The 60948-nt window shown below is 41.4% G+C and overlaps 1 protein-coding gene across 3 annotated transcripts; it reads left to right on the top strand.

Moving 5' to 3' along the window:
- The first annotated feature begins 14313 nt into the window (after positions 1-14313).
- sinhcafl (SIN3-HDAC complex associated factor, like) lies at positions 14314-28889 on the top strand. Of its 3 annotated transcripts, none has more exons than XM_041198185.1 (6): positions 14314-14434; positions 15751-15908; positions 17352-17451; positions 18362-18485; positions 25391-25541; positions 27122-28889. In XM_041198185.1, exons 2-6 carry the CDS (start codon positions 15781-15783, stop codon positions 27273-27275), a joined length of 657 nt encoding a protein of 218 aa, XP_041054119.1. In that variant the 5' UTR covers positions 14314-14434; positions 15751-15780; the 3' UTR covers positions 27276-28889. The 3 variants fall into 3 exon arrangements, with proteins under 3 accessions (XP_041054119.1, XP_041054117.1, XP_041054118.1); XM_041198183.1 differs by having other exon boundaries at positions 14388-14452; XM_041198184.1 differs by lacking the exon at positions 14314-14434 and adding an exon at positions 14821-14901.
- The last annotated feature ends 32059 nt before the right edge of the window (positions 28890-60948 follow it).

Here is a 60948-nt window from a genome sequence, read left to right as displayed (position 1 = left end):
TACCAGGAACCAGTGTAGGCCTGAGAGAATAGGGATAGTGGATGAATAGAACTTGGTGCAGGGCTGATATACCTATGAACTGCTTCCTGAGAGTCTTCAGTTTGGGATGTAGAAAGTTGCTGGGCTTTCAAGGAAAGACCTGGAGATGATTGCAATCGATGACCTTAAGTACCTTAAACCAGAGAACCTGTGGCACCATGACTGCTGTCAGGGAAGTTTGGTACAACTTGCTTTGCAGCACCATTACTGGAACTGGACAAGGATATACTGGGGGACCAAACATGTTGGAACCTGGCCATCCCAACCATCAGCTATACATATCCACTTGTTCCAAAAAATCTATGTGATATCCTTAATCACAATAAAAAGTAGCTTTATTTCTCAAAGTGGTATCTAATGCAGTATAATATCTCAATCTGAGACACACCAACATGCTTTTTTTGCATGGCGTCACTGCCACTAGAATGGGGTGGTGCTTAACACATCCATTGATCAGCAAGCGGAAGAGCAGACTGCAGAGAACTGTGACCTTTTGGACTTCTCACGCTTGCCCTAAGGGGGGCAGAAAGAAGACTGGAAGAGCATAGTGATGGGAAATCCAGTAGCAAGGGGAGTAGAATAATGTTTCTGCAGCTGCAGACATGAATCCATGATAATGTGTTGCCTCCCTGGTGCCAGGGTCAAGAATGTCACTGAACAGCTGCGAAGCATCCTGAGGGGGAAGGGTGAACAGCCAGCTGTTGTGGTCCTCATCGGTACCAATAACATAGGCAGAAGAAGGGATGTGGTCCTGCAGTCAGAATTTAGGGAGCCAGGCAGGAAATTAGCAAACAGTAGTAGTAATCCCTGGATTACTCCCAAAAGTAGTAATTCCTGGATTACTCCCAGCACCACATGCAAGTGAGTACAGAAATAGGAGGATAAAACAGATGAATGCATGGCTGGAAAGATGTTGCAGGAGGGAGGGCTTTAGATTCATGGGGACTGACTCTAGACAGTTGCACTTGAACAGAGTCAGGACTGGTTTCCTTGTGGGGTAATTTGCAATTGCCACTGGGAGGGTTTAAACTAACTGAGCAGGGGTGTGGGAATCAGGAGGTAATATTAGAAAGGAATACCATGTTTCACAGAACAGTGGGAAAGACAGATAGCATTAGAGGAAGAAATAAGAAGTAATTAGCTGGATTAAGAGCAAGGAAATAAGTAATATAGTCTAAATTAGAGTTACTGTGTTTGTATGTGATGCGCAGAGTGGGAGAAATAAGATTGGTGAGTAACAGATGCAGATTGCCCTATGGAAATATGGATTCAGATCTTCCAGTCTCCAGATTGTCAGAGACCAGACATAGCCCCCAGGATGTACTTCAGGACCCTGCTGATGGGCAATTCCCCTGCTCCCCGGGACCCTCCAAAAAAGTTACCAACTTAGAGTTAGAGTCGGAGGCTTTGGACAGTTCTGATTTACTTCCCTGGATAATTACCCAGGAAACGTTGGACAGTAAAATCCTAGCCTAACTCCTAGGTATCTCTACAACTGATCCCCACCCCTGTTTTGCTCTCCAATTACCCCCTGACCCCCCACAAACTCCCCCTCGAACCAACATGACTAGCCCCCACCAACTGATTCCCCACTGATCTCCCTGACTTCCTCCAATCCCTCCCTACCCATTTAAGATCTAACAAGCCTGCACTCTTGTATTGTGTCTGCCCCTCCCGACCCATTTAAGATCTAACCAGCCTGCAATCTTGTATTGTGACTGCAAGAAACCTCATCTTGAATTCGTAGTATCAAATGTGCTTCGTCTGGGGTCTTTTAAAATCTATGAGTTTTACTATTGCCTTAATGGGAGTGTAACTGAGAGTCAGATTAATTCAGGGATTTTTGTAGTTATTATAGTAGTAATTTTGTAGACATATGTATGTGCTTACAATTTTTCTTGTATTAATAAATGTTTAATTTAGTTTTATAAATGTTTAATTTAGTTTTATAAAAAACCTCTTGAGACTCAGTCCTGTTCCTACTGAATTTAAAGCCTGCATCTCAAAACATACAAATTGCAAAAATAGATTATGATAGTTGTTTCAAGTTTCCCTCTGGAATTTGAGTAGCTCAGCCTAAGAAGTCAGCAGCGCACCCGCCGACTGATCTATCACACAATTGCGCGTTGCCATTGGCATGTTCGGCTGATGTCAATGTGCGTCATTTCACGCTCGAGCGGGTCGGGCATGCACCCACCCGCTGAGTAAAATATTCTGCCTGTAGATTTTAAAAGGCCCCAGGCAAAGCACATTTGCCCTTACGAATTCAAAATGAGGTTCCTTACTGACACAGTTGCAGGCACACAGGCTGCCTATATCTTAAATGCCTCTGCTTTACAAACAAAAACACCTTTCTGTTTATACCTAGCTTTTCCTTCGATTATAAATTTCCTATTGTATTACTAGGTTTTTAATTTTATCTCTTCTAACAATAACATTTTCATTCCACTAATTTTATTAGTAATATAAACACATTGCTTGGTGTCTCCCACCTAGGTGCAAGATTTTACTCCCACTCTTAAATGCTTTATTCAACAAATACAAATTGCCCCCTTGGCACCTATGTTTCTAAACTTCCCCATGTTTATCTAATTACCATTTCAAACATACTTCTTTCTTTACATCAAAGCACCCAGACTAGCTCCTGACTTGACAATCCCTCCCCGCCTAACCCAAATTGACTAACCCCAAACCCACTTAACTACTCACCCACCTATCGACCTCACCCACCCTACCCACCTGCCACCATGACACCCTACCCACCTGCTACCTTATCACCTCACGCACCTGCCACCCTACCACCTCACGCACCTGCCATCCCACCCACCTGCCACCCTGTTATGACTGGGATGGGAGGAGTGCGCAGTTTCTTTAGCCCCACTACTCCACAGGTCGTACCATAGGTATATATGTTTATCTCACTCACCAAAATGGTCAATTGTTTACTTTTGCTATCATAATAAAAAAGATCTTAGCAAGGCTTCTTTCAGTAAACTCAGAATGATTGACTTATTATGAAACTAAACTTATTTTTGAAAGCAAGTTGCAAAAGCTGATTAATATACAATTTGCAATCTGGAAGTGTGACAATATTCCCCTTTAAATTCCAACACAAACACACACACACACAAAGGACAAAACAAATAGGGTTTCTGCAGAGGTTGGTGTTTAAGGCAAAAAACGCTTTCGGCCAAAGTAAAAACTCTATGAAAAAGGATAAAGTTCAAAGGGTTTTGATGCTGTCAATCTGGTATTCCCATGTGTAAAGATAGATCACTGGTCACAGTAGTTGTCTCAAGGTTCTTTCCAAAGGAGCATCGATGTGGAGAAGAGCTAAGCAGAATTTATGTCCTTGGGATCTCTCTCTCATCTCAGCTTCTCATGTTTCCAAATACAGATGAGTTATATTGAGATGACGATCTCCAGCTGGATACTGATAACTGCATTGAAATTCAGGCGAGGCAGCGAGATGCACAACCTTCCCTTTTTGGCTTACTCCCAAACCTGAGTCCAAATCACAAGTTCAAAACAGAAACTCCTCTCAGTCAGGTGGTTTTCAGTAAAATCACCAGGGACTCTGCCTCTGAAACAATAGTTTTTTTTCCCCCTCTCCAGCAATTAAAGCTCAAGTAAACAAATAGTTCTTGTCTCCTCAGGTGCCTTGCTGGTCATTTAGCTGAAGTCATGTGATTTCTTGAACAAGGCAGTTTGCTCACAGTCTAAAGTGAACTTGTAATCTTTTAAAAAGAACCCAAGTCAGTTTCCAAGAAAGTGTCCAAATAACTCAATCTCCTTCTAAGTTTAAAAAAATATAGTTCTTGGAGATATGTATTTATAACACACCTGACCCACCTGCCACCCTACTACCTCATCCACTTGTGATTTCACCCAACTGCAACCCTACCCATCTGCCACCCCCCCAGCTCACCGACCTGCAACCTCACCCACCTATCACCTCTTCCGCATCCCACCCCACCCACTTAACTTACCAATCCTACCTACTTATCTCACCCATCCTATCCACTTACCCACTTTCTCACCCACCTCTACACACCCTAACCATTCACTCATTCTTCCACCCACCCATTCGCCCATTCATTAACATTCATCCATCACCCCTTTACTAACATTCACAAAGGACACTTAAACTTACCTTACACCAGCTAGTACTGAAAAAGGGCATACTGCTTCTGTGCTGATGCTCTTCGCTGCTCTCTGTTAGGATTCCTGTGCTGAGGGAGTTATTCTCCAGCATGGATTGTAAAGCAGAGCCTTTTCAATATATCGAGGTAAGGGGGTTGTTTTCTGTCTGATCAGCATCAGTTATTGAGGTTCTGGCACTGATCAGAAGTTTTGGGTCATGATGTTATGGCTATGACAGAGACCTGGCTCAAAGAAAGGCAGTACTGGGATTAAGTATTCCTGGATATAAGGTGTTCAGGAAAGATAGGAAAAGAAAGAAAGGGCAAGGGATAGCAGCAATGAATAAGGAAAATATTACAGTGCTGGAGAGAGAGAATGTCCCATAGGGGTCAAGGACATAACCTCTTTGGCTAGAGCTAAGGAACAAAAAGAGGTACAATTACAGTGTTTGAAATAGTCTATAGGTCACCACCTGGTGCCAAAGATATAGAGGAACAAATTTGCAAGGCAATTAGACAGGAGCAAGAGTTATAGAATATTGCCAAAAAAAGAGATGGGTATAAGATTTTTGCCTTGCGCTCATTAGGACACTCGCAGGAATACCAATATAAGGGGAAAACAACAATTTACACTGTATATGAAGACAGTGCTAAATGGTTGGCAAATGGTGTTGTCATGGATATTGCACCACTGATGGTTACTGACAGTTAAATGCCAAGCATTGTTTGAAATTTAAGGGGCATTTTCCTGAGGAATGAGTCAACAAATGGCTGTCATTTATTTTGTTTAGTTGAAACAAGCACAAAGTAAGTACATGTTCTTTCTGTCTGCAAAGAACAGGGCCTTGTGCATTAATGGCTTCCGGTACATGCAAATGTGCCACACTGCAAGCCTAACTGACAAGCTTCAATTGGTTGTCAGCGTAATTCTTAGCACATTGAGGATTATTTAGCAAATGTTGTCCAGTCACAGAATCACATCTAATGTTGGATAGTGTGTTTTGAGTTTTGCGAGCATGGGCTGCTTGCGTATGGTCTGTACCCTGCCCATAGTGATCAGTGGCTGGGACATGCTCTTTGATATGATCCGCCAGTCTTTGGGACGTACGGCCCACATACATAGCATCATACTGGCACTGCAATTCATTTTTAGCTCATTTACCATACATTACTCATTTGTGTGATAGGCAGAACGTCTTTTTGGCTTGACGGCAGCATCCTGTTAGTGGTGAATACCACTCATGTTGCTACTGCATAGTAGCAGCGTGAAACAACTAACTTGACCAAATTTTTGAGATGCCTTGTCCTTCCAGGGCAATCTGAGGTAGATTGGGCAATTTCCAGGGCCATAAGTGACAATCTTAGGCCCGCTTATGATTTTGTGTGATGTGCAGTGCGAAATGACCTGATCAGGGTGGCAATTATCCTGCAGGATGCCTTTGATGCACCCTATTTCAGCATCAAATTTGCATGGTGAGGAAATAGCTCAGGCCCTATTACAAGGTTGCTGATAAGATCAATCTTATGTGTGGAACTGTAAGAATCCCAATGTGTATCTTGACCAGTGAAGGTAGGCTTATGGTAGACGGTGGTAGAGAACCCCTGGCAGATTTCTCAACTAGTACATCAAGGAAGGAGAATTAATTTGACTGCTTCGTTTCATAGGTGAATTTAGGCACAGGATGGAGCCCATTAAGACATGTAAGAAAATTGTTACATGCAGTTGCAGATTTAAATATAGTAAATGTATCATCCACATATTGGAAATATGCAAACGGTCGGAAGTTAGGTGTCATTCCATCAAAGACACCTTTCTTATGAAACCCAACAAAGATGTTTGTGAACGCCTGGCCTAGAGGGGATCCCATGGCAACACCATCTATTTGAGCATACATGTTGCTATTAAAACTGAACTCAACTGCACAAGTTGCCAAGTTCATAAGTTCAATGAATAGTGATTCAAGCAATGGTGGCAGGTCTAGATCACCATGATATAGTGCTGCAGCGTAAATATCTGTGGCTTCCTTAAGTGGAACATTGGTGAGTAGACTAGCAATGTCAAATGAGCATATGGACACAGCATTACTATCGATATGGCCTTCACTGTGTATGTGGAAAACCTGGTCAAAACAATTCGCCCAACCATTTGGCCAATTCATGTCATAATGGGCTCCAATCTGCACTCATATTCACCTATGAAATGGAGCAGTCAAATGAACTCTCCTTCCTTGATGTGCTAGTTGAGAAATCTGCCAGGGGAACTCTACCACCATCTCCATCAAGCCTACATTAATTGGTCAAATACACGTGTTAGGATTCCTACAGCACACATTATGGGATTGGTCATATCAGCAACCTTATAAATAGGGGCTGAGCCATTTGCTTACCATGCAAGCTTGATGCTGAAATAGAGTGCTCCAAAGGCATCCTGTGGGATAATGGCTATCCTGATCGGATCATTTCACGCTGTATATCACACAAACTCATGAACGGGCCTAAGACCATGATTTTCAGCCCTGAAAAGTGCCCAGTCTACCTCAAATTACCCTGGAAGGGCAAGGTATCTCTAAAATTTGAACAAATGATGAAGCTAGCTGATACTATGCAGTAGCAACACGAGTGGTATTCAACACTAACAGGATGCTGCCATCAAGCCAAAAAGACATTTAGCCTTTCACACAAATGAGAAATGTGGTATATGAATTTCAGTACCAGTGGGATGCTGGGTATGTAGGCCATATGTCCCAAAGACTGGCGTGAGCATGTCCCAGCCACTGTTCACAATGGGCAGGATATAGATCATACCCAAGCAGCCCGTGCTGGCAAAACTCAAAATACAGTGTCTAACATTAGATGTGATTCCGCAATTGGGTAACATTTGCTAAATAATCCTCAGTGTGCTAGGAATTATGTGACAACCAATTTAAGATTGTCAGTCGGGCTGGCAATGTGGTGCATTTGCGTATACTAGAAGCTACATATATTAATACACAGGGCCCTGTTCTTTGCAGACAGAAAGAACATGTACATACATTGTGCCTGTTTCAGCTAAACAAAATAAGTGACAGCCATTCACTGACTCATTCCTCAGGGAAATGCCATGACCAATCAGGGTCAAGCTATCTGGTTTAAATTTCAAACAATGCTTGGCAATTAACTTTCAGTCACCATCAATGGTTCTCCATGGCAAAGGCAACTTGCCAACCAATCAGCATTCTCGTCACATGCAGTATAAATTGTTGTTTTCCGCTTAAATTGGTATTCTTGCGAGTGTCCTGATGAGTGCGAAAAAAAAGCTTAGGCATGTCTCTTTTTTCAGCAATATTCAAGTTCTGTACTACCAAATGACTAGTTATTGAGTAGTTATATTGGGGGACTTTAATTGTCTGAATATAGACTGGGTTAGCAGTGGTGTAAAGGCAGAGAGGAACAGGAATAATTAACTGGGGAAAGCCAACTTCAGTAGCATGAGAATAGATCTGAGCCGGATGTTCCTTTCCTTTATTCTTTCGTGGGATGTGAACATCACCAACAAGGCTGGCATCTGCTGCCCATCCTTAATTGCCCTTAAACTGAGTAGCTGTCTAAGCCATTTTAGATGGTATTTAAGAGTCAACCACATTGCTATGGATCTGGAATGACATATATGCCAGACCAGGTAAGAACAGCAGATTTCCTTCCCTAAAGGACGTTAGTGAATGAGATGGGTTTTTACAATAATCAATGATCATTGTCATGATCGCCATTACTGAGATTAGCTTTATATTTCAGATTTATGGTTTGAATTTAGATTGCACCAGCTGCCTTGGCAGGAATTGAGCACATGCACCCAGAGTACTAGCCTCAGCCTCTGACTTACTAGTCCTGTGACATTATCCCTACGCCACCATCTCCATAGGAATCAAAGGTTGGCAGGCAAAATTATAACTGGACAATGTTCTGCCTATGAAGAGATAGTTTGGGCACAGTCAAGGGAAATGGTAGGGCAAACAAATCCATAGCTCTGTGGATGAAGAAAAAGATAAAGATTAAGTGAAGAAGCAAAAATGGGTTCTTATGACAGATGTCAGGTAGAAAATACAACCAATAACCAGGCTGAGTAGAGAAGGCTCAGAGGGGAAGTGAAAAAGCAAATAAGAGAAGTAAAGGAAGACAATGGGCAGGATTTTACCATCAGCAAGCAGGGGCAAGGCCCGCTCACCTTGATATCAGGCCCAACTGTAGTCTGCACAGAAGTCACCATTGGCTCCTCAGTAATGCAGTGGTTTGATGCCATGCGTGATTGTCACACACAAATTGAAAGAAGACCCCTCCACATTGTCTGTCATGTTTTGTAGCCATCTCACAAGAAGTTCACTACAGCTGAACATTCTTGGTACAGAACTTTTGAAAGCTAGGACTTGGAAGACATCATCTCTGCCATATGCAGCAGGACTAGGATACAAAATCACCTTCCAGTGAGTGTGTCCCGAGCTGTCCTATCCTTCTAAACTTGCTCTTGCACACTGCTGCTCAGTGCATCCATGAAGAGTTGACCTCTCTATGTCACAATTTGTATTTATATGGCTCTATTAATGTATTAAAATGTTAAAATTTCCCAAGGTGCTTCACAGAGGCATTATAAAACAAAATTTGACACTGAGCCACAAGACAATATTAGGGCAGATGATCAAAAGCTTGCTCGAAGAGGTACACTTTAAGGAGTATCAGTGGTGGGGGAGATGGTGGTATAGTGGTAACGTAATTTGACTAGCAACTCAGAAGCCCTGGCTAATGCTCTGGAGGTATGGGTTCAAATCCCACCAAGGCAGTTGGTGGAATTTAAAAATTCAATGAAAAAATAATCTGGAATTGAAAGCTACTCTCAGTAATGGTGACCATTAAACTATCATCATTTGTTGTAAAAACCCACCTGGTTCACTAATACCCTTTAGGGAAGGAAATCTGCCATCTTTACCTGTTTGGCTTACATTGGAACCCAGACCCACAGCAATGTGGTTGACTCTTGACTGCCTTCTTTGTAAGGTAATTAGGGATGCGGGATAAATTCTGGTCTTGCCAATGATGCCCACATCCAATGAAAGAATAAATAAATTTTAAATCGTCATTTGGTAGTAGAGTATTGCTGAAAAAAGAGAGTTTTTGTCGAAGCTTTTCATCTTGCACTCATTAGGACAATTCGCAAGAAAATACCAATGTCAGGATATATATGAGGAGAGACTGTTGCTTAGTTGACAATGGGACCCTGATTGGTTGAGGCTTTGCCATGGAAAATGCACCAGTTGATGGTGACTGACAGTTAACTGCTAAGCATTGTTTGAAATTTAAACCAAGCAGCTTGGTGTCATCGACATACATGTGCAGTTGACCACACATTTCAATTTTATATTGCCAGTGACCAGCTTGTAGATGATGGGGCCAAGGATAGACCCATGTGGGAATCTAAAGATAATGTTGCAAAGGTAGAAAGTGAAGTCATTGCTTGAGATGTTTTGGCTACTAATAGATGGGCTAGAGTAGAACTAAACAAGGGATGTCAAGACTGAACTGAGCAATGTACGAGAAATGTTGAAGGAAGAACGCTGTGGTGACAATGTTAAAGTTTGCAGAGAGGTTGAGGAAGGATATAACACTATGGTCATTTTCATGAAGGATGGCACTTATGCCTTTGCATTTCTCTAATCTGGTTTCTGTCCCCGCTTCATCATCGATTGGACATTAATCTAAATGGGCAAAAGTTTGAGAGGCAACACAATGTTTTTTTACTTAGAAAATCATAACATGTCCAGACAGAGTAGATAGGGAGACACTGTTCCCACTAGTGAAAGATTTGAGAACGAGTGGGCACAATTTTAAAATAATTAGGAAAAGGGGCAAAAGTGATGTGAGGAAAAACTTTTTTATGTAGCAAGTGGTTGGGGTTTGGAATGCACTGCCTGAGTGTGTGGTGGATGAAGTTTCAATTGAAGCATTCAAAAGGGAATTACACTTATCTGAAAAGGAAGAATGTGCAGGGTTTGGGGGGAGAAAGCAGGGAATTGGTACTAGGTGAGCTGCTCATTTGGAGAGCCAATGCAGACACGATGGGCCAAATGGCCTCCCTCTGCGCCATAACAATTCTGTGATTCTGACCCTGATTGGTCAAGACATCGCCCTGGGGAATGAACCAGCGAATGGCTGTCACTTATTTTGTTTAGCTGAAACAGGCACAGCGTATGTGCATGTTCTTTCTGTCTGCAAAGAACAGGGCCTGTGTATTAATATAGCTTCTAGTTCACACAAACGTGCCACACTGTGAGCCTGACTGACAACCTTAAATTGGTTTTCAGTGTAACACTTAGCACACTGAGGATTTTTTAGTAGATGTTGTCCAATTGTGGAATTACATCTAATGTTGGACAGTGTTTTGAGTTTTGCAAGCACGGGCTGGTTGAGCATGTTGCCCAATGCGAACAGCGGAAGGGACATGCTGTTTGATACGATCTGCCAGTCTTTGGGACGTACGGCCTACATATCTAGCATCACACTTTTAAAAAATCTTAAAGGAGCAAAGAGAATTGGAGAAGCGGAGAGGCTTAGGGAGAATATTTTAGAGCTTAGAGCCGAGGCAACTGAAGGCAGAGCCTTCAATGTGTGGCAATTAAAATCAGAGATGCTCAAGAGACCAGAATTAGAGGAGTGCAGATATCTCAGACAGCTGAAGGGTTGCAAGAGATTACAGAGACAGAGAGGAGCAAGGCCATGGAAAGATTTGAAAACAGGGATGAGGACTTTAAAATCGAGAAGATATTCTTCTTGAAGGGTTGGAAATTAACTACAGAACCCAACAATAACAACTTCCATTTATAGGTCTTCAATGTAGCGTGCCCCAAGGTGCTTAAACTATAGAAGTTTACAGCACAAAAGGCCACTCAACTATATCAGGTTTTTGTTACAGCAATCCAAAATTAATCTCGCAGCTCTGTGATCAGCCAGGATCTTGTTGAATGGAGGAGCAGATTCAAGAGGCCGAATGGCTTGCTTCAGCTCCTACTTCTTATGTTCTTATGCTCCACTCTTTTCCTAATGCTCAGGAGCTTCCTTTGCTTCAAATATAAATCCAACTTTTCCTTTAAAGATTCAATGAGCTTCCACCAGACTCTGTGGCAAAGCATTCCAGAATTCAAGAACCATTAGTGTAACGAAATTTCTCCTAACCTCTCTTCATGACAGTGCTAAATTGATAACCATTCATCATAAAATTCTCAATGGGAGGAAATTGTCTTTCCATATTCACTCTACCAAGCTTCTTCAGAATTAAAAAAAAACTTTATTAATTGCCCTCGTAGCCTTCTATGTTCTGGCGGAAGTTGTCTAGTTACCTCAAGTCATTACTAGTTTTCCATGTTTGGCATCATTCTGGTGAGTTTATACTGTATGCTGTCTATGCCTTTAATGATCTTTTTGTAATAGTGTGCCTTGAATTGTGAGCTAACGAACACTTCCCTTTCTTAAGTCACTGAACAGACAGGGCACTAAGAAAGAATGGGATAAAAGCAAAAAACTGCAGACGCTGGAAATCCAAAACAAAAACAAAAATACCTGGAAAAACTCAGCAGGTCTGACAGCATCTGCGGAGAGGAACACAGTTAACGTTTCGAGTCCGTATGACTCTTCAACAGAACTAAGGAAAAATAGAAAAGAAGTGAAATATAAGCTGGTTTAAGGAAGGGTGGGACAGGTAGAGCTGGATAGAGGGCCAGTGATAAGTGGAGATTACCAAAAGACGTCATAGACAAAAGGACAAAGATGTGTTGACGGTGGTGATATTAGCTAAGAAATTTGCTAATGGTGCAAGGTACAGATAGCCCTAGTGGGGGTGGGGTGGGGTGGGAAAGGATTGAAATAGGCTAAAAGGTAGAGATAAAACAATGGATGGAAAAACTTTTAAAAATAAAGGAAATAGGTGGGAAAAGAAAAATATAAATATAAATTATAGGAAAAAGGGGGAATTGGAAAGGGGGTGGGGATGGTCCAGTGAAGCTCAACGCAAACTGGAGGAACTGCACCTCATCTTCCGACTAGGCACTTTACAGCCTCCTGGACTGAATATTGAGTTCAACAACGTTAGATCATGAACTCTCTCCTCCATCCCCACCCTCTTTCCGATTCCCCCCTTTTTCCTATAATTTATATATATTTTTCTTTTTGCACCTATTTCCATTATTTTTAAAAGTATTTCCATCCATTGTTTTATTTCTATCTTTTAGCCTATTTCGATCCTTTCCCCCCAACCCCACTAGGGCTATCTGTACCTTGCTCGTCCTGCTTTCTACCCTTAATATCACCATTAGCACATTTCTTAGCTAATATCACCACCATCAACACCTCTTTGTCCTTTTGTCTATGACATCCTTTTGGCAATCTCCACCTATCACTGACCCGCTATCCAGCTCTACCTGTCCCCCCCAACCCCCCTTAAACCAGTTTATATTTCACCTTTTTTCTATTTTTCCTTAGTTCTGTTGAAGAGGCATACAGACTCGAGACGTTAACTGTGTTCCTCTCCACAGATGCTGTCAGACCTGCTGAGTTTTTCGGAGAAAGAATGGGAGATCACTTCGATGTAGTGATCTCATAACGTCACTGAAAGTCTTTAAGAAAGTATATTGTTCTTCATCAATCTTCCCGAAGGGTGCCTCTCGGTAACTTGAACACCCCAGTGGTGTGCAGAGAATGCTCCATAGGAGAAGGCAAATGCTTCGCCTTTACTATAGTTTTACAATGAAAAGCGAAAATATTTTATTTCCTCATTAGGGGTCTGTTGGCTAATGGATTGTCGTTTTGTGCAGAATGTCTTGTTTACTTAATCGTTCAAAACATGTCGGAATTTACCCTGACTTGAATCTGCATTTAAATCTTCCGCATTCTAATTGCACGTCCGCTAAAGAAGGAAAATATGTTGGCTTTTTTTAAATTAAAAATGTCTACTAAACAAAACTTCGAAGTAGTTCGGACCGTTAAGTTTTAAAATGCACGTTTTTGTTAGCAGTTTAAAACTGATGGTTTCAGTGGTGTATTTTCGCCCAGCATCTGTTTCCAACAGCACGTTTTCTTTGTTTTGAAATGCCTGGATCATAACACACAACAGACTGGAGAAACCCTTCCAACGATGACAAATCACCACCATGTAACAACGCACCTACATTGCTTAGCAAATACAGAACAAGATCAAAGTTTGCAAATAATTTCACTTAAAAACAGATCTAAAATACTGTCTGTACTGCTTCATGTTTGCCACCAGCTTTCAGATTTACAGCAACCTGATCTTTTCCACAAGTCTACCTTTAAACGTGCACGTAGCTTGCGTGCTCTTACGTTGGGTCATGGGCATGGAAAACAATCGTGAACAAATAGATCATGGGGAGACATTTACACTTCACAAGCAGATCCGCTACATCACACCTCATTTTAGCAACATGGTAACAATAATCAATTTTAGGAGCTGCCAAATAAAGAGATTATTACCATTCCCGCCATTTCAGGCAATGACACTTACAGATGATTTTTTTCCCTGGCAGGGCTGGGAGTTGGAGTTTAGACATTTGGCGCGGTTTGTATTTATATCACAGGAATCTCACCTAAAGCAGACTGCAAATCCCAACATGCTACACTGCGGAGATCGGGGCGGGGTCCATGCCCATATATGGTGTTAGGCGCCTTATGATAATAAGTACTTTCATATGTAAATGTTATGATAAATTCCAGCTATATGCTGAATGAGTAGTAAGCATGCTCAGCCCAGCAGAAGGATAACAACGAGGTTACTGAAGTTTTGTTTGTTTGGTGAGTACACTTGCTTTGTATTCAAATCTTTAGAAGTTTTCTTTTGAGGAAACGTAATATTGCACTTAAAATTAGAAACTGCATTTTGGTGCTCTGGCGTTGTGCAATGCCTAAGTTTACACTTTTGTAAATTTCAAATACAGGTAAGTTTATATCTATCTCACGTAGGGGGCAAAAGTAAAGGTGTTTACATTGAGACACAATAGGATCACGTGTGGCTGGTTTGGCTTGATTTTCCTCTCTTCCGGGGCCACATTCGCTGAAGAAGCCTGAAATATTGTCCATTAATGTAATATCATGAGTCTGAGTTCTCTTTCTCACTACATTCCTCTCTGTAATTCTGCTGTGATACTGTCTCAGAGAGCACCTCCCATTTTTGTGGGTCACTGCACTGCAGCGTCTTGGATACAAAGCAATGACAGCGAGAGGTAAATCATAAATTGCATGTATGTATTTTTTTAACTAAGTATTTGGGGGAGTGAATGTGAGAAGTGGATTTACAGAGTAGTCGCAGGCGGTATTTTTTTTTCAAATAAAAAAAAAATTGTTGTGCCGAGTGGTCTCCGCAGTGATGGCGTTGACGACCCACTGAATAAGAGGGGGAGGGGAGCCGAGCGAAGGGAAATGCTGCTATTTCACAGAAAGTCTACAATGTGTCTACAGTGAACGCCACAACTTTCAGTTTCCAGGCTGTTGCGTTGCAGACACTCGGATATCCGCACGCGTTACATTGTGGCGGACATCCACACTGTCCCATCGGCAGAACTAACTTCAGATCTGTCGGCTTCTGTCCGCTCTTTGCTAAGTCGGTTTGCGTTTGCTCAAGTCTAAAGTTTATTGTTTCAAATCCGCCGGTTGCAACGTGCTGGTGCTATTTTATGACCCGAGACCGCAGGTACAGAAAAGATTAAGTGTGTCCCTTTTCCTCCCGGGTATTAATATAATCCGACTGTATAGCCGGCTTTCAAGAAATATCGTTTTTCGGTGATTTTCTGGGAGGGGAAGGGCACGCCACACTCAATGGAGAGCGAGCGCAAACGTGTGTGGCCCTTGTTCCGACTGCATTGAGGCGAGTAACACGATGGCACAAGATCAAGCCTTATCCCAGCCAATGTGCTCGGTACCATTGTTAGATAACGGTGATTGTTATTGTCGGTAAGGGCGCTCAGAATAAAAGGCGATTTTTAGTTCCGGCCTCGCACATTCATCTGGATCAAACAAGATGTCTTTGTGATAGAGTTGTCGGCTGTTTTGTTGTGTCTGGCTGTTGCTATCAGGACACATTGTGCAAAAAATAGGTCAGTTTTCACGGAGCATGTGATGTCGCAGGGTTTGTTTATTGGAACGAACTAAATGTGCCTTTTCTCATTGTGATGATGTTCCCATTTGTAAAATAGAAGTGTCGGGAATTCTTTTGGTCGCTCACAAGCTGGAGTGGCGGGGGGGGGGGGGGGCGGGGCGGGGGGGGGGTCATTGGCTAAAAGCTACTGCCTTTGACTGTTGTTGAATCATATAGTGAACTGTTAGAAAATCTGATTTCGCACACTGACCTGGAATTTAAAATCAGTGCTATACATAAATAATTGCACTAAACGTATCTCTTAGTTGTCTAAAAACCTCTAATTAACATGATTATAATAAAACTTGGGAACACTGAATGTGTATACTGATTGTGGGGGCTATCTTAATGCAGCTACTTTTTATGAAAAGCCGAATCAATAGGTTGACATTTTTTTTTGAATAGAGCGGAGATTTTGACAGGCGGCGAAACACGATGTTCGGTTTTCATAAATCTAAAATCTATCGGAGCTTGGAAGGCTGTTGTATTTGCAAGACCAAATCTTCCAGCTCTCGCTTCACTGACAGCAGACGATATGAGGAATGCTTTAAACTTTGTTTTGGGTAAGAGACGATCGATGTTTCTCTTTTTCCTCCCTCTCCCCCTTCAACAGCGCCCCCCTTCCCAACTCCTCCCCCTCGATCACCCACATTGCATGTAGTCGCCAGTTGCGGAAGTGCTTTTGCTAGTGAGACCTCGAGTCCCACTTCCTTATTGTTGTAGAAATAAAACATCGTAGCCTTTTATAAAAAAAAAGTCTGCATTCTTCTGCCCAATTTCCTCATATTTATGATATGTTAGGATTTCAACACTTAACTGCCCAGGGAGTGAGCCATTCATAATCGGAAACGTGTGAATGGGGGAATTAAGTTATTATTAAGATGGGCAGGACTGAAATCTAACCGAAAAAAATCGCAGCGTAAAAAAAATCTCCAATAATCAAGACACTTCAAATAGATGTGAATAGTCGCCAATAAAAATTCAGTGAAGAAGCGGATAGGGGATTTAACGTTTTTATGACCTGATCCAAATTAACCTTAAAAAAAAAGTCATCAAATGAGCAATGCGAAACCAAGATACAATACCATTCTCAGACGAGTAAATTTTTCATAGGAATTGAGCGGAAACCTGTTTTGTGCCGGGGCCATTGTAATGCTATTGCTGATAGCCAAGTTGTGGGAATGGTTAATAGATAACTGGGAACAGAAATCCACTCCGCATGGGCATTGAGGATGCTTCAGTATAGAGAGACTCAACTGGGTAGGAGGTAGTTTATTAGGAACGTTTACAGTAAGGACGTCCAACCGAACTGAGCAACTTTCAAGCATGACAATGAAATTGGAAGTTCTGTGTGCCACCTAATTGAAACAAGTTCAGAATAGTACAAGAACTATCTAGTGGTTCAACACACCTTTGTAAAACAAGTGAAAATGAAAATTGTCAGAATTCTGGGAGAATCTGCAGTATAATATGTTGAATGACAACATGTCAACCAAATGCTGGTATTGGATGTTTTATCAGGGTTCAGCCAGGTTTTTTATTTCATGTACACCACTCTTGACTCTCAAATATGCTTGGGATTTGATTGTTTTCCTTTGTGCAGGAGGCTATATTGTGGGATAATGTTTAACTGGGTGAAGTCATTAGTGAACATTGAGAGTTGGGATGTGTTCAGAAATATATTTTGACCTGAACTTTCAAAGGGCTGTTAAAGAGTTAGAATAACTGATCAATTTGGGACATTTCAGACAATAAAACCTTAAGTGTAGAATGTGTGTTAGATGCTGCAGAATTGTTCATTGTAATGATGGAACAGGTGTTGGAAGTTCATTATTTTTAAATTGATTGCATTTAATTTCATTCAATTAATCTGTTTAACTTTTAAAAATTAGTACCAAAAACAACTACACCAGATTAAAGTGGTCCCCTTACTTAATATATAATGTGGTTCTTAAATGTCAGCAGCAAGTGTGCAAATTGAAATCTATTTATTTTCTTTCATACAGTTTGATAGAGTCACGTGCAGGTGATATCTGTAATGCATGTGTTCTTTTGGTGAAGAGATGGAAGAAACTTCCCGCGGGATCGAAAAAGAACTGGAGTCATGTAAGTGTGAGCCAATTAAACATGGTAATTGAAGTGCTCCTATCAAACACCTAAAAGAATCTCTGTATTAACAAGTGTCCAAGCACTTGACTTGGAGTATGATATATTCTCCTTGTGCAGGAGTTTGGTATATTCTCCTTGTGCAATTTGCTGTCTTACATAAATGAAGAGGAGTTCATTTCTGTACATCAGGGGTATTCAGTAAGCGTAACTTCTACACCTTTCCCAGTTGTTTTTATGTGGGGCATTAATTGACCATTGAGAGTTGGAAAATGCTTTTTAGGACAATGAGAAGATTTTCTTTTTTGGTCCTACATTTTTTTTTTTAAATCAAATTTAGTTCATTAGTAGAATTTTAATTGTGACGAATACTTCATGCCTATAAATTGCCATGTGCTTTACCCTATATGTGTACTTTAGTGGTTATGACAGTAAGTATCTTGGTCAGGGCATTTGGATTTGAAATGGCCCCTCATTTATGATGGGATTCAATACATTTTGGTGTTTGACTCATCAGGAACTAGATAACTTCAATGAAATAGATTTTCATTTTAATATGGTTGAAGAGAACTGCCTGGGCCGAAAAAGCACCAAGGCACTATAAATTGCAGGAGAGCAGTCTTGCAATAGTACTGCGATGCTGTGTGAGTGCACTAATGTTCATGCTTGTGTCCTGTGACCCTGTGATTTGTGCATGCTGTCCTATCTAATAGTAGGAAAGCTTAATGCATCTACATGTTTTTAGTAAAGTGAATTGTGTAATTAAGCATTTCTGTGATTACCACTAGCATTTAATTGGAAAAATTTACTTCTTTTATTTAACCTATTTGAAGCAGGACCTAATCAATTTATTTAATATTTACAATTGAGACACTTAGAAGGAAACAAGGATTTTTTGTTCCCATCTCAGGTGGTTGACGCACGAGCTGGTCCAGGTCTTAAAACGCTTGTGAAACCTAAGAAAATTAGATCTGGCAGTGATGGCAAAAAGAAAAGCAAATTGAGGAGACTCCAGCAAAAGCTAAAAAGACAGAGTAAGGCTTTTTGCAGCTAATTGGATGCTTGAGTGCTTTGAGTGTCATTTCCCCTTTCTTTCCCCCACTCCAGCCTAATTTGAGTGTTTTGGAAGATAATGTGTGACTTTGAGTTACCAATTAACAATGCTGTATTTGAAATAAGACTGTATGTATGTCCATACCTCTGTCTCTTAAAGGATTTATTCACATGCAGAATTTAGAAAAAAAATAGAAAAAAACATAGAAACTAGGAGTAGGCCATTCGGCCCTTGGAGCCTGCTCCGCCATTCAGTAGGATCATGGCTGATCCTCTATCTCAATGACATATTCCTGCTTTCTCTCCATACCCCTTGATGCCCCTAATATCCAAACAATTATCAATTTCTTCCTTGAATATACTCAGTGACCCAGCCTCCACAGCATTCTGTGGTAGAGAATTTCACAGGTTGACCACCCTCTGACTGAAGAAATTTTTCCTCATCTCAATCCTAAATTCTCTGTGTAAATCTGCTTTAGATGGCTGCTGGAGCATTGTGTTTAAAAAAAACAGTGACACTTACGGAAATAGGAGCAAAGGTAGACCATTCAATCCTTCCAACCTGCTCTGCCAGTCAACAAGATCAAGGCTGATCTTCTATCTCAAAACCATTATCCCTCACCATCCCCATAATCCCATTATATCTTTAATATCTAGAAACCTATAGATTTCTTCTTGAATATACTCAATGATTGAGTCTCCCCAACACTCTAGGGTAGAGAATTCCAAAGACTCATCGCTCTCTTGAATGAAGAAATTCCTCCTCATCTCAGTCATAAATGGCTTGCCTCTTATTCTGAGACTGTGTCCCCTGGTTCTAGACTCCCCCAACCAGAGGTAACACCCTTCCTATCTACTCTGCAAGGCCCTGCAAGAATTTTGTATCCATCAATGAGATCGCCTCTCATTCTTCGAAACTCGAGAGAATACAGGTCCAGTCTCCTCAGTCTCTCCTCATAGGGAAATCCTGCCATCCCAGGCATTAGTTTGATGAACCTTTGTTGCCCTCCCTCAATGGCAGCTATATCCTTCCTTAAATAAAGAGAACAAAACAGTACACAGTACTCTAGGTGCAATCTCACCAAGGGTTTCTATGATTTCAGCAAAACATCTTTACTCCTGTACTTAAATCCTCTTCCAATTAGGGCCAACATATGATTTGCCTTTCTAATTGCTTGCTGCACCTGCATGTTAGCTTTCAGTGACCTATGAACAAGGACACCCAAGTCCTTTTGGACATCAGCACTTCCGAATCTCTCACTATTTAAGAAATAATCTACTTCTGTTTCTCTTTCCAAAATGGATAATTACACATTTTCCCACATTACCTTCCACCTGCCATGTTCTTACCCATTCACTTAGCTTATCTAAACCCCCTTGAAATTGCGTTGCATCCAGTTCACAACTCACATTCCTACCTAATTTTGTGTCATCAGCAAACTTAGAAATAATGAATCATCTGGTCAGTGTGCGAGGGCGGGCCCCACTTGCCGACGCGTAAAATGACGCGTGGTGACAGCGGGCGTGTGTCCCGACGTCACTGCACGTCACTTCGATCTTCAGTTCAGTGGGTGTGCACCGGAGTCAGCTGCGTGCCCGCCGAACTGGCAGAAGGCCTGTTAAGGGCATTTAAATACCAATTGCACTCATTAACAGGGCTGCCATCCAACCTTAAGGTTGGTGGGTAGGCAAAGAGCCCATGCGGCTTTCGCATTTTTCATGAAACCTCATCTGTGGGCGGGATGAGGTTCCATGAAGGTTTTATAACTTTAACAAAATTTTTAAATAAAATTCATAGACATGTCCCAGCTCATGTGACATTCTCACATGAGGGGACGTGTCCAAATAATTTTTAAAAATCTCTTTTTCAGTTTTTCACAATGAAATTAAACTCCCCGAGGCAGCTCTGTGCCTCACGGAGATTTCTGCCCTCTTTCGTACGCATGCATGAAAGAGCACAGGCCCTGACTCTCCCTTCTCCCCCCTGCCTGCACAGGGAGCGCTGAGCGCTTCCAGGCCCGCCCACATAAAATGGCAGTGTGCAGCCGATCGTGGGCAACAACCAACTGCGTGCATGCCCGCCCGTGCCGACTCCCACCCAGCCCGCGCGATGGGGAGAAAAATCTCCTCAATATATTTGGTCCCCACATCCAATACCCCACTAGTCACTGGCTGCCAACCTGAGAATGACCTGTTTACTCCTACTCTGTTAATGGACTCTGTCCATTAACCAATTCTTAATCCATGCTAGTAACAATGTCAATATATCCCAATCCCATGTGCTCTAGTTTTGCTGACTAACCTCCTGTGTAGGACCTTTGTTTTCTCTCTCCCTCCTTTCTTAAATAGTGGGGTAACATTTGTTACCTTCCAATCTGCAGGAACCTTTCAAGAATCTGTAGAGCTTTGGAAGATGACCACTAATGCATCAAGGTCCAGGGAATTTATCAAATTTCAATCACATTAAATTCTCCAGTACTACTATTTTACTGATTCTAATTTCTTTCAGTTCCTCATTCTCACTAGTCCCTTGGCTCTCTGGTATTCCTGGGAGGTTTTTTTTTGTATCTTCCTCCATGAAGACAGACACAAAGTAATTGTTTAGTTTCTCTGCCAATTCCTTATTCCCCATTGTAAATTCTCCTGCCTCTGCCTGTAGTGGATCCACATTTGTCTTTGCTAATCTTGTCCTTTTTACATACCTAGAAGCTTTTACAGTCTTAATATGTTTCTCACTAGTTTACTTTCATGTTCAATTTTCTCTTTCTTTATCAGTTTCTTGGTCCTCCTTTTCTGTATCCTCAATTTCTCCCAATCCACAGGCTTCCTACTTTCTTTGGCAACTTTGTAAGCCTTTTCCTTTGATCTAAAACTACCTTTAACTTCTCTTATTAGCCAAGGTTGAATCACCTTTCCTTCTGGGTTTTTGTGCCTCAAAGGAATGTAAATTTGCTATAAACCATGTATTAATTCTTTAAATGCTAGCCAGTGCCTGACTCCTGTTGTACTTTTTACTGTGGTTTCACAATCTCCCACAACCAGTTTGTCTCTTATGCCTTCGTTGTTTCCTTTGTTTAGATTTAACACCCTAGGTTCGGATTGTACTACATCACTTTCAAACTTAATGCAAAATTCTTTCATATTATGGTCACTCTTCCCTAGAGGTCCCTTTACAATGAGATTATTAATTTACCCTTTCTCATTGACAGTACTAGATCTAAAATAGCTCGTCCTCTAGTTGGTTCCTCAACATACTAGAAAACCATTTTGTATGCATTGCGGCCACAATAGATCAGCCTTAGTGCTGCGTTAGTGCTAATTAGGTTTATCCAGCCTATATGTAGATTGACGTCCGTCATGAGTACTGTATACCATTGTTACGTCCACCTCTAATACCCTGATTTATACTGTGCTTACATTACCACTACTGTTTGGTGGCCTTTATAAACAACAACTGGCAATGTTTGCTGCCCCTTACAGTTCTTTTCTTTAAACTGATTCTACATGTTAATCTTCCAATCTAAGATCCTCTCACTAATGTATTAATCTCATCCTTTATTAACAGCTCTATCTGCCTTATTTTCCCTTTTGCCTATCCTTCCTAAATGTTGAACACCCTTGAACATTCAGTTCCCAGCCCTGGTCACCCTGCAGCCTTGTCTCCATAATGGCAAGTAGCTCATTCCTATTTACTCCAATTCTGTCAGCTTATTATTTTCGCAATCTCTCGCCTTATCTGCTGGCATACTATTACGTTTGTACGCTCTGTCCCTTCCTGCCACCCTCAGGCTATCATTTCCCTTATTGCTACCTTGCTCTCTTGCATTGCCTTCTCTAAATATTTTATCACATCTTCCTTGACTTGATCCCTCTCCCTCACTATATAATTTAAAGCCCACTCCAGGGGCAGGATGTTTTGCAGAGTGGGCGCGCACGTGCCCGACCCACTCGAGCGTAAAGTGATGCGCAACGATGTTGGGTGAGCGTCCCGATGTCATCACACACTTGCGTGATATTTTGGTCAGCGGGCAGCGTGCCCGCCAACCGTTTAAAGGCCTATTAATGCCATTAAAAATGTAATTGAAATACATTTTTCGCTGTCCGTTGAACCTTATGGTTGGCGGGCAGGCGAAAAGGCCAAGCAGCCTTTGCATTTTTTAGGAAACCTCATCCACGGATGGGATGATGTTTCCAACAGCTATTAAAAAATAACAATAAAAACTTTAATTTTTCATTAATAACATGTCCCTGCTCATGTGTCAGTCACATAAGTGGACATGTATTTTTAACACCCTTAAAAATCTTTATTTTTATTTATATATCTTCAGCTCTCCGAGGCAGCTCTGTGCCTCAGGGGGCTTTTCCAGTGTGCGTATGCATGAATCTGCACTCTCGCCCTTCTCCCCCCTCACCCTGGCACGTGTGTTTCATGCTAGGTGGACATTAATTGGCCTGCCAGCGTAAAATTGCGGTCTGGCCCTGATCGCAGGCTGTGGTCAGCTTCCTGCCCGCCCCCGCCAAGCCCACCCGACGAGGGAAAATTGGGAATGGTAGAGGCAGAGTCATTGAATATTTTTAAGGCAGAGGTAGATAGATTCTTGACTAACTACGGAATCAGAGGTTATCAGGTGTAGACAGGATAGTGGCATTGTGGTCACAATAGATCAGCCAAAATGGTGGAGCAGACTTGAGGGGCTGCATGGCCTACCCCTGTTCCTAATTCATATGTTCACATGTTCTAAACCACCCTAGTTATACGACTCACCAGAACACCACTTCCAGCATGGTTCAGGTGAAGACCATTCCAACAGTACAGCTCCCACTTACCCCAGCACTGGTCGCAGTGCCCCATGAATCAAAACCCATTTCTCCCACACCAATCTTTGAACCACACATTTAACTCTCTAATCTTATTTACCTTACTCTAATTTGCTTGCGGGTCAGGTAATAATCCAAAGATTATTACCTTTGAGCTTCTGCTTTTTAATTTAGCCCTTAGTTGCTTATACTTTATAAGTAGAACCTCTTTCCTAGCCCTTCCTATGTCATTGGTACTTAATATGGATCACGACAACTGGGTCATCAAACCCCTTCCCCCCTGCCCCGCTACCCACTGCAAGTTCCTTTCCAGCCCAGAGCAGATGTCATGAACCCTGGCACCGGGTTAGCAACACAGCTTTCGGGACTCTCATTCTCGGCTGCAAAGAACTGTCTATCCCTCTGAATAAACTGTCCACTACTACCACTACATTCCTATTAACTCGCCTTGCTTGAATGGCTTCCTGTACCACGGTGCCATGGTCAGTTTGCTCATCCACCCTGCGGCCCCTACTTTCATCCATACAGGCTGCTTGAACCTTGAACCTGTCTGACAATTGCAAGGGCTAACGCTCCTTCACTTCTACCTTCTCAATCCCCATACCTGCCTCACTCACAGTCACACCCTCCTGTCCCTAATCATGAACCAAATCAGACGACCCTATCCTAAGGGGTATGACCAGCTCCTGGACCAAAAGTGTCCAAGTCACTCTCCCTCCCTGATGTGTTGCAGTGTTTGCAGCTCGGCCCCCAGCTCAATGACTCTTGCGCTGAAGTTCCACCAGCCACAGACGCTACAGATATGTTTGCCTTGGATCGCACTGGTGTCCAAGAGCTCCCACATTCTGCAACTGCCAGACATCACTTGTCCTACCATCTTTATAGCGTTTAATTAATTATTTTACTGATTAAATTTTACATTATGGGCAGAATTTTGCCCTTGGATGGCGTGCGGATAGCCGACACCCGCCACCGAAATAGGGCCCGCCGCCATTTTGAATGGGCGGGCCAATTAAAGCATCATCCCGTGTTATTTTCTCCTCAGCAAGCAAGCCCCACCCCCCAAATTGCCAAGGGGAAAATCCTGGCCTGTGTCTCCAGTCCTGCCAGTGTTTATTTTCTTATTATTTCAATAACTGTTCTACTTACCCTGATTGAAATTCCCTAGTTAAGATAAATAGGAAATACTCACCAGCCAACCTAATAAGCTTCACTACTATTAGTAAGCCTTACTACTACTAACAAAGCCTCACAATTACTAAAATTACCTGAGGTTTGAAAGATAAGTAAGAAAAATACTCACCAACCAATCAACTACCTGTTTCCCTGTGACATCACAGTTTGAATTTTCTCACCACAGTCGTCCTGTTCTGGGGCCACGGATTGGACTGGACTGGATAGCTCTGGGTCCTCCATTTCCTCCTTTCTTTTAGGTGCTACTGTCTGTCTCCGGGTTCCCCCCTCTCCTGCAATTCTTCTGTGTCAAGACTGTCATATAGCGTGATGTGCAGTGAATTGTAAACCTCCTATAGCATCTACTTTATAATTGGCCATTTTAAAAAATAATTTTTTTGGAGGGTTGTTACAGTTTAAAATTTAATGGGGATATACACTGAGTCCTCAGTTTGCTTGAAGATTGTCTGTGATCACCTGTGGAAATTATGTCTGTTTTGATCTCTGGCTATTTCTGTAACCTGGACATTGAGAGACTTGAGGAATAACTGAGATTCCACTACACTTTCTTTTCCATCCCTTAACCAACTTTATATTAAAAATGAGATTTTAATTTTTTTTTGTACCTTCCTTCCTTCAAGGAAATCTTGTTTCCGAATGTAGATTGTGATAATGCATAAAATATGTTTGCACCCAGATATGTTGACAAAGTAAACAATGACTGAAATGTGCATCTTCGACTGCACAGTTTTCACTTAAGCCCTCCTGGATATCTTGCAATATTTAATTTATCCTTTGGTGGTTTTTTTTTTGTTTTTTGCTGGTACTTTTTATGTGACCTACATTTGTAAACTCTGGTAGCATCAAATGTATTTCTTTGTCCTTTGTTGTACAGATTCAGATGCACACAGCACAACATCTAGTATTTCTCCTTCCCAGTCACCCAGCTACAGCAACCAATCGGATGAAGGTTCAGATATGGAAACACAGAAAAGTCTTTCCTTACAACCAGTCTTCTCATTCCTTGATCTGACTTATTGGAAGAGGTGAGCTTTTTGATTTGGTCATCTTGGCATGCAATTTATTTAAAAATATATGACTTGTCATACCTTTCCAATAACGATGACAAATTTGTTTTTGAAGAAACCTCTTTGTTTAATTAAAAGTTTTCATCTGCTACACATCTATAGTGTACTGCATGGAATGATTAGTCAAAATAATAACTTGTGCTTCAGGTCTTTTAGATTAAAATTTTCGGTGCCCTCTATGGTGTTAGGAATATTCTGTGTGAAAATTTGCCTTGAGTAATATGATGACAATTGTCCTCTTTTTGCAATCAGCTAAAGAGAGCTGTCTGCCAGGTGGAGTAGGGGGGAGCAGCAGAGGGAAAATGCCAAATCAAAATATAGTTTTTCTCCCCTGCAATGTTGTTAATGCTAACATTTTATTTAGCCCTTCAGACCTCCAGAAATATACTTAAATATATATTGATAATCAACAATTTTTTCTGGTAACATACTAATCAATATTTGGATACAAGGATATTGGCCTCTAGCAGAATTTACAGCTTACCCAGGATTTTCAAAATGACCTGCAGGAACAGAAATTGGTTATTAAAACCCTTGATCCTGTAATACCATTCTGTTGAGTCTTGGCTGATCTGCACCTCAACCTCAGATCCCTTGATACACTCTTAAACTAACAAAAATGCTTGAGTTAAAAAGAAAATGAATTCAAATCTAGCTTTGGAATTCAAACAATTGCTGCATGGGCTTGGGTTAATCTTTTTTGAGTGCTTAAATGGTACGTTGTCAGAATTCAGTGTTTTATAATTGTATTTTATCTAAGAGATGCCACACAAAATAACCTGATTTAGTTTGGGGTAGTTGAAGTATGCTTGCAGCACTGCAGTGGTTTCAAGCCATTGACGCAATGAAAAGCGAAGTCTATCTTCTCGCTAGCCGAAGCTTGTGTGTCTGTGTATAAAAACAGGCATTTATTTTCTGTTTCTCTTTTGCACCCACCCCCATGAACACATTTCCATTATAGTGTAAGTAAATCAAGCAGTGTATACAAGTCCTTCTGAAACTAGTACGTATGTACATGGTAAATGACCTACAGAAAAACTTAGCAGTGAGCAAGTGATGTTTCAAGAGAGCGCATTTCAGTTTTGCAATCGATGTCAGTAAGTACAATGTGCCATGGTCTGATCAGCAAACTGTCAAGCACATGGTTCCAAGGATATTAACACAATTATAAAGTGATACACCTGCGATGCTTTAACTGAATTTCTAAATGAAACTGTTGTGGCATAGAAACATAAAATCATGTTGAGTTACTTATTACTTGGTAGCTTGGCAAAAATATATATAAATTAAGTGGCATGATTAACAACCAAGCAAAAACAATGCTATTACTTTTTACTTTTAAAACCATCCATCTCTGAGAAGTAAAAATGGATTTATTTCAACATGCAGTTACTTGAGATTGGTGACTGCTGAACATTACAGTGCAAGTCTGCAGCTGGTTAGTCAAATGGACAAGTTAGGCAAGTTGGAATTCAAACATAAAAGTTTATCCTGTTCAAGCTGTAAATGTTTCATTTTTATTTTCTTCCATAATACAGGCAAAAGGTTTGCTGTGGCATTATCTACAAGGGCCGTTTTGGTGAGGTGCTGATTGATCCTCGTCTTTTTAAGCCTTGTTGTAGCGCAAAAAAGGATTCTGAATCTGCAACACGGGCAGAAACACCACTTCAGGCTATTAAAAGAGATTGGTAAAGTGCACACTAACAGCTGGAATTTAAAGTTTGTCTCAGGTCCTTTCACCTGTATTTACATTCTTTTGTCTCCAGTGGCAGACATCTATTTTTAAAAAAGTATTTGATATCATTTTGTCAAAAAGCCAAATCACTGAAAGGATAAATATTTCTTGGTCTACAACTACTTGAAACAGTGAACTCAGTTTTATACATTTTCACTGTTTGTGCATTTTTTAAAAAGTAGGCTTGATGATTCAGTTATTCATTTGAGACCTCCGGGCATTGAATACTTTGTTGGAATGAATTCTATTGCTGTAATTTTTTTTATATAATGGATGAGTTTAATGTTTAATGGGTTTTTTAAAATTGTAGATATACCTTGCAAGACAAAATCTTCTATCTTGTAATTAGATGTCCTATTACCAAATGGAGTATACTGTAGTTCATCATTAGTTTCTAATATTCATTTTTCCACCCCTCCCCTACGAGTTTGGCCGAATCTACATAATATCCCAAGTTCTCTACAACCAGGGTTGTGGAATTGTTCTGGGATGTGCAATAGCAACTGTTTTTGTTTAGTTCAATATAAGTAGCATCTGTCATGCGATGGAGTCTTCTTTATTGTCTGTTAATTCACTGGGAATTTGGGATACATTCATCCAGTGCATTTTTGATTCCATAATCAAATTAAATTGCTTTTTAGAATTAAGTCATTGTGAAATAAGTGACTTTTTTTACTCTCGTGCTGTCAGATTGTCCTTTGCTTGAACAATTAAATTGCATTTAGCACAATTATGGGGAGGAGGGAGACTTTTATAACATAAAACTCCATACTGTTGGGCCATTTTCTGTCTTGAGTGGAGTTGCTAGTGAACTTAAAAGGGGGGAATTTCATTCAATATAGGTCATTGTTTTTTCTTGGAGCAAGAGAAGAACTGAAGTAAATTTTCATGTGGACATGATTATTTTTGCTACCTGCCAACTTCACTGAATTTGGTTCAGAGGAAGTAATTTGTTTTAGTTAACCAAAATAGTGTTTAGTTTCCTAGCTAACTTTAGAAGTTATTTTCCCTTGACAATTTTTTTTTTGTCTCCCTACAATTTATTATTCCCCCTGTCCATTAACAGATTATGTATTCTTCTGCTTTGAAATGTTTTCTTATACTTCTCAATTTGAATATTTCAAGTTTTAGGTTACTTTCAACTGTGAATTTGCATAATGTTCACCATTTACATATGTTGGAAAACAAATTTTGAACTTAAGTTGGGGACTCTGCTTTGTTTTCCATAACTATCCCCTGTCATTTAGCTCTTGTTGCCTAACTATAAGGTTATGTTCCTCTCTCATGTAGCTGTGTCTGTCTCTCAACCCCATGTTTGTAAATGGTAAATCGTCAAGCTTCTGCTGAACAAAGTTGGCATCAGTAAAGGGTGGAATGGGGCTTTGTTTGGCACTGGGTGGGTTTCAAGACTCTGGCAGCAGTATTTGGGTGAGACAGAAGTACCATGTCAATGTGGGACTGCTGGCAACACTGAAGTGTTAAGATCAACATGCTTGGATTCTTAGCATAGGAACTGGACCAGGCTACTTAGCTACGTGAGCCTGTTCTACCATTCAATGAAATGGCTAATTTATGACCTAATTCCATTTGCCTGCCTTTGTCCCATATTTCTTAATATCCTTGGTTAATACATTTATTAATCTCAGATTTTAAATTAAAAATTGATATCAATTTCTGTTTGCAGAAGAGAGTTCAAAACATCTACCATCTCTTGAGTGTAGAAGTGTTTCCTAATTTCACTCCTGAAAGGCCTGGCTCTAACTTTTAGACTAGGCCCCCAGTCCTATACTCTCCAAGCAGTGAAAATAATTTTTCTCTTTCCTTCTTCTGTCTTCTCTCTCCCCTATCTGTTCCCCTTAAATACTTCAATCAAATCATCCCCTTCAACTCTTTAAATTTCAGGGAATGCAACCCTAGTTGTGTGTAATCTTTCCTTATAATTTTCCCTTGAAGTCCAGTTATCAATCTGGTAAATGTACACTGTACTCACTCCAAGGCCAATATCTTCTTCCTAATTTCTGGTGCCCGGAAATTCTCACAGCATTGCAGGTGTTGTCATACCAGGCTTTGTGTAGCTGTGGTATCACTTCTACTCCTTTGTATCCTCATCTTCAAGATATAAAGACCAGCATTCAATTTGCCTTTTGAATGTATTATCTTCTGTATTTGTCCATTACATCTTAATAATCTTTGTATTTGGACCACCAGGTCACTTTGGATGGTCATTGTTTTTAGCTTTTCACCACTTAGAAGATATACTCTTCTGTCCTTTTAAGTCCAAAGTGGATGACATCACATTTATTTACATAGAAATCCAATTGCCACGGCTTTGCCCATTTGCTTAATCTATTAATATCATTGTAATCTTTTGCTTCTATATACACTCCTTACAATGCTGCCTCTCTTTATCACTGGCAAACTTGGATATGTGACTTTTTATCCCATCATGTAAGTCATTAAAAATACAGTGTACTGTTGATGCATCACACAGATACTTGTGAGACACCACTAGTCACGTCCTTCCAATTAGAGCACTAGCCATTATCCCCACCGTCTCCTTCCGCTCAGCCAATTTCCTCGTTATCTCAATAATTTACCTACAATTCCATGAGTTTTAACTGTTTCTTTGTCATACATTTTATTTAATGCCTTCTGGAATAACCCCCAAACGCAATCCGTGTCCGTTGTTTAGTCACCTTTTCAAGAAATCCAATTAGGTCCTCAGGCATGACCTACTCTTTACAAATCCATGCTGGCTGTCTCTTATCAAATACAATTGTCCAAAATATTCAAATAAATAAAATCAGGCATGCCCACACCCTAATTTAAAAAACCGTTACAGCCCTAATTGTGATCAGAGAATGATTGATTAAGTGCATGTTTGAATACATTGAGTGTTTAACTTCCTCTAAAAATGTGCACCATTTTACTGCAATCATTGACCTGTTTAGTAACCCCTTTACATTCATTACACTATAGACCGTGAATGTTACTGAGAGCCTAATTTACTATTGACGTTTAACTGGCTGGACTTAAAATTCTAAAGCCTACATGCCTATCTTATGTCTTGCTAAATTGAAACCTGTTGCACACATTGTAGAACAAAACAGACTACTGATTCGATTCAATGCAGCATGTTTACTGAGAAGATTTTCAGTTTGTTTACATGTTCAGTAAACTCTTGTAAGAACATAGTCATGTAAAATAAAATTGAGATACTAGAGGCTGTGGTCTCTGGGCAACAGTGTTCTTGAAACCGATATAATTAATAGGAGATACAGCAAAATTTCAGATGAATCATAATGAATATTCCAAACAAAACAATCTTGTATTCTATAAATGCTTGTTATTGTGTAAGCAACTTGAACTTCAACCTTTTTTGGATTGCAAAATTTTTAAAATTAATCTTTTGAATATAGCTTTCACTGGTTTAATCAGATATTTTAATTATCAGTTAAATATAACTCGTTATTTGTTGACTGCCAAAAAAAGACAATGCCAGTGTGAATATGACTGAAGCACCTCAAATTATTTGAGCATTTAGTTGCTCAAATAACCAGCATTTGTGACCTTTTTGATCTTCTTCATTAGATTACCTCCCTCAAAAGAAACATGGACAAATAGCTGTATTAAAATTCCAGCCATCTATTTGAAGATAGAAAATATATAGTTTGCCTCCATTTAAGACAAGTCACTTATTTCCTATTCCCCACCCCAATTTGATGAATGCATTTCTATTAAGTGATTTAATTGGCTTGCTACTTATTGATCTAGTAAGTGGTGGTATTTTGACATATGGTATATCTTTCTTTCATGGTTGATGGAAATACATAAGAGCAATCACAAGACACTAAACTGTCAGGAAGATGTCTTCAGTGCATCTATTTAATTGTTTAGTCAGTAAATCATTGTGAGTATGACCTCATCATAAAGTTGATCCTTTTAGTATGCCTACCGCATCATTTTTTGTGAAGAAGGGATGAGGACATGAATGGTCTTGCTCAGAGGGAGATGGACAGCAAGGTCTATTCTTGGGTCTTATTGATGCTGTTCTTCATCCGGCCCCTAGATCGTATGTTGCGAAGGTCGGGTTAACACTTCCTGTTCTTATTCCCTTCCCTCATCATCTCATAAGGACTTCTGAAATGATTGAAGCAGGGAACTCTTGCATTCCACTCTGCCATGTGCTGAAACATTCTGCTGCTGTGTGTGATTCTAATTTGGACAACTTAAGGCAGTAAGTTTTGTTGGTTTTTGCCAAAATATCATTCTGTGGCCAGATCTCTGAGTTCCCCATCTAGAATGATTAACTGATTTCAGTAAAGGTCATTGATGGCCAAACTTAAATATCCAAGAGTAGTGCATGGTCACTTCTTTCCTGAATACATGCTGCTTTCCCTTTTGCCCTCCCCTCAGCTATTACCCAAGTGGGATGTCGAAGTTAACCATTGTTGGACACGTTGCTTTTGGATGGGGATTTCTCGTTTTCCTCTCCAAATCCTTTCTAAGCACCTCTATTGCAAGCAAAACACTTGGATTTATATATAAACAGTGAAGGCTGGAAATATTCAGCAGCTCAGGCAGCATCTGTTCCAGTGCCTTTCACATGTTCTTTCGAATTCCAAAGCATTGTATAGCCAATTAAAGTGTAATGACTGTTTGTTTGTTTTATAAGCACACAGAAGTAATTTTTGACAAGTTTTGCAAATAGAGATAATTTAATCCATTTTGGATGTGTTGATTTAAGGGATACATTTTTGGCTAGGATGCCAGGAGAACTCCCCAGCTGCTCTGTAAATAGTGGCATGCGTATTTTAGGTCCATCTGAGGGGACCTCAGTTTAACATTTCATCTGAAAGACATCACCACCTCAAATTCCTCAAACAGCATTCCCTCAGGCCTGAAATTGCCCACTTAAATTGTATGCTCAAATCTTAGTGGGGCTTGAACCTATAACTTGACTCGACTAAGAGTGCTACCACTGAATTAGACTGATATTTGGGGGTGGTGATAGAGCCACTTCCTTTCTTTGTCCAGTAAGAGGTAATTAAATTGTTTTTTTTCTTTCCTTCTCCTTCTCCTGCACCCATCAACACAGCTTAGATCACTCCATTGAATGGAGTGAAGGATAATGCCTATATTCTGCCACATTAAGTGGTGCTTGTATGTAGATCTTTCAGCATGTAGCACAAGTATGGTTTGGTGTAGTGAATGCAAACTGTTGCAGCTCAGTAACTCCCTGCAAATGTTTGGCTGAAAGTTTTTTCGAATCCACTTGAAGTTCTGTTGAAATATTTGAATACTTAGTGATGTATGGATGCAGAAAATTATCTTAAATGTATTATTTGAAAAATATGTTTATTGATGTACCATATTTTTTCATATGCCTGTTAAATGAAAAAGATTGGTTTTAATGGATCCTTGTGTATTTTAAGCATTTAACCTGTAAATAGGATTTAATTTTTTTATATAAAGTGGTTAAGTATGCTCTTCACATTGGAAAGGAACTACCCCTTGCAGCAGAATGAATTGATCAAATTTTTACTCCTAAATCTGTCTACTAAATCACGTCACCTCTTTTTAAAAAAGAAATAATAACTCCTAGACATTCATTATAGGTAATAACTTTAATTGGTCTGTAGACTGGACAATAGTGCCCCAATATTGTATTTGGCATATAGTAAATCTAGTTCTGAAAATGTACCAAATACCAATTTTGGTTATTTTACATGTTAGTTCTTGCCAGTATCTTAGCATGAAATCCAGAGAGAATTATGGGAGCAGTAAATTTAACTGCAAAGTGGGTGTCTTGTTTTTATTTCTCTCTGAAAGAGGCTAAACCCATGAGGAATATCTTTGTAACCTCCAAATGTGAAGCTATAAAGAAACAAGCATTTCTTTAGTTCTAAAACATAGAGTTGTACAAGCCAGAATGTCCTTAGTTTGATCCTTGGTCACTGCTGAGTGAGTTAATTTCCCGGGCACATTTTTGGGTGCTACCTTGAGCTTGGTGCCTCTTGAGCTCAGGCGGCGGAAGAAATTAGTTGGCTTTCTGATCTTATTTGCTCATTATTGACAGCTGAAGGAAGGCACACTTTTGTGCATAATGGAAAATAGGATTGAATTCAACTGTGATGCACTCATCAACCTAATAGTTTGCCAATAGTCATTGGCCATATACCAAAGAAAAGCAATTTGGGTAAAATACTTCCATATAGGCTTGTGCCTTCTGGAGAAGAATGGAGAAAATTTGTTGAAAGGGAATATCGAGAGCTGGAATTTCAAGGGAGAATAGCTGCAATGTGAAACTTAAAGCATTAAACATTCTGTACTGTTCTCTAAATAGGCTTAAGGGGCAGCCACATTTGCTTGTATATGTACGTACCAAGTGGGATTTACTAAGTGCATCAATTGAGCACAATGATACTTTGGCATTCTTGACATAAGCTTACTGCAAAACATAATTTTAATAAATTGGGTGCAAGGCTGTACTTAACTTTACATGTTTCAAAATTTAAAGTGCTAGGACTAATTGAAATGGCATTTGTTGGAACACTGAGGTAGATTGCATTCCAAAATCTAAAGCATGGTTATATTATAGATTTAGATATTGATCAGTGCCATTTTGCACTTAATGACACTGAGAAACTTTTTATTTATAGGAACAGGTTCATTTTGGTGATCCATATACTTTTAAATGAAAAATTTATGGAAATACAGAATACGATTGATGCAGTCTTCATTTTTTCAGCTTCTGATTTGCGGGTTTACAAAGACTTCCTGTACAGTGGTTCTAGATAGTCTGGAGATAATTCTACAAATGCTAAATTCAGATATGAAAACTCCCAGGTTCATGGGTTACATAATCCCTGCATTACTATAAACTGTAGTTCCGGACTAGGGCTGGGATTTTCTATCCTTGCCCGCCTCTGAAAGTCAATGGACTTTTGGCTGGCCCGCTGAACACCCCCTCCTCCACCCCACAGTGGGTCCCACCATGGCAGTGCTGGAAAATCTCAGCCTAGTTTTTTACTTCTGCTTTTGCAGCTATAGGCTCAACTCTTTTCATATTGTGATGCCTTTCCCAGATGCTGTGTATTCTGCAAGAAAATAATTTTAAATTTCAATTACATCTTTGGACAAAATATAAATATTTTAATGGTTCTGTCATATCGGCCATTACCTGGTTTTCTGGTAAAATTTTGCCAAATGGAAATTTTTGTAGCTGTGCCTTAATAAAAACCAATGAAGAAGCTTGTAGGATTTTTTAAATAGGTTTTATTTCCTTGCAGATATTTGGCAGAAACTGTTTTATCCATTGTTATTTATTTATTTATTTGAACATTCCATGAATAAACTGTTACTAATCAGAGTCCAATACTTGTTCCAAAGTCTTCAAGCTTGTGCACTTTTACCAAATGAGACTTTTTTTTGTGACCAACAGCTTTCAGATGACTGCAGTTTTATAGTAACTTGTGATACTTTTTGTATTTAAATAAAGATGTAATGCAAGAGGAAAAAGAATGTAATTGTCTTTGTTTCTGTTTTATCTGGGTGATTAAATCATCTCTTCAGTTTGGGATGTTGAATGGACTGTGTCCCACTGTATAAAAACTGACCACTGTTAAACATCATTCCTTTCTCCTGCTGGTGCTAAACAGGATGGCAAATTTCAAGTTTTTCTTTAACATCTTTGGACCTTTTACACAATCTGATTTTATAGCGGATCTATATCTGAATTTTTAGGTAGGAGTAATGATTTGAATAATCAAATTCACATCTAATATGGCCTTAGGAATACATTATTTTGAATATTTCATAGCTAAATTTATGTTCATCCTTAAATGAACTTCATTGTATTTATTACCCTACATAATATACTTAATTAGATGCATCCATTAATTATTTCTTAAATAATTAACAAATATTCTTCCTCATCCATTTATCTTCCATCTGCACCTTTAATTTGACCCATCATCCAGCTAATGGGACATCCTTCCATAGGACTCCCCATTATTTCCAGAATGTTTAGTGTGTTCTACTGTGAACACAGATATAAAGTATTTGTTTAGTGCCTCTGCATTTTTAAATTCCCCATTATGATTTCACCAGTTTCTGCCTCTAATGGGCTCACATTTACTTTCACTAATCTTTTCCTAGTCGCATACCTGTAGAAACATTTATAATATGTTTTCATGTCCCATGCTAGTCTTATATTCGCTTTTCTCTTTCCTTATCATTTTCTTGGTCTCTTTTGCTGATTTTAAACCCTGCCCTCTCCAATCCTCAGGTTTAGCACTGTAGTTAGCAACATTATAAGCCTCTTCCTTTGATCTATTACTTTCTTTAACCCCCCCTTGTCAGGCACAATTGGATCATTTTTTTTCTGTGGGAATTTGTGCCTTAAAACAATATATATTTGTTGCAAATATATAATTCTTTAAATGCTAGCCATTCTTGTTCAGTATTATATCTTTTAATGCAGTTTCTCAATCTACCTTAGCCAATTTGTTCCTCATACCCACATAATTTGCTTTCTTTCGATTTAAAACTTTAATTTCGGACTTAACTAAATCACTTTCAGACCCCACACTAAATTCCATCATATTAAGGTCACTCTTCTCTAAAGGTCCCTTTATTACAAGGTTATTAATTAATGCTTGCTCATTTCACAATACTAGCCTGTACTCACCTACCAAATAGGTTGTCCAGTTGGTTCCTCAACATTCTGTTCAAGAAAATTATCTTGTATGAATTCCATGAACTTGTTCTTCACACTTTTACTATAAATTTGGTTTGCCCAGTCCAGATTAAAGAAGATTAAAGTCCCCTACGATTACTGTATTACCTTGATTACATGTGCTTCTTATTTTCTGATGTACACTCTGCCCTACTCTGCAAAATTCAGTGAAAAGGGAACAAATGGACATTGGTGTGTGGGAGAAATTTGCCACAAACCACATTACGTGGCATTGCCTCGTCTGGAAGTCACTACACAGTTGGAAACGGACTGCTTAAACTCTGCTGCAGAGAAGCAACAAAAGCAGAAGGACAGAGAGCAGAACCCTGGCTTGAGAACTCCCCTCCTGCCTCAGGGCAACTCTTGTCCTGCTTGCCTTGTTCTGCTCAAAGACCTGTGGCTCCAGGATCGGCCTGCTAAGTCACCCGACACTCAAATCATGAAGCCTAGCAAGATATCATCCTCTTTTGAAGGGACTGATGATGACGATTCTGCTGTACACTGTGGCTACTGTAGAGAGCCTATGGACAATTCCCACCCATCTTTTCTGCTCCTTGCTGTTTCTTAGCTCCACTCAAACTGATTCTATGTTAATTTTCTGAACCAAGATCCTTTCTCTCTACTGTTCTTATCCCATTCTTTATTATCAGGCATCTCCCTCCTCCTTTTCCACTTTGTCTTTCCCTCCTAAATGATAATACTGGAATACTTAGGTTCCAACCTTTGACACTTTGCAACCATGTCACATAATGGCTATTAGATTAAACCTATCAATTCAATCTGTGCTATTAATTCATTTAATTTGTTGTGAATGCTTCACACATTCTGATATCATATCTTTAGCTTTGGCTTTTTTCTGATTTTTCCCTGATGTCACCTTAGTCAGTAATGCTCTACTACTTCAGTTATTCACACTTTCCCTTCCTCAGCCACTTTTTTTTTACCCAAAACACTGCTCTACTATACAGTTTTAACATTTCGCTGCTGCTTTTGAATTTACCCTTTTTTGAATTCTCCCCATTGCCATTCCCACATCTTATCACACCCATTTAATAGGTTGAAGTCCTGTCTGCTCCCCTAGATGTTCAATTTGCCAAGATACTGGTTCCAACCGAGTTAATATTGAGTCCATCTGAATGGAACAGTTCCTTCTTTCCCCAGTACTGATGCCAGTAGGTAAAACGCCTACTTCCGACACCACTTTTTCAGTCACCCATTTAATCTTCTGGTCTTTTTAGCCCTCTAACAGTGGTGGATGGCTATGTAATAATTCAGAGATTATTACTTTTTAATTTGGATCCTAACACCTCAAACTGCCACAGTAGAACATCATTTCTATTTCTACCTGTGTCATTGGTTCCTGGTGAACCATGGCAACTGGATTTTCTCCCTCCCACTCAAAATTCATTTTCGGCTGCAAGGAGGTGCCTCTGCCTCCAGAATCAGGCAGGCAACACAGTCTTTAGCACACTTGATCATAGTTGCAGGGAACAGTATCTATCACCCTGACTATACTGTCCCCATCATTACCACATCCCTTTTCATACCATCTACTTGGACATCCTCCTGCATCATGGTGCTATGTTAGTTCACACACTGTTAGTCCCTGTTCTCATCCATACATGTAGCAAGTACTGGTGGTCAAAGTTAATGGCTGAGGCTCCTTCATCAATCATTAAAGCCTTGGTCCAAACATGGACAAAAGAGCTGAACTTAAAACATAAAGTGAAAGTGACTGCCCTTGAAATCAAGGCAGTGTTTGACTGAGTATGGCATCAAGATGCTCTAGCAAAATTGAATTCAATGGGAATCAGGGGGAAGACTCTCACTGGTTGGAACCATACATAGCACAAAGAAAGATAGTTGCAGCTGCTGGAAGCCAATTATTTCAACTTTAGGACATTGCTGCAGGTGTTCCTCTGGGGAGTCCTAGATCTAACATCTTCAGCTGCTTCATTAATGACCTTACCTCCATGATGAGGTTCGAAATGGGGATGTTCATTGATGATTGCACAGCGTTCATTACCATTTATGACTCCTCAGATACTGAAGTAGTCCATGTTCATATTTAGCAAGACCTGGACAACATACAACCTTGGGCCGATACGTGTCAATTAACATTCTCACAACACAAGTACCAGGCAATGGTCATGTCCATCCAGAGACAATCTAGCCATCTCCCCTTGACATTCAATGGCAAAACTATCACTAAACTCCCCACCATCAACATCCTGGGGTTACCATTGACCAAAAACATAATTAGTTCAGCCATTTAACTACCATAGCTACAAAAGCAGGTCAGAGTCTGGGATTTCTGCGATGACTAATTCACCTTCCGACTCTTCAAAGCCTGTTAACCATCTACAAGGCACAAGTCATGAGTGTGATGGAAAACTCTACACTTGCCTGGAGGAGTGCAGTTTCAACAATACTCAAGAAGTTCAATAGCATCCAAGACAAAGCAATCCACTTGAATGGCACCCTGTCCACCTCCTTCAACATTCACTATCTCCACCAGTGAAACACAGTGGGAGCACTGTGTACCATCTACAAGATGCACTGCAGCAATTTGCCAAGCCTCCTTCGACAGCACCTTCTAGACTTACAACCTCTACCACATGGAAGGACAAGGCCAGCAGATGCATGGGAACAGCATCACCAGCAAGTTCTACTCAAAGCCAAACACCATTTTGACTTGGAACTATATCGCCGTTCTTTCGCTGTTGCTGCATCAAATTCCTGAAGTTTCCTTTCTGACAGCACTTCATCAGATGGACTGCAGCATTCCAAGAAGACATCTAACCACTACCTCCTCAAGAGCAATTGGAGATGTTTGAACCAAGGTGTAATGAGGTCAGGAGCTGAGTTCTCCTGGTGGAACCCAAACTGAGCGTCAGTGAGCAGGTTATTGCTAAGTAAGTACTACTTGATAGAGATACTGAAGCATCAGGAAGACAAGTTGTCTTTTTTTGTAATAATGTTTGTTCTGTCCTTTTTTGTTGCTTATTTGCAAGACATTTAGATGATGAAATGGATGAGAATTCAGACCTAAATACTTTGTCTTGAATTTACTTATTTTTTTAAATGCCAGTTGAGTGCAAAAGGACAAGTCAGTGTGGATTTAGCCCCTGGGGGTATAAGTACTGATATTCACTTATTCTGTTGTGTCTTGATGACTTAATTTTAACTCTTCAACATGGGTGAATTGTTTAAATACTTTTTATTGATGTCTTACATTGGAATGGTTTGAGGTACTAAAGGGTTAATTCAGAGATTAAAAACAAAAAACTGCGGATGCTGGAAATCCAAAACAAAAACAGAATTACCTGGAAAAACTCAGCAGGTCTGGCAGCAGAGAAGAAAAGAGTTGACGTTTCGAGTCCTCATGACCCTTCAACAGAACTGAGTGAATATTAGGAGAGGGGTGAAATATAAGCTGGTTTAAGGTGGGGGGAGGGGGGTGGTGCGGGGAGAGAAGTCGGGGGGGGTGGTGTGGTTGTAGGGACAAGCAGGCAGTGATAGGAGCAGATAATCAAAAGATGTCACAGACAAAAGAACACAGAGTTGTTGAAGGTGGTGATATTATCTAAACGAATGTGCTAATTAAGAATGGATGACAGGGCACTCAAGGTACAGCTCTAGTGGCGGTGGGGTGGAAAGACTAGCAGGGCATAAAAGATTTAAAAATAATGGAAATAGGTGGGAAAAGAAAAATCTATATAAATGATTGGAAAAAACAAAAGGAAGGGGGAAGAAACGGAAAAGGGGTGGGGATGGAGGAGGGATTTCAAGATCTAAAGTTGTTGAATTCATTATTCAGTCTGGAAGGCTGTAAAGTGCCTAGTCGGAAGATGAGGTGCTGTTCCTCCAGTTTGCGTTGGGCTTCACTGGAACAATGCAGCAAGCCAAGGACAGACATGTGGGCAAGAGAGCAGGGTGGAGTGTTAAAATGGCAAGTGACAGGGAGGTTAGGGTCATTCTTGTGGACAGCCCGCAGGTGTTCTGCAAAGCGGTCACCCAGTTTACGTTTGGTCTCTCCAATGTAGAGGAGACCACATTGGGAGCAACGAATGCAGTGGACTAAGTTGGGGGAAATGCAAGTGAAATGCTGCTTCACTTGAAAGGAGTGTTTGGGCCCTTGGACGGTGAGGAGAAAGGAAGTGAAGGGGCAGGTGTTGCATCTTTTGTGTGGGCATGGGGAGGTGCCATAGGTGGGGGTTGAGGAGTAGGGGGTGTTGGAGGAGTGGACCAGGGTGTCCCGGAGGGAACGATCCCTATGGAATGCCACCGTTGGGGTGAAGGGAAGATGTGTTTGGTGGTGGCATCATGCTGGAGTTGGCGGAAATGGCGGAGGATGATCCTTTGAATGCGGAGGCTGGTGGGGTGATAAGTGAGGACGAGGGGGACCCTATCATGTTTCTGGGAGGGAGGTGAAGGCGTGAGGGCAGATGCGCGGGAGATGGGCCGGACATGGTTGAGGGCCCTGTCAACGACCGTGGGTGGAAAACCTCGGTTAAGTAAGAAAGAGGACATTGTCAGAGGAACTGTTTTTGAAGGTAGCATCATCAGAACAGATACGACGGAGGCGAAGGAACCGAGAGAATGGGATGAAGTCCTTACAGGAAGTGGGGTGTGAGGAGCTGTAGTTGAGGTAGCTGTGGGAGTCGGTAGGCTTGTAATGGATATTGGTGGACAGTCTATCACCAGAAATTGAGACAGGTCAAGGAAGGGAAGCGAAGTGTCAGAGATGGACCATGTGAAAATGATGGATGGCTGGAGATTGGAAGCAAAATTAATAAATTTTTCCAAGTCCCGATGAGAGCATGAAGCAGCACCGAAGTAATCATCGATGTACCGGAGAAAGAGTTGTGGAAGGGGGCCGGAGTAGGACTGGAACAAGGAATGTTCCACATACCCCATAAAGAGACAGGCATAGCTGGGGCCCATGCGGGTACCCATAGCCACACCTTTTATTTGGAGGAAGTGGGAAGAGTTAAAGGAGAAATTGTTCAGTGTGAGAACAAATTCAGCCAGACGGAGGAGAGTAGTGGTGGATGGGGTTTGTTCGGGCTTCTGTTCGAGGAAGAAGCTAAGGGCCCTCAGACCATCCTGGTGGGGGATGAATGTGTAGAGGGATTGGACGTCCATGGTGAAAAGGAAGCGGTTGGGGCCAGGGAACTGGAAATTGTTGATGTGATGTAAGGTGTCAGAGGAATCACGGATGTAGGTGGGAAGGTTTAGGATTATCTGCTCCTATCAATGCCTGCTTGTCCCTACAACCACATCATTACCACCACCCCCACCCCACCCCCCCCCCCACCCCAGTTCTTTTTGCATAACCCTGTAAACTTTTTCCTTTCAAAAATTCATCCCAAAATCTTTTTTGAATGTTATTGAATCTGCTTCTACCACCTTTCAGGCAGTGCATTCTAATTCATAACAATGTGCTGTGTTTGTACAAATTTAAAAAATTCTTCTCACATCCCTGATTCTTTAGCCAATTACCATTTGTTTGTGTTCACTGGCCGCTGACCATTTGCTGTAGAAACAAAATTAAATGAAAAAGATTTAGAATGGAGGACAAGAGAAACTTCTTTTGAGTTGTAAGGATGTAGAATTTACTGATTTATTCCGCCTGGACTGCTCCCTCTGGCTTCTCTAGATCATTGAGAACTGCCAGCATGATATCGGCCATCTCAATTTCTTTTTCTCCTCGGTCACTCCAGCCTATCTACCTTTGAAATTGTAGCACTCCTTTCTCTCAGGTCCATTTCTAACATCATCATCAAACCTGCTGACAAGGGTGCCGCTGATGAATGCTTTACTGAGTTGTGTCCAGCAGAGATTGATTGCCAACACTCTGACACTTCTGCCTAATTTCCGTTGGACCACAACACTACTACTGAATGTCAAGCCATTGGCTCCAGGACTGACACTGACCACATCTCCTCTGGACCTCTTCCCACCATTGCCTCTAACCTCATAGTCCCCTAATCCAGAACAGCCCGCCTCTACTTCCTTCCCAAAATCAATAAGTGGGACTATTTATTCTAACTTGGGATGTGGGTGTCACTGGCAAGGCCAGCATTTGTTGCCCATTTGTTGGGGGCTTGAGCTGAGTGCCTTGCTAAGCCCTGTCAGAGGGCAGGTAAGAGTCAACCACATTGCTGTGGGTCTGGAATCACATGTAGGCCAGGGGTAAGGATGGCAGATTTTCTCCTCCCCTAAAGGACAGTAGTGAACCAGATGGGTTTTTACGCCAATCAATGATAGTTTCATGGTCACCATTCCTGAGAGTAGCTTTCAATTCCAGATTTATTGATTGAATTTAAATTCCACCAAATGCCACGGTGGGATTTGAACCTGTGTCCTCAGAGCATTGGCCTGGGCCTCTGGATTCCTAGTCCAGTGACATTACCACAATGCCACAATGCACCATCTCCTGATGATTGATCCATTGTTTCTGCCTGTTTTTGCCCTGCTGAACTGATTTCTTCCTATTTCAACTCTGTCCCCTCATTCAGTCTCTTCCTATCTTTCTCCGTGACACATCAGATGTTCTCCATCACTCCAACAGTTTCCAGTTTCCTGGCCCCAACCCTGTCCTCTTCGTCATATGCATCCAATTCCTCCACACCTCCCCCACCACCCCCCCCCCCACCCCCCCAACCAGGATGATCTGAGAGCTCTCTGTTTCTTCCTTGAATGGAGGTTCAACAAGTCCCACCTTCAGCATCCTGCTTCATCTGAATGAACATGTTCTGATACAGAACACCTTCTCCTTCAACTCCACTCAATTCCTGCAAATAAAAGATGTTTCTCTGGGTAGTGGCATGGGTCCAAGTTATGCCTTTTTGTGGGATATCTGGAACATTCATTATTCCAATCCTCTGATCTGCTTTTATAGCCACAGTGTTTAAATGGCTGCTCCAGTTAAGTTTCTGGTCAATGGTAACCCCTAGGATGTTGTTACTGGGGGATTCAGCAATGGTAATGTCATTGAATGTCATGGGGAGACGGTTAGATTATCTCATTGTGGAGATGGTCATCGCCTGATGGTCATCCCCAGCCTGGATATTGTCCAGATCTTGCTGCCTTTGGAAATGGACTGCTTCAGTATCTGAGGAGTCGTGAGTGGTGCTGAACATTGTGCAATCATCAGCGAACATCACCACTTCTGACCTTATGATGGACAGGAGGTCAATGATGAAGCAGCTGGGGATGCCTAGGACACTACTCTGAGGAACTCCTACAGTGATGTCCTGGGATTGAAATGATTGACTTCCAACAACTATAACCATCTTCCTTTGTGCTAGGTATGATTCCAGCCAGCGGAGACTTTTCCCCTGATTCCCATTGACTTCAGTTTTGCTAGGGCTCATTAATGCTAAACTTGGTCAAATTCTTCATTGATATCAAGAGCTGTCACTCTCACCTCTCCTCTTGAGTTCAGCTCTTTTGTCTATGTTTGGACCAAGACTTTAATGAGTCAGGATCTGAGTGGCCCTGGCAGAACCCAAACTGAGTGTCAGTGAGCAGGTTATTGCTGAATAAGTAGCACTTGATAGCACTGTGATAACACCTTCCATCACTTCACTGATGATCGAGAGTAGACTGATGGGCGATAATTGGCCTGGTTAGATTTGTCCAGCTTTTTCGGTATAGGACATACCTGGGCAATTTTCCACATTGCTGGGTCAATGCCAGTGTTGTAGCTGTACTAGAACAGCTTGGCTAGGGGCACAGCTAGTCCTGCCGCACAAGTCTTCAGTATTATTGCCGGAATATTGTTAGGGCCCTGTTATGGACAGGAGAGATGCAAATTAAACTTCTTTATTCTCTCACCATCTGTCTGTAACCAGAGGTGTTTTTGAATTATTTCAAAAATAGGCTGTGGCATATTTCACCAATCTCTCAGTTTGTGTATTCCAATTTTATAAGTATCACGTAGCAAACTCTCTCTTTAGGATTACCTCAGAAAGTTAGTTTATTTCACATTCAAACCTGGGGTGGGGGGAATTGTTCGCAGCCTCTCTCACACACACCACACATATACACACACACACACACACACATGTGGTAAGGTGAGGGAGAATGATAGAAAATAGGGAGTTTTTACATCTATGGATAGCAACAATAAAAGAATCACAGAAATGAATATCAGTTCATTTGATTTCCAGAGTCCGAGAAGTCAAAGTTCAGAGGGTGTTTCGACAGCAACACGAAAACCCTTGAAGTGAATGATGATGCAGCACGATTGGTTATCTGTGCTTAGACCGTTTGGATGCGATGATCAGAGACTTAAAATCAAACAGGTTGATGGCCGGCTGTTTGGCTGGGATATCTGCTGGAGTGCTTTCTAGTTGGTGTTAAATCAGCAGCCTGAACTGCGTGGCTTGAAATGTAATATTAAAACAGTCCAAAAGGCTTGAAGCATGGAGTCATGTGATGTGGCCCATTAATGAGTTCATTGCAACCTCACAATGAGTTCCGGTGCTGCTGGCCAAAGTCCATTGTTTCCTCTAGGAGCGAAATGGTGGCTGTTAACACCCCTTCAGGTATAATGAGCTTTGATGTCTCTGTCTTTGTTATTATCCCAGCTGGGGAAGTCAGTTCATCTGTTAGTGGTCTACTTTCATGATTATAATGTGGCCTTAAAATGGGGTGTGAGATTCCACAAGGATGAGAGTAGAACTCTTGTTCTTGTAATATCTGTTGGAAGCTTCTAGAACAGATGACCAATCTTGTGAGTCATGTGACCTGTAGTAGGCATTTTGTGGTTCAGCAAAAGTCCATTTTAAAAAATAACAGAAAGGATAAAGTTTTGATATACACAGTTTTGATTTCTTTTCATGTCTTATTGACATGGCACCCTGTAGCATTTGCAGTATCCAGTCCCTTCAGCTATTTCCTGAAAGCAGATGAAGTGAATTGAATTGGCTGAAGACTAGCATCTGTGATGCTGGAGACCCCAGGAGGAGGCCGAGTTGGATCATTAATTTGTCACTTCTGGCTGAAGATTGTTGCAAAAGCTTCAGTCTTCACTTTTGTGCTAATGTACTGGGCTCCCCCATCATTGAGGAAGGGAATATTTGTGGAACCTCTTCCTCCAGTGAGTTGTTTAATTGTCCACCACAGTTCATGAGTGGATGTGGCACAACTGCAGAGCTTAGATCTGACCTGTTGGTTGTGGGATCATTTAGTTCTATCGCATGCAGCTTCCACTGTTTGACAAGCAAGTATGTGTTGGAACTTCACTACGTTTACATCTTATTTTTGCCTGCTGCTGCTCCTGGTATGCCCTCCTGCGCTCTTCATTGAACCAAGGTTGAACCCCTGGCTTGGTGGTAATGGTAGATTGGGAGATATGCTGGGCCATGAGGTTACAGATTGTGGTTGAGTACAATTCTGCTGCTGCTGGCCTACAGTGCTTCATGGATGCCCAGCTTTGAGTTGCTAGATCTGTTCAAAATCTATCCCATTTAGCACAGTGATAGTGCCACACAACATGATGGAGGGTATCCTCAATATGAAGGTCCCCACAAGAACTGTGCAGTGGTCAGATGCATCTGTGATAGATTAGCACAGATGAGGTCAATTAGGTATTTCCCTCTTGGTTCTCTCTTCACTTGCTGCAGACCCAGTCTAGCAGTTATGTCCTTTAGGACTCAGCCTGCTTGGTTAGTAGTGGTGCTACCGAGCCACTCTTGGTAATGGACATTGAAGTCACCCACCCAGAGTACATTCTTGCTCTTGCCACCCTCAGTGTTTCCTCCAAGTGGTGTTCAACATGGAGGAGTATTGATTCATCAGCTGAGGTGTGCAGGGTGTGGGGGAGGCAGGTGGTAAGTGGTAATCAGCAGGAGGTTTTGTTGCCCTTGTTTGACCTGATGCCATGAGACTTCATGGGGTCCAGGGTTGATGTTGAGGACTCCCAGGGCAACTCCCTCCTGATTGTATACAACTGTGCTGCCACCTCTTGTGGGCCTGTCCAGCCAGTGGGACAGGACATATCCAGAGATGGTGATGCTGGTGTCTGGGACATTGTCCATGAGTATGATTATGTCAGGGTATTGCTTGACTAGTCTCTGGGACAGCTTTCCCGATTTTGGCACAAGCCCTCAAGTGTTAATAAGGAGAACTTTGCAGAGCTGACAGGGCTGGGTGTTCTGTTGTCATTTCTGGTCCCTAGGTCGATGCCGTGTGGTCTGTTCAGTTTCATTCCCTGTTGTAAAGTTGTTTAGTGTCTCACTAAGAGCTCTGGAGGTTTGTATGGTTGAACATCAATTGCTTATTAACAACTCATAACTATATACATCTTCAAAGTACAGCCCTGCATTGGCGTTGTCTGCATGCTGGCTTCTTCTAGACTGTACTACACACAGTGTACAATCATGTGACTCTCTACATAATACCCTGGGTGACTCTGTTTCCCCAATCCCACATTAACCCTTAGTTGTTAATTTTGCATTCAACCAACTGTTCTGATTTATCAGCAATTCCTTTTCCTGTTCCAGCCACTTTTTATGATACTTAATAGATATTGCTGATACTTGAAGTTCATTAGGTTCTAATTAGCATTAGCAAACTCATCTTTCGTCCATGAACATTGGTTTTGTATACTGTATAATTTTTCCTTAGCAGAGTCTAATTCTTGTGCGCTGTCCTTCAATCTCACATTCTTTAATTTTATTTCTGCTAGTTGTTTCTGAGAGACACTACTTTGCGAGAATGTTCACTTTCTCGTGCCATTCTAGGTTCTTGATTTTGATTTCAGCCATTTCATTTTTCAACAACTCAATGGTTCTCAGTAAGTTTGAGGTATCCAGTGCTTTTTTCTTCTAGTTCCTTGAGCTTCAGCATCAGATTTACATTTTCTCATTTTGTTTCTGTCTTTTCTTTCTCCACATTCATTTTTGTTTCATGGTTAATAGGTCTGTCTCCAGCGAAGTTTTAACTTGTTTCAATTCTGTAATCGTGCTACTCATGGCTTCAATATATGTTCGCAACTTGGAAAGTTTTAAGGCTTTTTCTTTCAAAGTCTCTTTTCCATTCAACTGGTTCTTCAGTTCTTCAGTCTCTTTCTTGTATCTCTTGATTTCCTCCTGGAATATTGAAAATTGCTGAGTCTTCTCTGCCAACTGGTTCTTCAGTTTATTCAGAGTGACATGAAATTCATTTTGCTTCTCATCATAATTTTCCAGAGGGACAAACTTTGACTTGAGGGATCCTGGTAACATGTGAATGTCCTTCAACAGGTTCTTCTTTTCTTTGTGCAACTCAGTTGCTTTAGCTGGAGTCCTCTTGTAATTCAACAGAGTCTCCTCAGCTTTGTTTTGCTGTTCTTCCATTCTGCTGTTCAAGACCATCTTCATTTCTTCGTGATGCTGAAGGGTTATGTACTCCTTTTGCTTTGATCTTGAAGAATGATCAGCTATTCTTTCAACTGTTTAGTTTCTTGCTCCTCTCTTGCCATCTCACTCCATGCTTCAATGCATTGCTTTGTCACTACTGATAGTTCTGACATTTCTTCTGAAGTAGTATTCAACAATTTTAACTCCTCATGATTTTCTGGGGCATGTATTGATTCTTCAAGGAGTCTTTCAAGGCAGCAACTTCTTTGAGTATCTTTTCTCCCTGCTGTTGTGCCTGGCTATACCTCTGGTTGGGTTTTTCCAACTCCTGCTTCGATTTGCCAACAATGAAATTCAGAGTTGTTATTTTCTCCTTGTGCTTTTCTGGAGACTTGTACTGCATCTGCATACGATTCAGATTTTCCCTTATTACATTTTTCTCAACATTCAACCTTTCTGTTTCTTTCAAAGCCCCTTAGAACCTTTGTGACACCTCAGAAATTTGTTTGTTCGGATCTTGAACAGTTTGGTTCATTGAAGGTTTTAGTTTATCAGCATTTTCAAAGATTTTCTGCTTGCACCTTGTGCCTCAAGTCTTACAATTTGGCTTTGATATGAACAGTTTCCTCTCTTATTTCATCGTCCTTTTGCAGGGTTTGTTTGCTTTGGGTTACATCAGATAGCTTTTCTTCATTCACAGCCACCTGCTTGCTCTGCACTGCCACCTAAAGTTGCAGTTTGGGTATTGTGTTGGGATTTCCAAAAGGATATATTTTCAAGACTTCTGGTTGGTCCTCTGCCTCTCTGCCACTTTCGCATGGTTTGCGTGGGTATTGTCTTTTTCCCTTTTGTAGCTTCACAGGGAGTTTCTGCCCCTCTTTTTTTAGGCCTGCACCTCTACCTTTTAGAAATTAAAATACTTGTCAAAGGTTTTTAATATCTCATCAAAGCTAGCTGAGGCTCCTCAATTCCTTGTTTCAGGATACTTCATCAGCAAATATACCAATAAAAATGTATTAACTTGGACATTTTCTGATTTCTTGCTTAATCCTGATGTACTCCTGTAATCTAAAAAATTCCTCTCCATCATGCCCAGTTTTGGGTCTGGTTCGTCCCTTGCCTTAGTCAAAAATACTATCCATGGCCATTTTTCATAACCGATGAGTACTTCTTTAAATGTATGTTTCTTCTTCAAGATGGCTTCACAGCAGACATTTTTTTCTTCTCTTTGTTCTTCCCGCACTGGTGAGGTTTCAGCAGGTTCATGTTGTGCTGATGGGGCTGGATTTTTAAACTTACCCTCTCTGCAGGAAATCTTTAAAACAAGAAGTTTGGGCCAGCGATGCTTTTTTTAAGTCTGGGAATCAAGTGGAAGGCAATTTTCAGCCCTGTCTGCCATTTTAAAAACTTTTCTTTTCATTGAGTCGAGGTGGGCCACCACATCTTATGGTGTCGGCTGTGGACCCATTGCTACAGCTTTCTTCCAGCCACAGCTGGAATGTTAGTTCTGATCATGATTGTTGCCTATTTTAAAAAGCTAATTTCTGCCTTTTTATTGTATTTTTCTAATCCTTTTTGTGATCTGGTCAGGTGCCTTGCCTCTGCGTTCACTCAGGTCTGGCAATTGAGTTTTTTAGGTGATGTCCAGCTGTATCTTCAATTTAGGTACACTTCTCGCAGATCAGATGCAGTTTTGTTACTTCTTCATGCTTTGAGATTCTGGGTTCCTTCTCCAGCTTCTCTGGGAATTCTGGGCCCATCCTTCACTGCCACCTTATTGCCAGGCTGTTTGGTGTCCCACTAAGAGGTCTGGAGGCTGATATGGTTGAACATGAACTCCTTAATAACAACTCATAACTATATACATCTCCAAGGTACAGCCCTGCATTAGTGCTGTCTTCATGCTGGCTTCTGCTAGAGTCTACTACACACAGTCTACCATTATGTGACTCTTGACATCATACTGTAGGCAGCATTGTTTCCCTGGTACCACATTAACCCTTGCTCTGCCTGAACACCCTTATACAATTCCTTTTAGACTTCATGGCACTTTGATACAACTCAGTAGTTTGCAAGGCCATTGTAGAGGGCTTTTTATAGTTAACCACATTGCCGTGGGTCTGGAGTCACATGTAGTCCAGACCAGGTAAGGGCAGCAGATCTCCTTCCCTAAAGGACGCTATTGAACCAAATGGGTTTTTACGACAACCGACAATGGTTTCATGGTCACCATTACTGAGATTAGCTTTTAATTCCAGATTTACTATTAAGTGAATTTAAATCCCAACAGCTGCCATGGTGGGACTTGAACCTGTGTCCTCTTAGCATTAATTGGATTGCTAGTCCAGGGACAGAGTGGATGCAGGGAGAATGTTTCCTCTTTTAGGGAAGGGCATAACTAGAGGCCATCAATATAAGGTAGTCAGCAGGAATTCCAGTAGGGAATTCAGAAAAAACTTTGTTACCCAAAGGGTGGTGAGAATGTGAAACTTGCTACCACAGGAAGTAATTGAGGCAAATGGTATGGATACATGTAAGGGGAAGCAAGACAAGCATATGAGGAAGAAGGAAATAAAGGGTTATGTTGATCAATTCAGATGGGGAAATGGGAGGAGGTTTCAGTGGAGCATAAGTGCCAGCATTGACTAGTTGGGTTGAATGGCCTGGTTGTGTGCTGTATCTCCTATGTAAGGTCTGTGTTCCTCTGCACTCTTCATTTTTTTATAGACTGTGTTTTTCCTCCCAAAATGCATCACTTCACCTCTGCATTCTGTTAACCTGTCCATATTCTTCAAAAATTGTTTGGTAGTCCTCACCTCCTACCTTTGTGTCATCAGCAAATTGAGAATTTGCTCACTGTGGGCATGACCAAAACGTTCTATATACATCCTGAACAAAACCCAGCACTGGCTCCTTAGTATATCCTCCTCTTGTCTAGTGTGCCCAACAGGACCAACTTTCTTCATATTTTGCCATTAGATCAGTCACCACTCCACTCTACAAGGAAGTACCTGATTAAATTTTTAAAAATTAATTCATGGGATGTGGGCTTCGCTGGCTGAGCCAGCCGTTATTGCCCATCCCTAGTTGCCCTTGAGAAGGTGGTGGTGAGCTGCCTTCTTGAACCTCTGCAGTTCTTGTGGTGTAGGCACACCCACAATGTTGTTAGGAAGGGAGTTCCAGGATTTTGATCCAGCGACAGTGAAGGAACGGCAATATATTTCCAAGTAAGGATGGTGAGTGGCTTGGCGGGGAACTTCTATGTGATGATGTCCCCTTCTATCTGCTGCCCTTGTCCTTCTAGATGGTAGTGGTCGTGGGTTTGGAAGGTGCTGTTGAAGGAGCCTTGGTGAATTCCTGAAGTGCATCTTGTAGATGGTACACACTACTGCTACCGTGCGTTGGTGGTGGATGGAGTGAATGTTTGTGGATGTGGTGCCAATCAAGCAGGCTGCTTTGTCCTGGATGGAGTCAAGCTTCTTGAATGTTGTGGGAGCTGCACTCATCCAGGCAAGTGGAGAGTATTCCATCACACTCCCAACTTGACCCTTGTAGATGGTGGACAGGCTTTGGGAGTCAGGAGGTGGGTTACTTCTTGCACAATTCCTAGCTTCTGACCTGCTGTTGTAGCCACAGTATTTATATGGCTAGTTCAGTACTATTTTTGGTCAATGGTAATCCCCGGGATTGTGGGGGATTCAGTGATGGTAATGGCATTGAACATCAAGGGGCTATAATTGGATTCTCTCTTGTTGGAGTTCATTGCCTGACACTTGTGTGGTGTGAATGTTACTTGCCACTTGTCAGCCCAAGCCTGGATATTGTCCAGGTCTTGCTGCATTTGGACATAGACTGCTTCAGTATCTAAGGAGTTACAAATGGTGCTGAATATTGTGCAATCATCAGTGAATATCCCAACTTCTGACCTTATGATGGAAGGAAGGTCATAGATGAAGCATCTGAAGATGGTTGGGCCGAGGATACTACTCTGAGGAATGAGCTCCTGCAGTGATGTTCTGGAGCTGAGATGACTGACCTCCAATAACCATAACCATATTCCTTTGTGTTAGGTATGACTCCAACCAGCAGAGAGTTTTCCCCCGATTCCCATTGACTCCAGTTTTGCTTGGGCTCCTTGATGCCACACGCTATTAAATGCTGCCTTGGTATCAAGGGCAGTCACTCTCCTATCATCTCGGGAGTTCAGCTCTTTCGTCCATGTTTGAACTAAGGCTGTAATGAGTTCAGGAGCTGAATGACCGTGGTGGAACCCAAACTGGGTATCAGTGAGCAGGTTATTGCTAAGCAAGTGCCACTTGATAGCACTATTGATGACCTTTTCCATTACTTTACTGATGATCGAGAGTAGATGGATGGGGAGGTAATTGGCCAGGTTGGATTTGTCCTGCTTTTTGTGTACAGGACATACCTGGGCAATTTTCCACATAGACGTTGTTGTAGCTGTACTGGAACAGCTTGGCTAGGGGCACGGCAAATTCTGGAACACAAGTCTTCAGTACTATTGCCGGAATATTGTCAGGGCCCATAGCCTTAGCAGTATCCAGTGCCTTCAGCCATTTCTTGATATCATGTGGAGTGAATGGAATTGACTGAAGACTTGCATCTGTGATGCTGGGGACCTCAAGAGGAATCTGAGATGGATCATCCACTCGGCACTTCTGGCTGAAGATTGTAGCAAATGCTTTAGCCTTATCTTTTGCATTGATGTGCTGGGCTCCCCCATCATTGAGGATGGGGATATTTGTGAAGCCTCCTCCTCCAGTGAGTTGTTTAATTGTCCACCACCATTCACAACTGGATGTGGCAGGACTACAGACCTTAGACATGATCCATTGGTTGTGGGATCGCTTAGTCCTGTCTATCACTTGCTGCTTATGCTGTTTCATAACAGGTTGACACCTCATTTTTAGGTATGACTAGTGCTGCTCCTGGCGTGTCCTCCTGCACTCTTCACTGAACCAGGGTTGATCCCCTGGCTTGATAGTAATGGTAGAGTGGGGGATATGCCAGGCCATGAGGTTACAGATTGTTTTTGAGTGCAATTCTGTTGCTGCTGATGGCCCACAGTGCCTCATGGATGCCCAGCCTTGAGTTGTTAGATCTGTTCGAAATCTATCTCATTTAGCACAGTGGTAGTGCCACACAATGTGATGGGGGGTATCCTCAATGTGAAAGCGGAACTTCATTTCCACAACTGTGCGGTGGTCACTCCTACTGATACTGTCATGGACAGATGCATCTGCGGCAGATAGGTTGGTGAGGATGAGGTCAAATATGTTCTTCCCCCTTGTTGGTTCCCTCACCAACTGCCACAGACCCAGTTTAGCAGCTATGTCCTTCAGGACTCGGCCAGTTCGGTCAGTAGTGGTGCTACCGAGCCACTCCTGGTGATGGACTTTGAAGTCCCCAACCTAGAGTACATTCTGTGCCTTTGCCACCCTCAGTGCTTCCTCCAAGTGATCTTCAACATGGAGGAGCACTGATTCATCAACTGAGGGGGGGCAGTACGTGGTAATCAGCAGGAGGCTTCCTTGCCCATGTTTGACCTGATGCCATGAGACTTCATGGGGTCCGGAGTTGATGTTGAGGACTCCCAGGGCAACTCTCTCCTGATTGTATACCACTGTGCCGCCACCTCTGCTGGGCCTGCCCTGCTGGTGGGACAGGACATACCCAGGGATGGTGATGGTGGTGTCTGGGACATTATCTGTCAGGTATGATTCCATGAGTATGACAACGTCAGGCTGTTGCTTGACTAGTCTGTGCGACAGATCTCCCAATTTTGGCACTAACCCCCAGATCTTAGGAAGGAGGACTTTGCAAGGTTGACAGTGCTGAGATTGCCGTTGTCGTTTCCGGTGCCTAGGTCAATGCTGCGTGGTCCGCCTGGTTTCATTCCTTTTTTGTGTCTTTGTAGTGGTTTGTTACAACTGAGTAGCTTGCCAGGTCATTTCAGAGGGCACTTAAGAGTCAACCACATTGCTGTGGGTCTGGAGCCAGACCAGGTAAGGACAACAGATTTCCTTCCCTAAAGGACATTGGTGAATCAGATGGGTTTTTACAACAATAAACAATGGTTTCATGGTCAGCATTAGACTTTTAATTCCAGATTTTTATTTTATTCAAATTCCACCATCTGCCATGGTGGGATTCGAACACGGGTACCCAGAGCATTACCCTGGGTCTCTGGATCACTAGTTACACAGTGGATTGAATACTTCATTGACTAATTCATAGTAGAATTAACTCACTCTCTGAGCAATTTCATACCAGGATTAGGTAAATTATAGTAATGTGGTGGGATTTGATAATTGCACTGTTGGAGTAAATACTTCACTGAGCAATTCCATTGCAGGACTGAGTATTTCAATGAGCTGTTCAACGGTAGGATTAAACAATTCCACTGCAGAACCAATTTCTTGTGAAATTTCATGGTAGAATTCTGTAATTTCATTATCTGACTAATCTTATGGTAGGATGAAATAATTCTAATGCAGGACTAAGCACCTGATTGGCTATGAGGATTGAGAATTCAATGAGGAATTTTGCAGTATGATTGAATAATTTCATTGTGGGAACACCAGATGTAGAAAACTCTACCAATGATAATAGTTTCCCAGATGCAATTAGATTAAAGGAAAATGATAATCAAATTTTGACTTTCGAGTTGAAATTTGTGAATTCATCCCAGAGCCACCGGTCACTCAGATTTACATGCTGTGTTTGGATAAACTATGTAAACTCATGGGACATCATCCTATGAAATACAAAGCTAAAGAAGACTGACTGTCCCTATCATACTTTGCTTCAATTTTGCATGCTTGTATCCAGTCAAAACTACATCGCCAATGAATGTGAAAATGTAGTAACGGTAATAGTTGAAAGTGCAGGCCAGACTAACCTTACCTTCAAATGGAAAGAGAAAAACAATTAGTTAAATAACTTTTTAGCGATACAGAAAAGTCAGTTTGATACATGATAATAGGATGCTACCTGTATGTAGAAGGCAAATTAGATAGATTGTGGACACTCTTCATCTAGCAATTACTACGTTTAAAAGTTTAACATTGATGAGGAATTACACTGCAGGTTTAGACTGTTTTCACAAACTTCTAGTTGTCAGTCATCTTGCTTCCTTCTAATTTTATGTTCTCTTTTCATATTTTGGTACAGTTTCTCATGTAAGTGCTGTTCTTTACATAAAGCCTAGACAGACCATTTGACAGGGCCTGAAGCCATCCTGTTCTCGTATTGTCTTGTTTTCATTTGATCTTCCAGACATTCTTTTAAGCAAGCAGCACAATATTGCAATACTTATAGATGAGGAAGGTCTTCAGTGCAAAATATTTATGTTTTTTAAATACATTCTTTTCAGGAGATGACAAACTGGGTATCAATTCTAAATTAAATATAGTAAGTAGGCTCTGTGGTGATTCAGTTGGTTTCCAGATTTTAGTTCTTGGTCTGTTGTACATCCACTTTTCCAGTAGATGGTGGTCTGTACCTGCAGTAAACTTGAGGGTGAAAAGTATTTTCCCACCGGAGTGTCCCAGCTTATGTAAAATAAGTATAATATTCATGCTCTTTAGTTATAATCTAAGGACATAATAAAATTGTCTTTTCCTGACACAGGGATGTAATGCTATGAATTATCACCTTTGTGAAAAGACATGCATTTCTCATGGTTTTTCAATTTTTCTATCAACTGACATTGCCACAAGAGCAGAACATGGGAATTTTTGAATGGCAAAAATCTTCGGGCCTAAAATTCCAGGAGCCCCAGTTTGTTTTTGGGAATGTGACAGAATGTTTAGCCACGTGTATGCTGTGCCCATCCCAAATCTCAGGGTCGGGTTAATTTGTGTTTGAAGGAGGAAGGAGGTCATCTCCAAACCCCTACTAGGAAACTTGTTTCTAAAGTTTTACTTAAATAAATTCCTGAATGAGTGAATGCGGCAAATTTGTGATTTTATCGGGAGCTTATTGAAATTCAGATGTGAGGATAAAACTTCCTAACAAAGTACATTAACATAGCATTTAGCTGCATCTTTCATTTTGGATGTGTTGTGTGATTCCTTTGTCACTAAAGATTACTGTTGCTAGAGGGTGCTAGTCGTAAACATCATTGAGAAGATGGCCAATGATGAGTGACAGAGTGCAGAAAATTTTAAGGCAACTGTTTTCAAGAAGTCAATTTTCTCCAATTACTAATGTCTCATTTATAATTGAGATAGTAAAGGTTTATTATTAATTTGCACCATAGGTAGACTAAAATTTCAGAATTGAAGCCACGATCCCACCCTCCATTATTTTGCCTCTTCTTTCTAGTTTTGGATTTGTCAGGAGGTAGCAGCTGTTGGTGTAATGGTAAATTTTCGTTGCCTTCTCTTCCCTTTTGTCTCCACCGTCATATCCAATGACAACAGCAAGCAGCTCATGGACATCTTTGTCACTAAGATTGAGGCTCCAATCAGCTGCCTCTGCAACTTCCCTCCCTTCCCCTAGCCCACAGGGCTAAATTTCCTCTAAAGATCCTCCCTGGGCTTTCCCTAAACTCACTCTGGTTTCTCTCCTTTCTCCCCTAATGCCCTCCCTGAGTTCATCTTATACCTGAGATCTACCACCTGCTCCTTCAACCCTATTCCCACTAAACTTGATGACCTAATTGCCTCCCATTCTCTTCAGGTACTGTCCCTTTCTCCTTCAATCCACCATCATCATCCCACTCTTCAAAAATCCAGCCCTTGACCTCATTGTCCTTGCCAACAACTGCAACATCTCCAACCACCCTTTCCTATCCAAAATCCTTGAACATTGTCACCTTCCAAATCCGAGCCCATTTTTCCTGGACTCCAGGTTTAAATCCCTCCAGTCAGGTTGCTGCCAATGCCACTGTATGGAAACAGCTCTCATCGAAGTCGCTAATGACATGCTATGTAAGTGTGAGAAATGTAAACTGTTCATCTTGAACCTTCTGGACCTGTTTGCAGCCTTTGACATGGTCTACAATGTTATCCTCCTCCAATGCATGTCCACTGTTGTCCAGCTGGGTGGAACTGTTCACACCAAGTTCTATTCTTATCTATGTCATCGTAGCTGGAGAATCATCTACAATGACTTTTCTTCCCACTCCCACTCTGTTACCTCTGGTGTCCCCCAAGGATCTATCCTTGGTCACCTTCTATTTTCACCTACATTCTTCCCCTCTGCAATATCACACAAAAACACATCCGTTTTCACAAGTATATTGACAACACTCAACTCTAGCTCACCACCAAGCATTTCTGATGAAAAGTCACATTTTTGATGAAAAGTTAACATTTTTTTCTCTCCACAGATGCTGCCAGACCTGTTGAGTATTTTCAACATTTTCTGTTTTTATTTCTAACTCAACACCACCTCTCTTGACTCCTCTGCAGTCTTTAATTTATCAGTGGATGTGAAGCCAGTGGATGTGGTTTATTTGGACTTTCAGAAGGCTTTCGACAAAGTCCCACATAAAAGATTAGCATGTAAAATTAAAGCACATGGAATTGGGGGTAGTGTATTGAGGTGGATAGAAAACTGGTTGGCAGACAGGAAACAAAGATTAGGAATAAACAGGTCTTTTTCCGAATGGCAGGCAGTGACTAGAGGAGTACTGCAGGGATCGGTGCTGGGATCCCAGCTATTCACAATATATATTAATGATTTAGATGAGAGAACTAAATGTAATATCTCCAAATTTACAGATGACACAAAGCTGAGTTGGAGGGTGAGCTGTGAGGAGGATGCAGAGATGCTTTAGTGTGATTTGGACAAGCTGAGTGAGTGGGTAAATGCATGGCAGATGCAGTATAATGTGGATAAATGTGAGGTTATCCACTTTGGTAGCAAAAACAGGAAGTCAGATTATTATCTGAATGGCTATAAATCGAGAGAGGGGAATGTGCAACGAGACCTGGTGTCCTCGTACACCTGTCGCTGAAGGTAAGCATGCAGGTGCTGTTGGCGGTAAAGAAACAAATGGTATGTTGGCCTTCTTAGTGAGAGGATTCGAATACAGGAGCAGGGATGTCTTGCTGCAATTATATAGGGCCTTGGTGAGACCACACCTGGAATATTGTGTGCAGTTTTGGTCTCTTTATCTGAGGAAGGATGTTCTTGCTATAGAGAAGGTGCAGTGAAGGTTTACCAGACTGATTCCTGGGATGGCGGGACTGACATATGAGGAGAGATTGAGTTGGTTAGGATTATATTCGCTGGAGTTCAGAAACCTATAAAATTCTAACAGGGCTAGACAGATAGATACAGGAAGGATGTTCCCTTGGTGGGCGAGTCCAGAACCAGGGATCATAGGACTGAGATGAGGAGAAATTTCTTCACCCAGAGAGTGATGAACCTGTGGAATTCGCTACCACAGAAAGTAGTTGAGGCCAAAACATTGTTGTTTTCAAGACAGAGTTAGATATAGCTCCTGGGGCAAAAAGGATCAAAGAATATGGGGAGAAAGTGGGAGCAGGCTATTGAGTTGGATGATCAGTCATGATCATGATGAATGGTGGAGCAGGCTCAAAGGGCCGAATGGTCTACTCTTGCTCCTATTTTCTATGTTTCTATATTTCTATCAGATTGCTTCTCTGACATCCAGTAACGGATAAGCAAAAAATTCTTCCAATTAAATGTTGAAAACAAACTCCTTTCCCTAGATTCTGACTCCACTCCTCTCCTTGGCAACCATCTTAGGCTGAACCAAACTGGTTGCTTTTGACCGCATATCTGCATGATAATTAAGAACGCCTATTTCCATCTCCCTAACATTACCCAACTCTGCCCCGACTTCGGTCTACTGCTGAAACCCTCATTCATGCCTTTTTTACCTCCAGATTGACTATTCTAACACATGCCTGGCTGTCCTCCCACATTTTATCTTCTGTAAACTTGAGGTCAGCCAAAACTCTGCTACCCGTGTCCTACTTGTGCCAAGTCTCATTTATCTATCACCCCACGCTCACTGAGTTACATTGGCTCTCAGTAAAGCACATGATTTTAAAATTCTCATCCTTGTTTTCATTTCCCTCCATGGCCTTGTCCCTTCCTATCTCTTTAATCTCTTAAAATCCTCCAAGGTATCTGGACTGCTCTAATCCTGGCCTCTTGATCATCCCTGACTTTGATTGCTCCATCATTGTTGGCCATGCCTTCAGTTGCCTAAGCCCTAAACTCTAGACTACCCTGCCTAAACCTTTCCATCTCTCTACCTCTTTTTCCTTCTTTGAAATCTACCTCCTTGAGCACACCTTTGGTCATGTGCCCTAATATCTCCAGATGTGGTTCAGATGTTGCTTTCTAACATGTGAGGGACGTTATGCTAAAAGTGCTATATGGATGCAAGTTGTTGTTGTATTTACTTACTCTACTTTCTTGACATGATTTGATAAAAAGCCAGCCAATTGGCAATAGGAAAAAAAAAATAAAAAGACATGTGGTCAAATTTGCAGACAGTACCAAAATAGGACAGATAGGGGAATTGAAGGAGTTAGCTCATGAATTACAGAATGTTTTAAATAAAATATTTGAGGTGGCTGATCATTGACAGAAGAAATTTCATGCAGGCAAATGTAGGAAGGAAAAATAGGTGTTTCACATACACAATGAGTGGTGTTGAAATAAAGATGTCCAACCATTACAGAGCAGCAATCAATAAAGCCAGCATAATGTTAAACGGCATTGCTAAAACAGTAGAAGACAAGTTGTAATCAAACTATACAGTGTTTTGATCAGATTGTACCTTGCATACTGTATCCAGTTTTAATTGCCAAAAAGCAAGGGAGATGTTCAATCGTTGGAGGAAAGTGCAAAGAATAGCCACAAGGCTCATCTCCTGTCTCAGGTATAATTACATGGAAAGACTGGAGAGATGTGGAGGAGTGGAATCTTGAAAGTTAAATGGTTTGAGGAAACAGTAATTTTGGAATACTACTTTATATTAAATTGTAGGAATAGACAAGGGGAAACACAAGGCCGGTCTAGTAAAATGTAATTTAAGTATTGAAAGCAGTAAGTTTTTTCATTTAGAGAATGATCAGTATTTGTAGTGGATTTTGTACAGAATCATGGAGGGAAAACACAGGAATCTATTAGATGCAGTAATAGGGGACATAGTGCCATTCTGGATGGATGAATTTAGATGACCAAATGACCTGCTTGATTCACAAAATCTTGCGGTTCATAAATATTTTAATTGCCAGGGATGGGAAACCATAATTATATGGAGAGACTTGACATTGTGGGACTGTTTCCACTGAAGCGGAGAATGTTAAGAAGAAATTTACTAGAGGTTTTCAAAATTGTGATAAGTTTTGAGAGAGTAAAGCCAACACTGACACTATGGGCAGAATTTTCCGTGCCCATTGGCATCAGGTGTCATGGCAGATGTGAGCAGACAATATGGTGGGAAGGCCAAAAATCAGTTTCACTACATTGCGAAACTAGTTTGCAATTGTCCGCTCCACCCGTCAATGGCGGGCCATGTTGGAAACCTCATTGTAATACATCAGCATATCATTATAAGCCCAGCTTGCAGAAATAACCACCTCCACGTCAAATTTATCGCCCACATCAACAGGAAAGCATGATGGTGTAGAACACGTCTTGACAAGTGTGATGTGCTTTGCTCACATTGCGGGCATCGAGGAGCAGAAGATGCTGGAGCTCAACAGCAACGGCACACTGGAGGAGTGTCCAATGCATGCTGGGTGGATTCTCATGGACATGGCTCCATCACGAAGCAGCTCACAGAAGGTAGAAAATCACCATTGAGGGTCTGCTTTGGGACTTCAGTATCTTGGCCATGGTCTGTTACAGATGAATGTCAAGGGGGTGGAGAGGACAGTCCAGCTCTGAGTGGGAGAGGAAGATATACTGGGGGATGGGAAGAAAGGTCTAGGTTTGACTGAGAGAGGAAGGTGTGCCAGGAATTGGGGGTGGGGGGGTGGGGGAGGGTGGGGGGGTGGGGGTGCAAAAGAAGGTACCGGGGGAAGTTGAGGTTAGGAGGGGGGATCGAAGGTGTCAGGGGGCAAGGTTGGGAGGGGGAGGGAATATGGGTTGAGGACAGGTTAACAGGGGAGAATATGTCAACTGGGGAGATAGGTGTAAGGGCAGAGGAAGGTGTAAGGGCTAGAGATCGGAAGGGAGAAGGAGTCTGGAGAGGGAAATGAGTCTGGAGAGAGGAAAGAGTCTGAAGGGGGAAAATGAAGTCCGGAGAGGGGAAGGAGTCCAGGGGGAGGAAGGAGTTCAGGGGCTGGAAGGAGTCTGGGGGAAGAAGGAGTCTAGGTGGAGGAAGGAGTCCGGAGAGGGGAAGGAATAAGGGTGGAGGAAGTAAGGTTGGAGGAAGGAGTCCATTGAGGAGAAGGAGTAAGGGTGGAAGAAGGAGTCAGGAAGGGGGAAGGAGTAAGGAGGGAAGGAGTCTGGGAGGGTGGAGTCTGGGGGTGTAGGGGTTCCAAGGAGGGAAGGAGCCTTGAGTGGGGAATGTCC

The sequence above is a fragment of the Carcharodon carcharias genome, chromosome 10, assembly GCF_017639515.1.
Source record: "Carcharodon carcharias isolate sCarCar2 chromosome 10, sCarCar2.pri, whole genome shotgun sequence".
In the NCBI taxonomy this organism is placed as follows: Eukaryota; Metazoa; Chordata; class Chondrichthyes; order Lamniformes; family Lamnidae; genus Carcharodon; species Carcharodon carcharias.
The sequence above is the reverse complement of the archived record's forward strand: the minus strand, read 5'-3'. Positions and strand labels throughout refer to the sequence as shown.

What these genes read in the sequence shown, in the direction of transcription:
- sinhcafl (XM_041198185.1), top strand. Translation starts at nt 15,781, where the DNA reads ATGTTCGGTTTTCATAAATCTAAAATCTATCGGAGCTTGGAAGGCTGT. An exon ending in TGCTTTAAACTTTGTTTTGG is followed by an intron (nt 15,909 to 17,351) that starts GTAAGAGACGAT and finishes TCTTTCATACAG; the next exon opens with TTTGATAGAGTCACGTGCAG. An exon ending in GATCTGACTTATTGGAAGAG is followed by an intron (nt 25,542 to 27,121) that starts GTGAGCTTTTTG and finishes TCCATAATACAG; the next exon opens with GCAAAAGGTTTGCTGTGGCA.